Source organism: Dipodomys merriami, unplaced genomic scaffold, assembly GCF_024711535.1.
Source record: "Dipodomys merriami isolate MVZ:Mamm:240054 unplaced genomic scaffold, mDipMer1.0.p SCAF_286, whole genome shotgun sequence".
Lineage (NCBI taxonomy): Eukaryota > Metazoa > Chordata > Mammalia > Rodentia > Heteromyidae > Dipodomys > Dipodomys merriami.
Genome location: NW_027204337.1, coordinates 239,705 through 293,498, shown reverse-complemented (window position 1 = coordinate 293,498; position 53,794 = coordinate 239,705). Strand labels below are relative to the sequence as shown.

General features: G+C 39.1%; 2 pseudogenes; both read left to right on the top strand.

The window, feature by feature from the left end:
- The first annotated feature begins 16,154 nt into the window (after positions 1–16,154).
- On the top strand, positions 16,155–19,160 carry LOC138838627 (zinc finger protein 717-like; annotated as a pseudogene).
- A 21,961-nt stretch (positions 19,161–41,121) lies between these two features.
- On the top strand, positions 41,122–42,315 carry LOC138838625 (zinc finger protein 33B-like; annotated as a pseudogene).
- Positions 42,316–53,794: the final 11,479 nt, after the last annotated feature.

The following is a 53,794-nucleotide window of genomic DNA, read 5'->3' as shown; positions in this document are numbered from 1 at the left end:
ATATTCCTCTCCTTTACTATGTCTGCTCACCCTCCCTGCTCCAACTGCTGCTTACATGTACTAGAAAACTTATTCTATGTTTCTCTCGTTTTTGCATTTAAAAAATTTATTTTGAAGATTAAAATATAAAAGTATTATCAATAGTCATGAGAAAATTCCAATAAAAAGTACAATAGAATAAACATTTTATACATGTTAGTGTGGCCATAGTTTTAAACAAAACAACAAAAATCCTTCCAAAGTCTAACAAAACCTAGGAAAGATGTGACAATAATGTGAACTTGGTGCATTTCTCTCAGGTATCTAAAACTATCTTAGATGGGACAAAAAGTCCTAAAAAGAACTGAATATAGAATTACATAGAAATATGGTCCAGCACTTCTACACTTGTACGTACCTTAGAGAAAAACAAAGATTTCTATAAATACCATCAAATAAGGACTAAGTTTCAAGAAAGACAAATACCACAAAGAAGTCCAAGAGTATTTTCAGAGAGTAATTGAAGTACTTATAACACACTCAGTCCTGTACAACAGTCAAAATTATGTTTGACCACACTTTTTCAGCAAATCCATTAAAACTCATTAGGATAGTCTAATGTGTGTATGTGGATGTGATGTCTGACCAGATTCTAGCCAACCTTTACTTCCATGAGAAGTTACCTCCTAGATGTCATTGAATCACAAAAAGAGTGAGGCAACTTTGTCCTCACATTAAAAAACTAGAAACAAACTAAAGCAAATCTGAATTTAACTTAGAAGGCAAGATTTGATCATCTACAAGGCACCTTTAGCTTTTTGAGAAACATATTCCTAAAGCTGAATCTGCCATGCCTACTCCGATGGAGTCTGCTTAGCATGGGAAACCTGCTTTTAGACCTGAGAATGGAGCTTCACAGAAGCCTATCTCTGAGAATGGGACTTCACCGAAGTCTACCTCAGAGATTGAGGCTTCAAAGAGACTTATCTCTGAGAATGGGAATTCACCGAAGTCTACCTTAGAGAATGGAGCTTCAAAGAGACCTATCTCTGAGAATGGGACTTCACCGAAGTCTACCTCAGAGAATGGGGCTTCAAAGGCTGGCAAGCCCCTGGGAAAGATGTGTTTCTGTTCCTGTTTTTCTTTTCTTCACTGTATAGGAGTGCCTATTAATCTTTTACTGTTCCTGCTGCTCATTGTACTTACTCATGCTCAACGTTCCCTTATTCAAGGCTCTTTCTTAGAAGTATTGATGACTCCAACATCCGATGAGTGTCGTGAGAATATGACTAACTCACCAGAGTTAAATGCTACCCTGAAAGCCCCTCTTGTGGAGGCTAGTAGACAAGTCATAAGTAAATATAAAAGTATTGGGGGTTTCATGACCTCACTTCCGCAGAAGGAATTGTTTGTAAGAGATTTATAAGAAGCTGTGGGCACAGAGCAGAAAGAGTGTATGGCTACTGGAGACTTTCCTTTAATCCTAAAGCATATACAATAGACTCATATAGATATCCTGTAGATAAGAAAGATGTATTGGAATATTTAGACCAAAAGCTAAATAAAATTCCTAAAAAGTTGGTAGATGGAAGGTGGCAATGGCTTATCAGAAGAAAATGGTGGGATCCTCCATTATCTAGAGGACCCCAAAGACTTCCGCCAGATCCATAGCCTTTAACAGGTGTTTATGATAAGGATGGCAACCGTTGGAAAAACTACTTAGCAGAAAGAACTACCTATTAGTCTCTTTCATTTACTGAGAGACTTGCTAGATCTAGGTCTCCTTGGTGCTTACTATTATAGAAGGAACAAGAAAGATCTTATGAGACAGTTAAGGCCTCTATGGAGAAGAGTAAACGATTATGTGAAAGGGTTACAAAAAAGACACTATGAGCTTAAATTTGATATATGGCCAGATTTAACTAAGTATACTGAATATCATGATTTTTGGCCACAAATTGGGAACCCTCTAAGTACAATTGCTTAGAAAAGATTTGAAATGTGTAAAGTACAAAACTAAACAAAAGTAACTATGAAGTACTAGAGTTCATGCCTTTCTGTTCAGCACCTTGGCCATATGCTCTGGTTAATGGTTAATTGGTGATAAACATCGAAACCCATTGTATTTCTTAAAAATAGAGGTAAAGCCAAAAAGAAGTGCCTATTGTCATAGTTCGTCATCCAAAAAACAAGATCAGGCGACCAGCTGGTGACCAACCAAGAGCATAGCCTTGCAGCAAGATTGTGTAACCTTTTGCCCTTTCTCATGGAGACTTTTGCTATAAAAGCTTGTTATCCTCTGCAATAAATCGCACTCAGCACTCACTCCTCTTGTGTGTGAGTTGTCTGTTGGCCATCTCCCTACCTATTCCAGTTCCTCCACTAGGTGTCCTCCGTCTTCCCGACAGAGCTGGTCTGAGACATGAATCTATTTTTTTTTCTGTTTTTCAATCTGGGACACAGTTAGGTTTATAACCTGGTATGTCAGAGTGAGAAGTAAAAGAATCTCATCAGAGATCCTTTCATCTTTCTTGCTGTTGACAATGAATAAAGATTCTGGAACCATGGCCTGGAGAGAAGCCAAATGAGAGAGTCAGAAAAAACCTGTGTGATTTTACCCTAGAAGTTCCTGCTCAGAACATGATAGGTGGACTCGTAAAGCATAAAGCCTTCTTATGGGAGAAGAAATCTTCCTGAATCAAGTAGAGCATTAAAGTCTCCATTAAAGACAAATCCAAAGAAGAGTCAAGTCTTATGTGTTACTAAACAATATTAACAGAAAATACAGTGAGAAATGTAAATCCATGAAATGTAAAAGAAACAACTTATATAGGTATATGCTTTTGCTTATACTTGTTGGTTGATTACACAGGAAATTCTTTTATCCAGCGTTCTGGTTTTTCTTACACTTATCCACAATGGTAATTTGTAACATAAACTACATGAACTTTGCAGTGACATTTACAAAAAGAGAAAATCTATTCTGTTTACTTCAGTGAGGTAGTTTTTGATAGGAAAGACCATATGAATCCTTTAAAAGCAGTGTTTGCACATTACTACTGGGCTTTCCCACATCACAAGAATGTTTTCTTACTTTGAATAACTTAAAGTGAATTTATTATAGGCTAAGTGTTCACATTCACAATACTTAAGATGAGGACTGTTACAAATTTCATGGTGGGGTATTTTCTGTTTGTTTTAGGATTTGGACTGTCCATATCCACATTAGTGACTGAATATCTTGCCTTAATATTGACAACTTATCTATTTCATAATATTTTATTTGGATATAATCTGAATTTCAAAGAGAAGATTGTAACTGGGCTGTCATGTCTAATGGCTGTAATCTTAGCTACTCAGAAGGCTGCCATCTGAGGAAAGTTAGTATTATCCTCACCTTTTCTTCTCAGCTCCACCCAGACCTGAGCTTCTCCCAGACCTAGAGTTCCCTCCCTACAGCTGGCCACTCCCTCTCTCATCTCAGACTCACCTGAGCATGTACTTAACTTATTTCCTGCCCCCCAGATTCTGTTGCAACCAGAAGAGGAACAAATGCTTGTGCTCCCTGTCCTGGGAAATATGGTCCTTCTAATAAACCTTATAATAATCTTTCTCATGTGCCTGCCACAAGTCCGCTGGGATGGACATGAAGAAACCCTACAAGGATCACTGATTTAAGCCAGGGTGATAGGAAAGTCTGAGAGACTTATGTCCAATAAACTACCAAAGTAGTGGGAAGTGCAAATGCGGCTTTCAAGGTCAGTTTCCTGACCTTGAGTTCAAGAATCAGGATAGGCAGACACATATCAAGGGCATTGTATTGTATTCAAATTTTCACATATTTTAACATTTGTTATATTTAACGAATATCATATTTTAACAATTGTTTTTGGTGTACATGTATAGGAAACCTCTCTCATTTTTCTCTCATTTTTTTTGTCCCTGTGGGGCCTGAACTCTGAGCCTAGGCACTGTCCCTCTGACCTGCAGCTCAAAACTAGCACTCTATTACTTGAGCCACAGTACACTGCTGGCTTTTTCTGCTTATGTGGTTCTGAGGAATCAAACCCAGGGCTTCATTCACCCAAGGCAAGCACTCTACCACTGAACCACCTGCCCAGCCAGTCTCTCTCATTTTAAGTGATGTAAATTAGACTAAATATATTAGTGGAGAAATTGTAATTTGTCAGAACAGACACATCAATTGGAGTATATCTGTGCCAGCAGGATTTAGAAAGTTTCAAAAGCCATAGGAAGTGCAGAGGATGAAAACAGGATCAATATGTTTATATAAGACATTTTCAAGGAATGTTTACCATTCATTTGCTTCAATTCACAAAAAGCAAGTTTATAAAATCACATGGGTGAGGATCAGAATCTCTAGGGTCAGGAGTATAAACGCACAACTCCTGACTCTCCTTGTCTCGAAAATCAGAGGTTTGTAGCCACTTTCTGGCACCTGGAGGAACAAGTTCTATTGGCAGCACAAACCCATGAGCCTTAAAATATCATCCACCCCAGAATGGGGAAAGATGGGAAGGGCAGATGCTGGCTAGGAACCTCAGATTGCTTCATGTTTCAGCTCCCAAGTTCCCCAGAAAAAGAGAAGCTGTGCTTCTACCTCTTGGCTCTGACTATGGAGTGCAAAGCTGTACTTCAGAGCACTTCCAGCAGCAACACAGAGGGAAAGAAACCCGAATTTGCAAACTAAAAACACCAACAGTGGGCAAGGTGGCATTGGCGCCTCTTCCTCCCCCTCACCCAATTACCCCTCCCCTCTCTCCCCCGCCCACACACAGTTTCAAAGGATCTATGCTCCGACAGAAACTACAATTCCCAGAATGCAATGCATAATTCACCTGGAGGAAGTGGGCTTGTTACAGGGATTTGACTAACACAAGACACTTAGTCCTAAGTGTGCAAGGATGCATGGGGACCTTTCTCTCCCAGCTGCGGGAACTTAGGTGAGTTTCTTCTTGAAAATTCAATTTACCAACATAAATATTGTGAGGCCAATTAAAAACACAAATGTATTAGGAGCATTGCATACTTTGGCTTTTTAATTCTTAGTTCTTTTAATATAATTGAGGTTATAAATCTATGTAGTTTAGATTTTTGTTTTTGTTCAAAAAGTACGTTCTGCTGAATGTAAATTATGTCTCTGTTTTTCCTTAAAGGTTTGAATATCTCCCCTCTCACTTTACAAAGGTATTTGCAGCTGGGTGCCAATGGCTCATGCCTGTAATCCTAGGTACTCAGGAAGCTGCGATATGAGGATCCCAGTCCAAAGCCAGCCTGGGCAGGAAAGTTCATAAGTCTTATCTCCAACCAAGTACAAAAAAATGGAAGTGGCCTTGTGGCTCAAGTGGTAGAGAGCTCACTTTGAGCTGAAAAACGCAGGGACAGTGCTCAGGCTGGTTTCAAGCCACAAGATCGACCAAAAAACAAAAAGTACTTGCAGACAGTAAACTGATTAATTCTGGCATCATCTTCCCCTGCTCTAATATATATACTGGAATAAAATAACAGAATTTAAAGACATATACATTATAATCTTTGAATTGAATTGATTTGTTAAATTCTGCTCATTACTTTACCCAAAACTCCCAAATTCCATCTATGAAATTTTAAGGAGTTTTTGCTTATTTCTGTCTGAAATTTGCCTTTCCTTATAAAGTTTTTCCCTCATTTTGTTGTTGGTCCTGTGGCTTGAACTCAGGGCTTGGGCACTGTCTGTGAGCATTTGCTGTGATGTACTTGCCTTTCTTTTAGTAATTGCTTCAGGGGACTAGTGAAATGTTTCCTCTGAGGGGTTTCTTAGAAAGAGGCACTGCTCCTCCAAAAAATTGGTTGTCTAGGTAGATCAGGATGAATGTGGGAGGAGGGAGAGTTCAGGGCAGGTTCAGGTTCATGTGAAGCTTGAATACTTGCTCCAAACCAGTCTGATTTTACTTTTCTGTTTTGCATATCCTATTTTGTTTTGATTTTCTACCTCTTCTCTGAACCTAGAAGTTCCTGTCAGCAAGTCTAGGTCACATATCTAGGGGTCCTCAGACTTGTCTTCCCAGACTGCATCCATTACACTGTGGAACAAATCTTTTGCCTCCCTCCTCCCTCCCTCATATCAGACATTCTAAGTTTGTCTCTTAAGGGTTTTTTGTGATTGATGATGATCCTTTCCCCACATCATGTTTGGGAAGGATTGTGTAGGAAGTTTTCATGCCTAATATTCAGTCCTCCAGTGTAAGGGTTTTCCATCCCTCTTTTAGTGGACCTTAGCTATTCCTCATGAAAATGGAGATCCTGAGGCACATTTGGATGGATAGACGGCAACATTGGAGCACCTATAAAATATGAAGGAAAAATAATTCTTTCTTTCTGTAAAAGTTAAAAGTAAGTTCCTGAGAGGTAAAAGTGGGTGCTTCCTAGACTAGCTGTGTCCCATGGTTGTCCTTGTTCTTGGTTACAGTTTTCAAACATTCATTTCTAAGTATTATGTTTATTGTACTAGTATAAATAGAATTTACTTCCTACATTACTTTTGAATTGTTCATTGCTCATAGATGTAAGTCTCATTATTATACAAATATTATATCCTCTTACTTCACTGATCACAGTTATTGACTATTGCAGATCCTGAAGTAGAAGGTACAAGTATGGTAAGGTATTCAGGGATAGATTATGTTTCTGACTTCCTCTGGAGGAAAAGGTGAACCAATGGAAAAAGATGGAGCTTATGCATAACATTTGTAGAATTCCTTTGGCAGGAGATGTCGTGCATACCTCTTGGGTTCCACTATGCCCAGTAATTCCCATGTTTGCAATGATCCATCGCACTGGAGGGCCTGTGGATTTCACATCTTGTCCATTGTTCTTGTGGTAGCAATCTCCCAGTATGTAAGGCAGGACTGGTCTCAGAGTAGTGATGTGATCAGTGGTACCTTGCTGGCTCCCATGTTTGTCAGTTTTTGTGGACAATCTCACCCTGACATCTTGAGTCTGACTGCTGCCATGAGGCCTATTTGAACTAATGCCTCTCACCATCCCATACCTCTGTTTCAGAGACCTGTCCTGTTTCATGGTTTTGTATCATTTACTGTGCAAGCTTGTGTTATGTATCCATATATGCTAGTAGTTGGGCGGGGTATGGTTTTCAAGGGTGGGGTGGTGGTTTTTCATGCTTCTTGCAGGAACAATTGTGTTCTCACTAACTGCCTGAGTACTATGCAATCCCCTTAACTTACATTGCATGTTCAGTTGTTAGAACCATTGTGTAATAAGTTTGGGTCTTGGTTTGCTATTGAGGTTCAGAGGACTCTTAGCCATTGCTGCAGATTTTGGGGAATATTGGTTGCCCTCATTATTGCTACCCAGACTCTTATTGCTAGTGCTACTGCTTCTCTTGTGATCTTTGTACAAACCATATATACAGCATAACATGTTAATGCTTTAGTTTGAAATGTTTTTGGTACCCTTGATATGCAGGTGGGAGTAGACAAAATGATTGTGATATGTTTTATGATTTGGAAACAGCAATGATATATGTTGATAATCACATAGACCTGCTAAAGACCCAGTTAAAAATGATGTGTCATGCTAATTGTCAGTACATCTGTGTTATCCCTCTTAAATATGATGGAAATATGACTTGTACCAATATCCAGTAACATATTTGAGGAACCTTGCCCTCAATAATTTAAGCTTAGGTATTATGCAGCTTCAGGGTCAGATATCTGGTATTGGTCTCTCCACCATGCAGGCTTAGCTGTATCACTTCTCCATTACCTGCAGGAATTCAGCTGGGGAAATAGCACTCTTTTTGCTATTTCTTAGGCATTTTCCTGTTTATTGTTTTGGTATTTCTTTTTTCATCCATTCTCCCTGAGATGTATGATCTACTGATTTTCAAGGTTCAGGCTGATAGACACTTGCTCAATTTACAAAATGAAAAGGGCAGAAGTGGTGCAGACCCTGAGGTGCCAGGAGCTGGCAAGGTATGAGCAAAAGCTCCATGACCACAGACTCCAACCTTCAGTGCTATAAGTACTTGCCCTTTTTGTAGGAGGGAGTGTTCCTTGTAGCTTCTGGGCCTGAAGGCTTACCTCTAGGTATTTGGTGGGCAAAGGTTGAAATAGAATTTGGAAAGATGCATATGTTCTGCATTTGTAGGCACAGTGAGTCCTAGAACAATGTGATGGAAGCAATGGACAGATCTAGAAAGTGTCTATAGCTAAGGTTATTGCTGAAATAAAGTGAGATTCATCATTGGCCTTCTCTCAGTCTGTTCCAATATCATCCCATAGCCCTTCCAGAGCACCGTTGGTTTTGTGGCTGTCTCGCAACAGTGGTAGAGTGCTTACCGAACATGCATGAAGCCTTAGTTCAAGTCCTTAGTACCACATACATAGGGTGCTAGTTTTGAGCAAAATTTTAGGGACAGTGTCCAGGCACTGAGTTCAAGCACCAGGGCTGGTACATAAAAGAAAAGAAATGCAAGCTGGGTGCTCGTACATCATGTCTTTAATCCTAGCTATTCAAAAGGCTGAAACCTGAGGATTGCAGTCCAAAGTCAGCCATGGCAGGTATGTCTGTGAGACACTTATCTCCAATAAAAACCAGAAAACCAGAATTGGTGCTTTAGCTCACAATGTAGAGCCCTTGACTTGAGCTGAAGGGCTAAGGGATGGTTCCTAGGCTCACAGTTCAAGTGGCATGACCAAAAACCAAACAAAACAAAAGGATAAAAGAATAAAGAAATTCATCACAAATGTAGGCTTGAACAATGAAAACTATATTTCAGGGATGGAAAATGGTTCAGTGGTAGAGCGCTTGCCTTGCATGCATGAGGTCCTGGGTTTGATTCCTCAGCACCACATAAGCAGAATAAGCCAGAAGTGGCACTGTAGCTTAAATGGTAGAGCACTAGCCTTGAGCTAGAGAGCCAAGGAACAGTACCTAGGCCCAGACTTCAGACCCCATGACTAACAGAAAAACAAAAGAAAGAAAAGAAAGCTACATTTCACAGGTACTCTTGGAAGCACCCCAGTTTTATTTCTTTGTCTATCAGGAATTTAGTTTTAGGGAGGATTTTTTTTTTTTTTTTTTGGTTTTGGGGCTTGAACTCTGGGCCTGAGCACTTGTCTCTCAGCTCTTGAGCTCAAGGCGAGCGCTCTACCTCTTGAGCCACAGTGCCACTTCCCAGGAATTTAGTTTTAAAGAATGAAATTATTTTTTCTTTATATTGTTAGAGGTGCTTTTAAGTTGAAGTCTATACATTCAAATATGCTCTTTGATTCCCATTTTCATGAGGAATAGTTCCAGTCCACAATAGAGACATGTTGAACCCATACACTGGAGAACTAAAATCAAAAGTGAAAGTTTCCAATCCAGTCTTTCCCAATTATTTTTTATGGAAGGGATTACAAAAAATCACAATAAACATGTAAGAGACAAGGGTAGGTTCTTTGATAAGAGAGAGGGAGACTGTTGTAGACCCTGTGGTGCCTTGCAGGAGCAGACAAAATGTGAGCAAAGGCTTCAGGGCCATTGACTCCCACCCTCAGGACTGCAAGTCCTTGCCCTTTCTTGGTTTGAGGAAGTGTGTGTTCTAGCTTTTTGGCCTGGGGCTTTAACTCTCTGGAGGCTTGGGTGGAAAAGATGTATTGAAATAGAATGAGGAAAGATGTGTACTGTTTGCACTTTTGGGCACAGTGGGTCTAGACCAATATTACGCAAGCATTGGAGAAATATAGCAGAACTGTGTCATCAGCCATCTCTCTGTCCCCTTAATTATCATCCCATTGTCTCTCAGAGCCTTGCTTGTGCTCTGATGGGATTGCCGCAGGAGACAAAAGATTTATTGCACATTTTAATGGATGAGGTCTGAGAAGACAAATCTGAGGTCCCTTAGATATGTAGCCTAAAGCTACTGAGAGGAACTGTTAGGATCAGAGAAGAGGTAAGAAGTCTAAAGAGATTTTCACATGCAAAATGAAAAGACAAAAGCAGACTGGTTTGCAAGTGATTAAGATTCACATCAACATAGCCTAGCCTAAACTTCACTCTTCTATCCCTCCTGCATTCATTCCTGACACCCTAAACCACTATCTCTTTGAAGGGAAATGGAGGTGATGTGCCATGTTCATAAGAATCCCTGTGAGGAAACTTTTCACTACTTACTTGAACAAATTGTTAAAGGAAATGCAAATAGAGCACAGCAACTGCTCACAGACAGTGCCCAAGTTCTGAGTTCAAGCCATAGGACCAACAACAAAACAAAACATAAAATCCTTCAAAGAAATGCAAAATTCGGAAAAAAAAACAAATATTCATTTGATTTCATCGATAGAACTGGGGAGTTTCTGGAAAATTAATTGTTAGATTTTGTGAAATCCAAATCACCAGAAGTATTATGCTGCATACTTACCTAACAATGTCACTATTTTATGCCAGTGTTTTCATTACAGCAATGGGAAATGACAGAGGTATAAGTTTATGGTTTTGAATACCTTTTTTTTTTTTTTTTGGCAGTTGTGGGGCTTGAACTCTGGGCCTGGGCGCTTGTCCCTGAGCTCTTCAGCTCCAGGCGAGCAGTCTAACACTTGAGCTACAGCATCACTTCCGGTTTTCTAGTGGTTTATTGGAGACAGGAGTCTCACAGTCTCTCCTGCACGGGCTGGCTTTGAACCTCGATCCTCAGATCTCAGTCTCCTGAGTAGCTAGGATTACAGGCTTGAGCCACGGGCGCCCGACAATATCTTTGTAAAGTAGGAGGGGATATATTAAAAAAATTTAAGACAAAACAGAGATATAATTTACATTCAACAGAAGGCAGGCATTGAATAAACAGAAAGGTATAAGCAACGCAGTCTCATAACCTCAATTTCATTATTAGAACTAAGAATCAAAAAGCCAATGTATCCAATTCTCCCCATATATATCCATTTTCTGGTTGGTCTTATGTATTTCAAGAGGAAACAGTGGTTTTCAAGAAGAAACTGAGCTTAACTCCCACAGCAGGGAGAGAAAAGTCCCAATGCACAAGAGCACACTTGTTCCCAGGTATGTAGCAGGGTGGCACTGAGCATTGTGGGAATTGTAGTCACCAAGGAGGATATTTTCTTTGAAAGTCCTGGGTTGTTTTTGTTTTTTGGAGGGTGGAGGTGGGGCAGAAGATGCTTTTGCGCATGTGTCTTCCCGCCCACCACGGGCGTTTTAAGTCTGCGTCTTCCTGATTCTTTTCCTTTGCCTTGCTGCTGGAAGTGGCCTAAAGTACAGTTTGGCCTTCCACAGGTGGGAGCCAGGAGGTTGGCGCCCAGCTCTGTGCAGTGGAGCTTGGGAGCTGTAACTTGAAGGAATCTCAGGCTTTGGAACTGGTGTCAGGTAGGAACTGTGTGATTGCCGCCGGAGTCTACCCTCCACTGGTTTCTGTTTGTTTTTCTGTTTCTGTTTGTTTGGTGGGGCCTGAACTCTGGGCCTGCAAGCACCATTCCTGAGCTCCTAAGCTCAGGGAGAGCTTTATACTTGAGCCAAAGTGCCTACTTCCCTTTCCATGCTTTTCTCCAGTCTGGGGTTGATAATTTGCTTGAGGTTCAGATGTTTTTGCTGCCATTAGCCTCTGGGCCTTCAGATGCAAGAACCTGGTTTCCAAATGTCTGAGAGCAAGCTGGGTCATTGTCCAGATGAGGAGAGCCCAAGAGCTGTGCATTTGTACTCCAAGACCAAGGGATTCTTCTATTAACCCATGTGACTTTATTTCCTTTGCCCAAGTATAAGAGGAGTACAGGAAGAATTCTAGTGAAATTGTGACAAATATGCCTGCCTTGAGTCCTCTTACATTGCAGTTGTATTTGGGGCTTCTGTGTTGTTTCTCCTAGAGATAGTTTAATCTGTTTGGCTTGAGTTTTTAATCTCCTGGGTTGAGCTCACAAGTATTTGTACATGACCCTGTTTCTAGAGACAGTTGTACCTGGGATATTGCAGTAGTGAGTGCTGGTCCTGTATTTTTAGGAATGAAGCCTAGCAATGTTTGAAGCAGAGCACCCTATGAATAGGAATCTCCATCCTAAATGGACAGACCATGTCAATTCTGAGAGGCCCTAAAGGGAAGAAGCAGAAAAGCACAGGAATGGGAAGATGTTGCTAGCTTCCCTTACCTACTACAAAAATTGTTGCTACTTCCCTTAGCACCAGATTCATGTGGTACTCTTTCCTATACCACTGTCAATCACTCTGTGTTGTTGCAAGCTTTAAACTAATTTCCAGGAATTGTGATGCGCTTGACTGAGGAATAAGACAGAGCCAAGTTAAGAGAGGGTACCTGAGGCTGTGGTTTGGGAAGGTGGGGTAATTGTTATGACAAAGTAACTATTAATGTAGTAATCCCTAATCCTCTTCTTGCTAATTTATTCAGCCTGTTACCACTATGATTTTTAGTATTTAATCATGCAATCTTATGTTAAATGTCCCATGTAAGGATTTGCTAAGGCTAGCTCTTATTGGTTGGTTTTGCTTGGTAGTACAGAAAGTATTGGTCAGGGACATTTGGCCTTAAAAGAAAAATTACAGAAGAAAACTTGAGGTAATATGTCTTACTCAAGGTTGTGTGCTTTGTAGGTGTTGCTTATCTTCAGGTGTGTCACTCCTATATGCAGTATTTTATGTTGTATCTTTAGGATGGCCAAGGTTCTTCCCAAGACTGTTTAGGGAAATGAACATTAGGGACTTCTCAAACCTGGGTTTACCTCATCTTTACTCATGTCCCTTTGGCCAAAGCATGTTAAATGGAAATTGCAAGACATTGCATAGGTGTGCAAAGGGTACAGTGAAATGTGCCATTTGACAACAATTGTTGAAATATTATAACACAAGAAATATATTCTGTAGACATTTTTTCTCTAAATTGGGTGAAAACTACTGTGCTACATCATACATGCTTTCCCTGGTCTTAAAATATATAAATGAATGAGGTAGAACACAAATTCCAATGGATTCCTAGGATACCTTTGCATTAAAAAAAGCAGTTCCTACATCCCGTGGTATATTCAGTAATAAATACTTTTAGTGGAAATGTGATATGTTTTTGCTTTCAAGTATTCAATAATATTTGTGGGAACATTCATTTTTCGAATTTAATGTGTACATAAATATAGAAATTAGTTGGTTTAATAATATCTATCTACAAGGCAATGGACTGGATTTGTGTTTCTTGGAGATTTTAATGCTCTGCCTGAGACATTAAAGATTCTTCTAAGGCAACTTTATGGTTTTGCTACCCATGTATCATGTTTGCAAGAGAAAATTCTGGACCCAAAATCTCACAGATTCATTTCTGAATACGTCATTTGCCTTATATCCCAGCTGTGCTTCTAGAGTCTTCTGTTCATTGTCAGCAGCAAGACAGAATGAATGGATTTCTGGTGAGTTGTTTTTTTTTATTTCTCATTTGTTTTCCACTCCATTATATGAACCTAAAGATGTCCAATAATTAAAAACAATACCAACCACACAGAATCAGCCTCAGGAACATATTCATAAATCAGATAAAGTTGGCTTGTAGATTTAGGAGATAAAGATTACTTGTAGGTTTAGCAGATTAAATGGTTATATTCTTTCAAAGTTGAATTCAGATTGGCTTCAGAATGTCTAGGTTTTATCTTGTCTTAACATGTAGTCATACCTGTTATGTGATGTAGTGACACAGAGCAGGTTCCATCTCATGGAAGGTGAAGGGTAGATTGCAACCAGATCTCATCCTCATGAGTAACATTAAACTATCTCAATGAAATTTTGCTGGAATTGGGGAAATAGTGTGGTCATACACACCTTCGTGTGTTCTAAAGGAATGATTAACCTATATGTACTTAAATTACTCTCCCTATATACTTCTTGGATACTTCATGGTCTTGGCCTTACTTGAAGCTGAGGCTATATTTGTTGCTAAACTTGATGGTCTTTTTACAAAATCTTGTTGGTTTTCTAAAGTATCCTCACAAGATTTCTTTCCTCTAAAATCTGTCTACTTTTGGTTTTCTACTCACTTGTGTTGGTTATTTTTCTCTTTCTCTCTCTTTGTATCTATCTTTGAATCATTTTTTCTTACTTTTCTCATTCTCTCTTTCCTCCGAATATCTCTGTTTTTTCTTTTCTTCAATGATCTATCTGGGAACCAGTTTTTCTTGTGATTATTGTTAGTTTGCTGACATGGCTCTTAGGATTGACATTTTTCTTACCCATAGTATAGGAAAATTATGGACTAGAGAGTTCTACAGGATTCCAGAAACAATGAAAATTAGAGAAACACAAAAACATAAACAGATAGACTTAGGGGAAACCAGGGTTCTGAAGCCTCTCTGGCACTTGGTCTCTGGTTGCCAGCAAGCAAACATAGTTCCTGAGTTCACACTGGGAAGATTACCATTGATAACATGCAAAATTGAAGTATCTATATTAATATTACAATCTGAGCCACAACAGGTTGTGAGGAAAAAATGTTTTCTTTTTCTCCTGATACAGAAGCCTGGCGCCCAGAGAATATGCAGACATAAAGTTCACCTTACCTAGCCTTCAAGGTGAACAGCAGCTCAGTTTCAGATGCTATCTTTCCAACAGTAAGGAAAAGGCCTGCACTCCAATCTCTTAACCCTCTCCAGAATTCTCTTTTAAGCCTTCAGAGCCAGCTCTCAGTTCTCTCAGTGCTGTCAGGCTGGATTTCCAACCTCTCAAACCTTTTTCCCATTCAGCTTAACTTCAGAGTTCCATACATAAAAGTACGTCCTTCCTCCAACTGATAAACTACAAAAAAATTTGATTTCACCTGATTCTGTTATCTTTGGTCTAACCTCATTTGTCGTGGTAGTCAGTTTTGTTTTTCCATACCATTACTTTTAAATATTTTCATTCACTGCCAGTATAAGATAAGTAGTTTTGATAAAAAAAAAATAATACAGTGATGAGGTTTTCTCAGTTAGAAATATCATTTGTTGCAAAATCTCACAGGTGTTTGCTCAGGAATGGATTTTGATCTCTGAGGAATTTCACTATTCACTAACAAAAGTGGAAATATATCTTTAGGGATCTATTGGAGAAATGACTCAGGAATATTTAACACATTTGAGCATTTGGTCATATTTATCATTTTTGTCATCTTGAGTGTTCCTTGAGTCTCTATCAATTTGTCTCCACCTTCCATGAAGGCCTATTAAAATGAAAATCTTCTCAAGGAACATTTTATTCCTCTCCCACCTATATTTTTTATTGTAGAATGTAGAGAAAGTTTACAAAATTTCATGGTAGCAGTTCTATTTTACATAGGAATTAAATATCAGGGTATCTATGACCACATTTCAATATTTAGTATTTAAACCAAACATGGTTAACCTAGGATATTTTTATGTGGGAACTAAATCAAATCTTATAAGGGCCCAATAAATTATTAGCTATGTTCTGGAGTACTGTTACTGTTTTTTGAGCATTCATGTGGACACTGCTTTTCTTTGATCTAGTAATGTTCTATGTTCTGTATCCCATGTGATATCCTGAATGTGTTCTGCTTGCTTATGAGAGTACTTGCTACTAGAAGGTCTAAATAGGATTTATGGTGAAGCAGTATATGTAAATGCTGAGAAAATATTTGTTTAATTCATTGTTATGCTGCTATGAACTAAAATTTTATTAAAAATAATAATATAATTTTTTAGACACCACCTTAGACTTAATGTCATTATGCCAGATTATTGTCTCCTTAGAATTTTTATGTTGTCTCTATTGCTAGCAGCAGAAATGTGTTTCCATGCATTAGGGAATCTGTAACATTTTATTGGTCTTGGGGCTTGAATTCTCGGCCTGGTTATTGTCCCTCAGCTCTTCAGGTCAAAGTGAGTGCTCTACCAGTTGAGTCACAGTGCTACTTTCAGTTTTCTGGTGGTTTATTGGAGATAAGTGTCTCATGGAGTTTCCTGCCTTGGCTGGCCATGAACCTTGATCCTCAGACCTCATCCTCCTCAGTAGCTAGGATTACAGGCATAAGCCACCAGTGCCCTGCACATCTGTGTATTTTAATGTCCAGGCTTATGTATTGTCAAATATTTCTAATTTGGTATATAATTTTCCCAGTGAAAAGATAACATAGCCAGCTGCAAACCTTTTATGTAAGACAAAAGCATACCTGCAGCATAATGAAATTCCAGATTGGAATTCTCATGACCCAGGTCCAATTTCCTGATGGAAATGTGCCATTACAGAAGCTGATGTCATTTGATGATGTGGCTGTGAACTTCACCAGGAAGGAGTGGCAGGATCTGGATCCTGGTCAGAGGACCCTTCATAGAGAAGTAATGCTGGAGACTTATAGCAACCTAATGTCTTTGGGTGAGCAAAAGTCACTTTTATTTGGAAGAACTACAGTCTAGAGAGAATATACATTACTACTGTCAGTATGATCTGGAAATCAGTAGTTGAAAGTGTGAAAGTGTGTATTTGTAAGCCAAACCTGCCATAGGTTGCATTGCTTCATGCTTGGAATCCTGGATACTCTGTAGGCTGAAATCTGAAGATTTTGGTTTGAAGACAGCAATTGTAGAAAAATGAACATGAGACTCTTACCTCCAATTAACCATTCAAAAACTGGAAATGTAGCCAAGACACAAACTACTAGAATGCTAGATTTGAGCAAAAGAGCTGAGTTCAAGCCACACATTGGCAAAATAAACCCAAAGCTGGGGGGAAATACACCTTGGAGCTGTTAAGAATTGAGAAACCATGGGCTGGGAAGGTGGCTCAGTGGTAGAGCACTTTCCTTGCATGCTTGTGGCCCTGTGTTCGATTCCTCAGCACCAAAAAAGAAGAAGAAAAGGACAGAACTGGTGTTGTGGCTCAATTGGTAGAGTGCTAGCCTTGAGCTTAGGAGCTGTGATACAACTCCCAGGCTCAGAGTTCAGGCCCCACAACCAATCCCACCTCCCCAAAAATAAAAGAATTGAGATACCAGATTTAGGAGCAACCCAGTGAACAGGATGTCTGCAACATTACATTAATGATGACCCAGCAAGAGCAATAGTTCTCCACTATTTCTTATTCACAGGGCACTGTGTTCCTAAACCTATATTGATTGTGAAGCTGGAGCAAGGTGCCGAACCATGGATGAGAGAAGGCTCAGAAGAGAATTTCACAGGTGAGTTAAAGCATCTTGAATTGTGATGTTGGGTCCAGAGCCCAGTTGGTCTGTTTATCTTGAGATGTACAGAGCAATTGTATTCCTAGTGCCCCTGAGTCATGTATGGAAGAGAACTAGGTGATCCTTTGTCTCAAGGAATTGTCAATCCAGAATTCTCGTGGAGACAAACTGAATTTGATGTTCCAGTGTAGTTAATGTTAGCAATTCTCTTTGTCTGTAGAGAAGTCATTCATAAAGAAAAAAGACAATAATAAATGTAGTGAGATCTCATTTTATTTTAAACTAGTATTTTGCAGGTAGGAGGAAAATAGGATCAGGACAATTTCTTATCAGTGGTGCTGGGCATAGAGGGAGATTCAGAATGGAAGCATTAAGAGTACGGAGATGAATAATTTGAGTAAATATTTCCTTGAGAAAAAGATAAAAATCTGAAATAAAGAAAAACATTATTTTCCATTGTAAAATGTCAGTGCTACTTTCTTAATTACTACATTACAGAGAAATATATATATTCTGCATAAAGCAATGCTTTGATATTTGAAAATATTGTAACAGAATGTGAGGAAATATCTTTACATTAAGGAATTTATGGATCTCATTTATGTTTTTCTCTATTTTTCTATTATTCATTTTAGATGTCCTAGAAATGGAGGATGTGATTAGCACCTGCCAGGAAAGTCACAATAAGTATCTCTCTGAAGTAGCAATCATGAATAGTAATCAAGGGGAGGAAAAAGTGAGACATATGAAAAGTTTTCATTTGAGCTCCATACAGAAGTCAGAACTGATTAAGTATAATGGGAACTCCTCAGGAATGATGATAGAAAAGGTCACTGGCTGTCGGAGCATGGGTATTTTCAGTGAACCTGGTAAGATGTGTGCAGCATATAGTCCTCATGTGTCTTTTGTAGTTGATGAATGTAAACAGTGTGAAAAGTCTTTCCCTGAGAAGAAACACCCTGTTGTCCCTCAGAGAAAACACATAGGAGAGAAACCTTATGAAAGTAACATGTGTCAAAAGTCTTTCACCCAGATATCAAAGCTTACTGTCCACCAGAGAACACACACGAAAGAGAAACCTTTTGAATGTAACATTTGTGGGAAATCTTTCATATGCAAAGCATATCTTACTAGACACCAGAGATCACACACAGGAGAGAAACCTTATGAATGTAACATGTGTGGAAAGTCCTTCACCCAGAAATCAAAGCTTACTGTCCACCAGAGAATACATACTGGAGAGAAACCTTATGAATGTAACATCTGTGGAAAGTCTTTCATCCAGAAATCAAAGCTTACTGTTCATCAGAGAACACACACAAAAAAGAAACCTTTTGAATGTAACATTTGTGGAAAATCTTTCATATGCAAGGCATATCTTACTAGACACCAGAGAACACACACAACAGAGAAACCTTTTGAATGTAACATTTGTGGAAAGTCTTTCTCCTGGAAGGCAAATCTTACTCTCCACCAGAGAACACACACAGGAGAGAAACCTTATGAATGTAACAAGTGTGGAAAGTCTTTCACACAGAAATCAAAGCTTACTCTCCACCAGAGAACACACACAAGAGAGAAACCTTATGAATGTAACATGTGTCGAAAGTCTTTCACCGAGAAATCAAAGCTTACTGTCCACCAGAGAACACACACCAAAGAGAAACCTTTTGAATGTAACATTTGTGGAAAGTCTTTCTCCTGGAAGGCATATCTTACTCTGCACCAGAGAACACACACAGGAGAGAAACCTTATGAATGTAACAAGTGTGGAAAGTCTTTCACCCAGAAATCAATACTTACTCGCCACCAGAGAACACATACTAGAGAGAAACCTTATGAATGTAACGTGTGTGGAAAGTGTTTCACCTGGAAGTCAAACCTTAATGTCCATCAGAATACACACAGGAAAGAAACCTTATGAATGTCATATGTATGGAAAGTCTTTCAGCCAGAAGCAGACCTTACTGTCCACCAGAGAGCACACACAGGAGAGAAATTTTTATGAATGTAAGATGTGGAAAATCTTTCACCAAGAAATCAAATCCTAATCTCCACCAGAGAACACATAATAGAGAGAAACCTTATGAATGTAACTTGTGTCGAAAGTCTTTCACCCATAAAAGAAACCTTACTGTGCACCAGAAAACACACACATTAGAGAGACCTTATGAATGTAATATGTGTGGAAAGACCTTCTCTGGAATCAAGCGTCAATGTCCATCAGATAATACACACAGGAAAGAAACCTTATGAGTGTAACATATGTGGAATGACTTTCACCTGGATGTCAAACCTCACTGTCCATCAGAAAACACACAGGAAAGAAACCTTATAAATGTCGTATTTGCGGAAAGATTTTCAGCCAGAAGCTACAACTTACTATCCACCAGAGAGCACACACAGGAGAGAAATTTTATGAATGTAACCTATGTGGAAAGTCTTTCATCCAGAACATACCCATTTCTGTCCATCAGAAAAAAACCCACGAGAGAGAAATGTTATGTATGTAGCAGACATGGAAATTCTTTCACCTGGATGGCACAACTTAACATCCATCACAGAATACAAGGAGAGAAACTTTATAAGTGTGACCAATGTGGAAAGACCTGGAAGTCACAGCTTAACACACATATGTTGATTCACACAAATGAAATAACTTAGGATTGTACCAAATGGGAATGTCTTTGATCTGTAAGAAAATTGAAATTGCAATACAGAACAAATACAGGATAGAGACCTTATGATATAGCAGATGTGGAGTCCTCGAACTACAAGACACAGCTCAGGGTTCATCACAGGACACACAACACACACACACACACACACACACACACACACACACACACACACACAAACACCCTCACACAAAAAGAGGAGAAAAATCATATGTAGAAAAAATGGAAAAATTTTCTAGAAAAAGTCATAACAATAGTAAAGTCTTTCTTGGAGGTGTAACAATGCTCAATAGAAAATGTATTAATGACCTAACTCATCTAATGGTACAACCAATCGATAAATATTTAAAAACATGATGGATTAATAAAGACTAGAATCTCTGCATTTTTTCTTGGGGGAGAACCCCAAAGTGTTTTCAGTGCTTGCACTTTTCTTTAATTAATCACTGGTGATGAACAACTTGTGATTGATTCACTCTTAGCCCATTTAGTTGTTCTGCTGAGTGAGCTATAATAAAACACCAGTGTTAACATGTGTCACACCTGTGTTATCTCATAGAAGGCCAAAGTAGATATGACATTAGGGGAAATAATCAAGCACACAAAGTTATTGATCAATCTCTCACAAAAATTGAAGTTAACAAAAAATAAAACCATCTGCCATTTGAGCTACAGCATCACTTCTAGGCCCTGAGAGGAAGGAAGGAAGGAGGAGGGAAGTGAGAGAGGGAAAGAGGAAGGGAAGGAGTGAGGAAGAAGGAAGAAATAAACTATTCAAGAGAAGAATGTTAGGAAATGGAAAAACTTGGAAAAAATTATATTAAGTGAAGTAAGCCAGGCCCAAAGAAACATAGGTCCCATGGTTTCCCTTATTTGCAATATCTAGTATATGTATGAGTCAAGCAGAAAAGGTCAGATAATGTGATGTCAGGAAAATGAACCCTTAGATATGTATTTTAATGTTTTTTTCTTTCATGCATGTGTTTCTAACGCATTTATAAGATTATCTCCTTGTTGCTTTGTATGTCCCTCCCCCACAGTATAACCCCTGCTTTCACTATATTTGATGTCAGTATAACTTGTGGAGGAGATGGGGAAAAACCAGTTGTTTAAGGATACAGGTGGACCTGTTGCAACGATGAGAAGTACAGGTTGTCATGTCCAAAATGAGCTTTACAACGTAGGTTTGTGGGGGGGAGGGGCGGGGAGGGAAGGAGAAGGATTGGGATTGCGGAGGGGGGGGCGGCGGGAGGCTGGGAAGTGATGTGAAGGGTAAACAAAGGAGGAGGCTGCAATGCTTGGTAAGAAATATACGATTATCCTGCCCATGCAATTGTAACCCCTTTGTACAGTATGTTCACAAATAAAATTAAATTAAATTTAAAAAAATAAAATAAAAATAAAAAAAGAGAAGAATGTATAATTTTTGGTGAATGTGAGAATTATTCTTTCAGAGGTGGGCCTCAAGAAAAATGGCTTTTAAAAAAGCAAATTTTTAAATGTTTACAAAATGATAAAGAGGATGTAACATTTTATAAATTGATTTAATAATACAGTAATATTAAGTAAGGAGGTCAGGTGTGGCTGGTGCCCTATTGGCCACATGGTAGATTGTGGGGTCTGGCATCTTGTTTTCATGCAGGGGGAAGGAAATGCCCCATCCATCACTTACCACCCAACTGATGTGTGTGGCTGGATCCCTGCAAGCAGGCATGGGCATTTGGCTGATATGTTACTCAAACTGATAGTCCAGTGCCTGGAACTGGGAATTTCCTGTAGACCTGCCTCCTGCTTAGGCCCTACTTAGGCTGGCCCAGCAGTGGCACCAGATGCCATGCCACATGTCTCTGTAATCATGTCCTGTGTTCTGTCTCCTGGCTTGCTTCTGGTCATCATAGTGTCCCAATTCAGCACTCTCTTGGTGCTGATTGGTTTCTCATTGCTGTTTTTATTCTCCCCCCCCCCCTTTGTGTCCTGTTTCCAAGCTGTCTAAGTGTATTTTGGACTGCAAGTCTTTGTTACAACAGGCTGCTTGCAGACTGCTAGCTGTGTAATAGATTTCATTATTCCATCTACCATAATGTGGCTTCCAACAAATATACTGTCTTCTTTTACAGAAACACGATGTTTGACCTAACATTAGAATTTCTAGAGCCAAGATAGATGCCACTGTATAGTTATGTAATTAAAGATATCCTGGAGGCATTTAGAAACAATTTCTGTTACATCAGGAAGAGCTTAATTAATAGACCAAGACCAAGGCTCCTGATCCTATATAAGCCAGTCTTCTAGATATGTCCAGAGCTGTTTGGTTACATGTAGAGCACTACTTTCACACATTCATGAAGGAACATTTTTGTGCCAATATGAGGTTTTGAACTCAGGAACTGAGTTGAAGCCAGCCAGAGCTAGTTTGTAAACATGGGAGAATGAGCGATTTCCAAATGGATAGTGTGTGTGTGTGTGTGTGTGTGTGTGTGTGTGTGTGTGTGTCTTTGAAGCCAGCTCTGGCTGGCATCACAGGAGATTCTCTCATCTTGGCCTCCATAAAATCTAGGAATCAAAGCATGAGCTCAGTAGGCTGTTCTGATGAAATCTCTCTCTGTGAAAAGGTTTCCTTCAGTGCTTCAGCTCAGGCTTCCTGTGGCTTCAACAATTTCCGTATTTATTTCAATTGTTCAAAAATAATAACTCTTCTTTACAGTATTTTCACAATAAAAAAAGGAATCCTTAAATCCTGCCTATGATTCCATTTACAAGATAAGGACAGTGGAGTTCACATTGCAAGATTTAGCTAGTTGCTCGCTTAACCCCTTCCATCACACTGTTCACCTTTCTTCTTTTTTGGGGTGGGAGGTCTGGTCTTGTGCCCTGAACTCTGGGCCTGGGTGCTGTCCCTCAGCTCTTCAGCTCAAGGCTTGCACTCTACCACTTGAGCCACAGTGCCACTTCCAGCTTTTTTTTTCTTTTTGCTTATGTGGTGCTGGGGTATCAAACCCAGGACCTCATGCATGCATGGCAAGTGCTCTAACGCTGACGAACCTTCCAAGCCCAACCCTTCTGCTTATCTGCAGAGGCCTAGTAGGAAAAAATGGCATTGGAAGGCACCTGTGCCCTTCGCCTTCCTATTTGTACCACACAGACACACACACAAACACACACACACACACACACACACACACACACACACACTATCCATTTGGAAATCGCTCATTCTCCCATGTTTACAAACTGTATGCTTTCTGAGAAGGGATGGTTCACAGACTGGAGTCCTACCTAGGCCTGTTATATACCTCAAATTATGAACCAACATACCACATTCATTAAAAGTATGCCTGATGATCACATATTTTATTAATGTTTTGAATTATTTTTGTTATTATCATTTGGCCAACACTTTGCTTGAATTCAGAATTAAAGGGACTTAATGCTCACTGAATTGATAAAGTACCCTTTTCTCTTTTAATTTCAGACCAGCAATTAAAAATGAGCAATTACACTCCCTCATGAGTGGAATACTAACTACTCAGGAAGCTGAAATTAGATAGTTTTGTAGGCCCTCTCATGGAAAAGCTCCATGCAAATGGTATCTTAGCTAATAAAAGCATGGCTCTGGGTATATGTGCCTATCTTTTTTGCTACTTGTCATATGTAATTATAAAATTAGTGTGTTGAAAGGCCCAGACACAGAAGCAAGACCCTAAGGTGAAAAATCAGTGATAAAAAAGGGCATCTTGTATAGAAGGTAAAGGAAGCCTCACAAATTTTTGCCCCTGAATTCAACCTGAGGACCAATAATAAGATACGTGTAACCAATACATTCTTCCAAATATTTAGTGGAAGAATTTGGGTGTGGTTTACCCAATGATATGTAAACAGTCCTTTACCAAGTAATTGCAAAAGGACCTTTGCATAGGGCTATATGATGTTATGAATTTCATATCCTGTTATGTGGACACCATGAGTCCTGTTTGGATCAAGTAATTAAGATCTCCTGATCTAACAGGGCACTGGTGCTTCACATCGGAATTCTTACTTGCTCAAGAGTATGAGGTTTAAAGATCACAATTAAAAGGCAAACTAGGTAGGAATTGCTGTAAAAGTGTTATGGCCAATTATCACCAAATTTCCCACAAGTGGTGGGGTGAATGAAGTTGATAGACTGTCAACACTTTTGTTCCTTTATTACCAAAGCTCAGGGACAGTACCTGGGCCCTGAGTAGAAAGAACTCCAGGGCCAGGGAAGGTATTTTGGAGAATGGGTTTTTGGCCCTCGTGCAGAAAAGTTACCATTCTTGTTTAAGCCTAAAGTCCTCAATAGGGTATAGTCATTGTCCTCAATTGAGGTTGATATTGAACTGTCTTATAAGCCAGGGTAATGATAGATTGTACAAATATTTTGGTTTCTTTTGTCAAGTGAATCCACATGCACATATCTTTATGTTTCTGACCAGTTCATAAGTCCTTGTAGAGGTTCAAGATACTATGCAGGACAATGTGGTCCACATCTGTAAAGTGGGGATTGAGACCTTCAAAGAGAGATCTCAACATATAAAATGTGGCCAAATATTTCAGTATACTTGAAACAGCATCATAAGAAAAGAAGTATCAAGTAGTGATGATTTAAGGTCCCAGAGTACCAATATATTTGAACGAGAAGACTGTGATCTTGTGCTGTGTGCACATAGATGTAGGAGAAAACCTCTTTTCAATCTGAGCTCTTCAGATGTGTGTAAGCATTTTTGTTGTTTTTCCCTTTCTGATTGCACTTTATTTCAAGGCCACTCCCAGGGGTGAATGACAGGATATTTAGTTTCAGCTCATTCTAAAAGCTATGTCCTCAGAAGAGAAGTGGTGAACCATGACTTAGGTACATATTCACCCTAGACGCAATCACAAAGAGTGGGTTAAATTACATAAGTTTTCAGAATGTCAAAGGTCCTACCACATGGTTCATCCTATAGCTCTAAAAGAGTTCTGCCTTTGTATGAAGATTTCAGCTCTAAATTAGATTATTTTCAATAGTCATTCAGTGAATGTTACTGGATAAAGTAAACAAATGAAGTCCTATTTATTTTAGAGAAAATTCTGATATCATCAGCAGGGGCAGGTAATATGACTCAAAGTCAGGACCCTGAAGAGTTTGCTCTCTAGAGATCTCAGTATTTAACGAAGAACCTCCATTTCCCAATCCATCTTGATCCCAATGAGAACAAGATGTTAGGAGAGCCCTTGTTTCTTCCTCAGGTTAACCTGGAATGATGCACCTCAGAGTGACTGGAAGGGACAGAAGCTGGGATACAGAACACACTGGGTACTGAACAAGGCTATCATAGGATATTCACTAGACCCTCAGGGACCACCCAAGGCCCTCTTGCATTCCCTTGAGCACTTATATCTTTATGTTTGTCCAGCTCTAGGTCATTATTCCTCCCACAATTAGCTTAACATTAAGTGTACATTATTTTCTGTTCCCTCAATGAATTGAGAAGTTCTTTTAAATTTTTCTCTTTCATTTTTCTGGATCACTTACACCCTTGTATGAAGTCCCTGTTATACAGGTCTCAGTACATTGAGTAGATGACTACCTGGAGCATCCACAGCCAACCGTTTTTGCCACACTTGTATGTGGGATCTGAGAAAAACCCAGCCAAAACTTTATATGTGCATTTTAACTTAAATGTTTGTTACAAAAAGTTTGATGTGGAGACTTCATCTGATGTGGTGGAAGTTGGTTGGGCTCATGGTCTATGCCAGAACTCAAAATGGAATGTACAGGAAAGAAAAGTTTGGTAAGGAGCCAGCTGAGGAGAGGAGGGCAGTGCCAAAGTCTTCATGCAATAGGCAAACCTGGCAAGCCCCTTGGGACAGGAGTGAGAAGCCCAGAGCAGGGTATGTGCTCCCCATCAGTCCACCACCAGCACAGCATGGCACCTGCAGCATGGGACAAGGCGTACATGTGTTTCCTGCAGGGCTGACTGTTGACACAGGGACCTGTCAGAGAAGTCAGTGGCCTAATGTAATAGTCTTGTCCTATGTAGATGATACAATTACTTGTGGACTAGAAGAATTAGTAGTAAAACATTGTTAGATGAACTAGTAAAAATTCTTCAGGATGTGTGTGAATGTGTATGTCCTAAGAAGAAAAGGAATTGAAAAGTAGTTCAGAGAGAACTTCAATGACAAGTGTGGGACTTGAGTGCACAGCAAAATAGATCCATTATTATCACAACAAATAGGTGAAAAGGAAGGGTTTCTTTCACTTATTTTTATCTACCCTTACAAATTCCATTGTGTTCAAAATAGTAAGAACAGAAATGTATGTGTTGATGCTTACTGTTGTACAACAGCTAGTTTATAAATGACAGCAGAGGCCTAAGGTCTCTTCTGTGTGTGGTCCCTGAACTCTCTGGACAGAAGGACAATACTATTGAAAGTGAACTTATGTCACTTGTAAGTTTGTGGTTTAAATTCCAGAGGAATCATTGATTAATTTAAATGAGCAGACTTTTTGTTTTGCTGGTCTTTAGGCTTGAACTCAAGGGTCAGGTGCTGTCCCTGAGCTGCTTTTGCTCAAGGGTAGCACTTGAGCCACAGCACCACTTCTGGCTTTTTCTGTGTATGAGAACCTGAGGAATAGAACCCAGCTCCTCATTCCTGCGATGCAAGCACTGTACCACTTAGCTACCTTCCCTGTCCTATAAGCACACTTTTTATGTTAAAAGAAGAAAGAATAGGTTGGTATGTAGTATCCACTTTCCATGTGCAAGTCCAAAGGTTCAAACCCTCAAAGTGAAAGGAAGAAAGTAGAAAATGGAGTGACAGGAAGTATTCAGTTACAACTACAAAGAAAAATAAAAGAACAAATGCAATGAGCAAGTAATTAGGTTTTTGTTTGTTTGGGATTGTTTCTTTTTTCTTTCAATGGTTAGTTGTGGGGTTTAAACTCAGGGAGGGCCTGGCATATTCCCTAGGCTTTTCACTAAAGGCTGGCATGCTACCACTTCCAGCCAGAATGTCACTTCTAGTTTTCTGGCATTTCACTGGTGATAAGTCACAATGAATTTTCTGCTGATGTGCTGGGGAATGGAACTCAGTGCTTCATGTATGCAAGGCAAGCACTCTACCACTGAGCCACACTCCCAGCCCTGCCTCCTTTCTTAAAACAGTGTGGTTAGGGCTGGCAATGTGGGTTAGTGATAAAGTACTTGCCTAGCAGGCATGGAACTTTAAGTTTGATATCTCAGTACCTAATAAACAACAACAGCCCCCAAACACCCCTAGAAGCAATGGTGCTGTAGCTCAAATAGTAGAGTGGTAGCCTTCAGCATAATGAAATTCAGGAACAGTTTTCAAGCCCTGACTTCTAGCCCCAAGAATCTCAAACAAAAACAAAAAAAAAAAGATGAAATGAACAAATGAAAAGGAGAAACCCACTTTCAGCAAGTTTCATTGATAAACACAACACACAAACACACAAACACACATATAGACACACCCACAAATATAGTTTTATCAAACCATATTTCTCTCCTTTACTATGTCTGCTCACCCTCCCTGATCCAACTGCTGCCTACATGCACTAGAAAACTTATTCTATGTTTCTCTCGTTTCTGCATTTTAAAAAATTTATTTTGAAGATTAAAATATAAAAGTAGTATCAATACAAAAGAGAAAATTCCAATCAAAAGTACAATAGAATAACCATTTTATACATGTTAGTGTCGACATAATTTTAAACAAAACAACAAAAATCCTTCCAAAGTCTAACAAAACCTAGGAAAGATGTGACAATAATGTGAACTTGGTGCATTTCTCTCAGGTATCTAAAACTATCATACATGGGACAAAAATTCCTAAAAAGAACTGAATATAGAATTACATAGAAATATGGTCCAGCACTTCTACACTTGTACGTACCTTAGAGAAAAACAAAGATTTCTATAAATACCATCAGATAAGGACTAAGTTTCAAGAAAGACAAATACCACAAAGAAGTCCAAGAGTATTTTCAGAGAGTAATTGAAGTACTTATAACACACTCAGTCCTGTACAACAGTCAAAATTATGTTTGACCACACTTTTTCAGCAAATCCATTAAAACTTCATTAGGATAGTCTAATGTGTGTATGTGGCTGTGATGTCTGACCAGATTCTAGCCAACCTTTACTTCCATGAGAAGTTACCTCCTAGATGTCATTGAATCACAAAAAGAGTGAGGCAACTTTGTCCTCACATTAAAAATCTAGAAACAAACTAAAGCACATCTGCATTTAACTTAGAAGGCAAGATTTGATCATCTGCTAAATCTACAAGCCACCTTTAGCTTTTTGAGAAACATGTTCCTAAAGCTGAATCTGCCATGCCTACTCCGATGGAGTCTGCTTAGCATGGGAAACCTGCTTTTAGACCTGAGAATGGAGCTTCACAGAAGCCTATCTCTGAGAATGGGACTTCACCGAAGTCTACCTCAGAGATTGAGGCTTCAAAGAGATCTATCTCAGAGAATGGGACTTCACCGAAGTCTACCTCAGAGAATGGGGCTTCCAGAGGCCTACCTCCTGGAAAGGCTGGCAAGCCCCTGGGAAAGATGTGTTTCTGTTCCTGTTTTTCTTTTCTTCACTGTATAGGAGTGCCTATTAATCTTTTACTGTTCCTGCTGCTCATTGTACTTACTCATGCTCAACATTCCCTTATTCAAGGCTCTTTCTTAGAAGTATTGATGACTCCAACATCCGATGAGTGTCGTGAGAATATGACTAACTCACCAGAGTTAAATGCTACCCTGAAAGCCCCTCTTGTGGAGGCTAGTAGACAAGTCATAAGTAAATATAAAAGTATTGGGGGTTTCATGACCTCACTTCCGCAGAAGGAATTGTTTGTAAGAGATTTATAAGAAGCTGTGGGCACAGAGCAGAAAGAGTGTATGGCTACTGGAGACTTTCCTTTAATCCTAAAGCATATACAATAGACTCATATAGATATCCTGTAGATAAGAAAGATGTAGAGGGATATTTAGACCAAAAGCTAAATAAAATTCCTAAAAAGTTGGTAGATGGAAGGTGGCAATGGCTTATCAGAAGAAAATGGTGGGATCCTCCATTATCTAGAGGACCCCAAAGACTTCCGCCAGATCCATAGCCTTTAACAGATGTGTATGATAAGGATGGCAACCGTTGGAAAAACTACTTAGCAGAAAGAACTTCCTATTAGTCTCTTTCATTTACTGAGAGACTTGCTAGATCTAGGTCTCCTTGGTGATTAGCATTAAAGAAGGAACAAGAAAGATCTTATGAGACAGTTAAGGCCTCTATGGAGAAGAGTAAACGATTATGTGGAAGGGTTACAAAAAAGACACTATGAGCTTAAATTTGATATATGGCCAGATTTAACTAAGTATACTGAATATCATGATTTTTGGCCACAAATTGGGAACCCTCTAAGTACAATTGCTTAGAAAAGATTTGAAACGTATAAAGTACAAAACTAAACCAAAGTAACCATGAAGTACTAGAGTTCATGCCTTTCTGTTCAGCACCTTGCCCATATGCTCTGGTTAATAGTTAATTGGTGATAAACATCGAAAACCATTGTATTTCTTAAAAATAGAGGGGGGGAGGGGGGAGGCTGGGAAGGGAGGTGAAGGGTAAACAAAGGAGGAGGCTGCAATGCTTGGTAAGAAATGTATGCATTATCCTGCCCATGTAATTGTAGTTCCTCTGTACAGTATGTTCTCAAATAAAATAAAATAATATTAAAAAAAATAGAGGTAAACCCCAAAAGAAGTGCCTATCGTCATAGCTCGTCATCCAAAAAACAAGATCAGGCGACCAGCTGGTGACCACCCAAGAACAAAACCTTGCAGCAAGATTGTGTAACCTTTTGCCCTTTGTCATCAACACTTTTGCTATAAAAGCTTGTTATTTTCTGCAATAAATCGCACTCAGCACTCACTCCTCTTGTGTGTGAGTTGTCTGTTGGCCATCTCCCTACCCATTCCAGTTCCTCCACTAGGTGTCCTCCGTCTTCCCGACAGAGCTGGTCTGAGACATGAATCTATTTTTTTTTTCTGTTTTTCAATCTGGGACACAGTTAGGTTTATAACCTGGTATGTCAGAGTGAGAAGTAAAAGAATCTTATCAGAGATCCTTTCATCTTTCTTGCTGTTGACAATGAATAAAGATTCTGGAACCATGGCCTGGAGAGAAGCCAAATGAGAGAGTCAGAAAAAAACCTGTGTGATTTTACCCTAGAAGTTCCTGGTCAGAACATGATAGGTGGACTGGTAAAGCATAAAGCCTTCTTATGGGAGAAGAAACCTTCCTGAATCAAGTCTCCACTGAAGACAAATCCACAGAAGAGTCAAGTCTTATGTGTTACTAAACAATATTAACAGAAAATACAGTCAGAAATGTAGATCCATAAAATGTAAAAGAAACAACTTATATAGGTATGTGCTTTTGCTTATACTTGTTGGTTGATTACACAGGAAATTCTTTTATCCAGCATTCTGGTTTTTCTTACACTTACCCACAATGGTAATTGGTAACATAAACTACATGAACTTTGCAGTGACATTTACAAAAAGAGAAAATCTACTCTGTTTACTTCAGTGAGGTAGTTTTTGATAGGAAAGACCATATGAATCCTTTAAAAGCAGTGTTTGCACATTACTACTGGGCTTTCCCATATCACAAGAATGTTTTCTTACTTTGAATAACTTAAAGTGAATTTATTATAGGCTAAGTGTTCACATTCATAATACTTAAGATGAGGACTGTTACAAATTTCATGGTGGGGTATTTTCTGTTTGTTTTAGGATTTGGACTGTCCATATCCAGATTAGTGACTGAATATCTTGCCTTAAAATTGTCAACTTTTCTATTTCATAATATTTTATTTGGATATAATCTGAATTTCAAAAGGACATTGTAACTGGGCTGTCATGTCTAATGACTGTAATCTTAGCTACTCAGAAGGCTGTCATCTGAGGAAAGTTAGTATTATCCTCACCTTTTCTTCTCAGCTCCACCCAGACCTGAGCTCCTCTCAGACCTAGAGTTCCCTCCCTACAGCTGGCCACTCCCTCTCTCATCTCAGACTCACCTGAGCATGTACTTAACTCACTTCCTGCCCCCCAGATTCTGTTGCAACCTGAAGAGAGACAAATGCGGGTGCTCCCTCTCCTGGGAAATATGGTCCTTCTAATAAACCTTATAATAATCTTTCTCATGTGCCTGCCACAAGTCCCCTGGGATGGACATGAAGAAACCCTACAAGGATCACTGATTTAAGCCAGGGTGATAGGAAAGTCTGAGAGACTTATGTCCAATAAACTACCAAAGTAGTGGGAAGTGCAAATGCGGCTTTCAAGGTCAGTTTCCTGACCTTGAGTTCAAGAATCAGGACAGGCAGACACATATCAAGGGCATTGGATTGTATTCAAATTTTCACATATTTTAACATTTGTTATATTTAACGAATATCATAATTTAACAATTGTTTTTGGTGTACATGTATAGGAAACCTCTCTCATTTTTCTTTCATTTTTTTTTTTGTCCCTGTAGGGCCTGAACTCTGAGCCTTGGCACTGTCCCTCTGACCTGCAGCTCAAAACTAGCACTCTATTACTTGAGCCACAGTACACTGCTGGCTTTTTCTGCTTATGTGGTTCTGAGGAATCAAACCCAGGGCTTCATTCACCCAAGGCAAGCACTCTACCACTGAACCACCTGCCCAGCCAGTCTCTCTCATTTTAAGTGATGTAAATTAGGCTAAATATATTAGTGGAGAAATTGTAATTTGTCAGAACAGACACATCAATTGGAGTATATCTGTGCCAGCAGCATTTAGAAAATTTCAAAAGCCATAGGAAGTGCAGAGGATGAAAAGAGGATCAATATGTTTATACAAGACATTTTCAAGGAATGTTTACCATTCATTGGCTTCAATTCACAACAAGCAAGTTTATAAAATCACATGGGTGAGTATCAGAATCTCTAGGGTCAGGATATAAACGCACAACTCCTGACTCTCCTTGTCTCGAAAATCAGAGGTTTGTAGCCACTTTCTGGCACCTGGAGGTACAAGTGCTATTGGCAGCACAAACCCATGAGCCTTAAAATATCATCCACCCCAGACTGGGGAAAGATGGGAAGGGTAGACTCTGGCTAGGAACCTCAGATTGCTTCATGTTTCAGCTCCCAAGTTCCCCAGAAATAGAGAAGCTGACCTTCTACCTCTTGGCTCTGACTATGGAGTGCAAAGCTGTACTTCAGAGCACTTCCAGCAGCAACACAGAGGGAAAGAAACCTGAATTTGCAAACTAAAAACACCAACAGTGGGCAAGGTGGCATTGGCGCCTTTCCGCCCCCTCACCCGATTACCCCTCCCCTTTCTCCCCCGCCCACACACACTTTCAAAGGATCTATGCTCCGATAGAAACTACAATTCCCAGAATGCAATACACAATTCACCTGGAGGAAGTGGGCTTGTTACAGGGATTTGACTAACACAAGACTCTTTGTCCTAAGTGTGCAAGGATGCATGGGAACCTTTCTCTCCCAGCTGCGGGAACTTAGGTGAGTTTCTTCTTGAAAATTCAGTTTACCAACATAAATATTGTGAGACCAATTAAAAACACAAATGTATTAGGAGCATTGCATAAGTTGGCTTTTTAATTCTTAGTTCTTTTAATATAATTGAGGTTATAAATCTACGTAGTTTTGATTTTTGTTTTTGTTCAAAAAGTACGTTCTGCTGAATGTAAATTATGTCTCTGTTTTTCCTTAAAGTTTTGAATATCTCCCCTGTAACTTTACAAAAGTATTTGCAGCTGGGTGCCAATGGCTCATGCCTGTAATCCTAGGTACTCAGGAAGCTGCGATATGAGGATCCCCGTTCAAAGCCAGCCTGGGCAGGAAAGTTCATAAGTCTTATCTCCAACCAACTACCAAAAAAATGGAAGTGACCTTGTGGCTCAAGTGGTAGAGAGCTCGCTTTGAGCTGAAAAACGCAAGGACAGTGCTCAGGCTGGTTTCAAGCCACAAGATCGACAAAAAAACAAAAAGTACTTGCAGACAGTAAACTGATTAATTCTGGCATCATCTTCCCCTGCTCTAATATATATACTGGAATAAAATAACAGAATTTAAAGAGCCTGGGCGCTTGTCCCTGAGGTCTTCAGCTCAAGGCTAGCACTCTACCACTTGAGCTACAGCACCACTTCCGGTTTTCTAGTGGTTTATTGGAGACAGGAGTCCCACAGTCTCTCCTGCGCGGGCTTGCTTTGAACGTCGATCCTCAGATCTCAGCCTCCTGAGTAGCTAGGATTACAGGCTTGAGCCACTGGCGCCCGGCAATATCTTTGTAAAGTAGGAGGGGATATATTAAACAAATTTAAGACAAAACAGAGATATAATTTACATTCAGCAGAAGGCAGGCATTGAATAAACAGAAAGGTATGAGCAACGCAGTCTCATAACCTCAATTTCATTATTAGAACTAAGAATCAAAAAGCCAATGTATCCAATTCTCCCCATATATATCTATTTTCTGGTTGGTCTTATGTATTTCAAGAGGGAACAGTGGTTTTCAAGAAGAAACTGAGCTTAACTTCCACAGAAGGCAGAGAAAAGTCCCAATGCACAAGAGCACACTTGTTCCCAGGTATGTAGCAGGGTGGCACCGAGCATTGTGGGAATTGTAGTCACCAAGGAGGATATTTTCTTTGAAAGTACTGGGTTGTTTTTGATTTTTGTAGGGTGGAGGTGGGGCAGAAGATGCTTTTGCGCATGCGTCTCCCCGCCCAACATGGGCGTTTTAATTCCGCGTCTTCCTGATTCTTTTCCTTTGCCTTGCTGCTGGAAGTGCCCTGAAGTACAGTTTGGCTTTCCATAGGTGGGAGCCAGGAGGGTGGTGCCCAGTCTGTGCAGTGGAGCTTGGGATCTGTAAGTTGAACGAATCTCAGGCTTTGGAAATAATGTCAGGTAGGAACTGTGTGATTGCCGCAGGAGTCTACCCTCCACTGGTTTCTGTTTGTTTTTCTGTTTCTGTTTGTTTGGTGGGGCCTGAACTCTGGGCCTGCAAGCAGCATTCCTGAGCTCCTCAGCTCAGAGGGAGAGCTTTATACTTGAGCCAAAGTGCCTGCTTCCCTTTCCACGCTTTTCTCCAGTCTGGGGTTGATAATTTGCTTGAAGTTCAGGAGTTTTTGCTGCCATTAGCCTCTGGGCCTTCAGATGCAAGAACCTGGTTTCCAAATATCTGAGAGCAAGCTAGGTCATTGTCCAGATGAGGAGAGCCCAAGAGCTGTGCATTTGTACTCCAAGACCAAGGGATTCTTCTATTAACCCATGTGACTTCATTTGCTTTGCCCAGGTATAAGAGGAGTACAGGAAGAATTCTAGTGAAATTGTGACAAATATGCCTGCCTTGAGTCCTCTTACATTGCAGTTGTATTTGGGGCTTCTGAGTTTTTATTCTCCTGGCTTGAGCTCACAAGTATTTGTACATAACCCTGTTTCTAGAGACAGTTGTACATGGGATATTGGAGTAGTGAGTGCTGGTCCTGTATTTTTAGGAATAAAGCCTAGCAATGTTTGAAGCAGAGCACCCTATGAATAGGAATCTCCATCCTAAATGGACAGACCATGTCAATTCTGAGAGGCCCTAAAGGGAAGAAGCAGAAAAGCACAGGAATGGGAAGATGTTGCTAGCTTCCCTTGCCTACTACAAAAATTGTTGCTACTTCCCTTAGCACCAGATTCTCGTGGTACTTTTTCCTATACCACTGTCAATCACTTTGTGTTGTTGCAAGCTTTAAGCTAATTTCCAGGAATTGTGATGTGCTGGACTGAGGAATAAGACAGAGCCAAGTTATGAGAGGGTACCTGAGGCTGTGGTTTGGGAAGGTGGGGTAATTGTTATGACAAAGTATCTATTAATGTAGTAATCCCTAATCCTCTTCTTGCTAATTTATTCAGCCTGTTACCACTATGATTTTTAGTATTTAATCATGCAAATTTATGTTAAATGTCCCATGTAAGGATTTGCTAAGGGTAGCTCTTATTGGTTGGTTTTGCTTGGTAGTACAGAAAGAATTGGTCAGGGAAATTTGGCCTTAAAAGAAAAATCACAGAAGAAAATGTGAGGTAATATGTTTTACTCAAGGTTGTATGCTTTATAGGTGTTGCTTATCTTCAGGTGTGTCACTCCTATATGCAGTATTTTATGTTGTATCTTTGGGATGGCCAAGGTTCTTTCCAAGACTGTTTAGGGAAATGAACATTAGGGACTAATCAAACCTGGGTTTACCTCATCTTTACTCATGTCCCTTTGGCCAAAGCATGTTAAATGGAAATTGCAAGACATTGCATAGGTGTGCAATGGGTACAGTGAAATGTGCCATTTGACAACCATTGTTGAAATATTATAACACAAGAAATATATTCTGTAGACATTTTTTCTCTAAATTGGGTGAAAACTACTGTGCTACATCATACATGCTTTCCCTCGTGTTAAAATATGTAAATGAATGAGGTAGAACACAAATTCCAATGGATTGCTAGGATACCTTTACATTAAAAAAAGCAGTTCCTACATACCGAAGTATATTCAGTAATAAATACTTTTAGTGGAAATGTGATATGTTTTTGCTTTCAAGTATTCAATAATATTTGTGGGAACATTCATTTTTTCAAATTGAATGTGTACAAAACATAGAATTTATTTGGTTTAATAATATCTATCTGTCAGGAAATGGACTGCATTTGTGTTTCTTGGACACTTTAATGCTCTGCCTGGGACAGTAAAGATTCTTCTAAGACAGCTTTATGGTATGGCAGTCCATGTATCATGTTTGCAAGAGAAAATTCTGGACCCCAAATCTCACAGATTCATTTCTTAATATGTCATTTGCCTTATATCCCAGCCGTGCTTCTAGAGTCTTCTGTTCATTGTCAGCAGCAAGACAGAATGAATGGATCTCTGGTGAGTGTTTTTTTTTTTAATTTTCATTTGTTTTCCATTCCATTATATGAACCTAAAGATTTCCAAGAATAAGAAACAATACCAACCACACAGATTCAGCCTCAGGAATGTATTCATAAATCAGAAAAAGATGGCATGTAGATTAGGAGATAAAGATTACTTGTAGGTTTAGCAGATTAAATGGTTGTATTCTTTCTAAGTTGAATTCAGAGTGGCTTCAGAATGTATAGGCTTCATCTTGTCATAACATGTAGTGAAACCTGTTATGTGATGTAGTGACACAGAGCAGGTTCCATCTCATGGAAGGTGAAGGGTAGATTGCAACCAGATCTCATCCTCATGAGTAACATTAAACTATTTCAATGAAATTTTCCTGGAATTGCTGAAATAGTGTGGTCATAGGCACTTTCGTGTGTTCTAAAGGAATGATTAACCTCTATGTACTTAAATTATTCTCCCTATATACTTCTTGGACTACTTCATGGTCTTGGTCTTACTTGAAGCTGAGGCTATATTTGTTGCTAAACTTTATGGCCGTTTTTTCAAAATCTTGTTTGTTTTCTAAAGTGTCCTCACAAGATTTCTTTCCTCTATAATCTCTCTCTACTTTTGGTTTTCCACACACTTGTGTTGCTTATTTTTCTCTCTCTTTGTATCTATTTATGAATCATTTTTTCTTACTTTTCTTTTTCTCTCTTTCCTCCATATGTCTCTCAGTTTTTTCTTTTCTTCAATGATCTATCTGGGAACTAGTTTTTCTTAGTGATCAGCTTTATGTTGCTGACATGGCTCTTAAGATTGACGTTTTTCATACCCACTGTATAGGAAAATTGTTGCCTAGAGAGTTCTACAGGATTCCAGAAACAAAGAAAATTAGAGAAACACAAAAACATAAACAGATAGTCTTAGGGGAAACCAGGGTTCTGAAGCCTCTCTGGCACTTGGTCTCTGGTTGCAGGCAAGCAAGCAAAGTTCCTTGAGTTCACACAGGGAAGATTACCATTGATAACATGGAAAACTGAAGTATCTATATTAATATTACAATCTGAGCCACAACACGTTGCGAAGAAAACATGTTTCCTTATTCTCCTGAGACAGAAGACTGGCACCCAGAGAAAATGCAGAGATGAAGTTCACCTTACCTAACCTTCAAGGTGAACAGCAGCTCAGTTTCAGATGCTATCTTTCCAACAGTAAGGAAATGGCCTGCACTCTAGTCTCTTAACCATCTCCACAATTCTCTTTTATCCCTTCTGCGGCCAGCTCTCAGTTCTCTCAGTCCTGTCAGGCTGGAATTCCAAACTCTCAAAACTTTTTCCCTTTCAGCTCAACTTCAGAGTTCAATACAGAAAAGTACGTCCTTCCTCCAACTGATAAACTACAAGAAAATTTGATTTCACCTGATTCTTTTATCTTTGGTCTAACTTCATTTGTTGTGGTATTCAGTTTTGTTTTTCCATACCACTATTTTTTTTTTTTTTTGTTCGGCCGTGGGGCTTGCACTCTGGGCCTGGGCGCTGTCCCTCAGCTCTTCAGCTCAAGGCGAGCGCTCTACCACTTGAGCTACAGCACCACTTCCAGTTTTCTGGTGGTTTATTGGAGATAGGAGTCTCACGGTCTCTCCTGCCCGGGCTGGCTTTGAACCGGGATCCTCAGATCTCAGCCTCCTGAGTAGCTAGGATTACAGGCGTGAGCCACCAGCGCCCGGCTGATACCACTACTTTTAAATATTTTCATTCACTGCCAGTATAAGATACGTAGTTTTGATTAAAAAAATAATACAGTGATGAGGTTTTCTCTATTAGAAATATCATTTGTTGCAAAATCTCACAGATATTTGCTAGGAATTGATTTTGATCTCTGAGGAATTTCACTATTAACTAACAAAAGTGGAAATATATCCTTAGGGATCTACTGGAGAAATGACTCAGGAATATTTAACACATTTGAGCATTTGGTCATATTTATCATTTTTGTCATCCTGAGTGTTCCTTGAGTATCAATTTGCCTCCAACTTCCATGAAGGCCTATTAAAATGAAAATCTTCTCAAGTAATATTTTATTCCCCTCCCACATATATTTTGTGTTGTAGAATGTAGGCAAAGTTTACAAAACTTCATGGTACCAGTTCTTTTTTACATAAGAAGGAAATATCAGGGTATCTAAAACCTCATTTCAATATGTAGTATTTAAACCAAACATGGTTAACCTAGGATATTTTTATGTGGGAACTAAATCAAATCTGATAAGGGCCCAATAAATCATAAGCTAATTTCTGGAGTACTGTTACTGTTTTTTAACATTCATGTGGGCACTGCTTTTCTTTGATCTAGTAATGTTCTATGTTCTGTATCCCATGTGATATCCTGAATGTGTTCTGCTTGCTTAGGAGAGTACTTGTTAATAGAAGGTCTAAATAGGATTTATGGTGAAGCAACAAATGTAAATGCAGAGAAAATATTTGTTTAATTCATTGTTATCTACTGATATATACTAAAATTTTATCAAAAATAATAATATAATTTTTTTGACACCACCTTAGACTTAATGTCATCATGCCAGATTATTGTCTCCTTAGAATTTTTATCTTGTCTCTATTGCTAGCAGCAGAAATGTGTTTGCATGCGTTAGGGAATCTGTAACTTTTTATTGGTCTTCGGGCCTGAATTCTCGGCCTGGTTATTGTCCATCAGCTCTTCAGGACAAAGTGAGTGCCCTACTACTTGAGTCACAGTGTTACTTTCAGTTTTCTGGTGGTTTATTGGAGATAAGTGTCTCATGGACTTTCCTGCCTGGGCTGGCCACGAACCTTGATCCTCAGAGCTCATCCTCCTCAATAGCTAGGATTACAGGCATAAGCCACCAGTTCTCTGAAAATCTGTGTATTTTAGTGGCCAGGTTTATGTATTGCCAAATATTTCTAATTTGCTATTTAATTTTCGCAGTGAAAATATAACATAGCCAGCTGCAAACATTTTATGTAAGACAAAAGCATACCTGCAGCATAATGAAATTCCAGATTGGAATTCTCATGACCCAGGTCTAATTTCTTGATGGAAATGTGCCATTACAGAAGCTGATATCATTTGATGATGTGGCTGTGAACTTTACCTGGAAGGAGTGGCAGGATCTGGATCCTGGTCAGAAGACCCTTCATAGAGAAGTAATGCTGGAAACTTATAACAACCTAATGTCCTTGGGTGAGCAAAGGTCACTTTTATTTGGAAGATCAAGTGGTTTTATTTTAGTAGACATTTTACTATGTTATTTAGGTATAAGATTCCAGTCCATTCCCTTGTAAAAAAAACTGCTAGTATAAAAGCCAGCCAAATTCAGGTTTGGGAGCTTGATGTTGTTTGCCTTTCACACTACTGCTTGAGCCACAACTGTATTTTGGCTTTTGTGTTGGGGTATATTCTGAATTTCCATGCCCAGGTTGGTTTCAAGCCTGCCTCTTCTGATCTTACCTCCTAAATATAGGGTTAGAAATGTAAGCCTTTGGACCATTACATTTTGTTTAAAAAAAAAAAAAAGATTCCAGTCCATGGGAAGTGTCATTTCTTCCTAAGTGAAACTTCAACTTCATTATGTGTATCTCAAGAGCTCATTTTATTCTCAGTCTTTAAGATTTCTAATCAGTAGTTGGACAAATGTTCTAAACTATGATCCACTAATAGGAGACTGACTATCCAGACTTGGGGTGATTATTATAGGTGGATCTACACTCTAGATAGAATATACATTACTACTGTCAGTATTATCTGGAAATCAGTAGGTGAAAGTGTAAAAGTGTGTATTTGTAAGCCAAACCTGACATAGGTTGCATTGCTTCAAGATTGGAATCCTAGATACTCTGTAGGGTGAATTCTGAAGATTTTGGTTTAAAGCCAGCAACTGTAGAAAAATGAACATGATACTCTTATCTCCAATTAACCTTTCAAAAACTAGAAATGTAGCCAAGACACAAACTAGTAGAATGCTAGATTTGAGCAAAAGAGCTGAGTCCAAGCCACACATTGGGAAAATAAACCCAAAGCTGGTGGAAAGTACACCATAGAGATGTTAAGAATTGAGACACCATGGGCTGGGAAGGTGGCTCAGTGATAGAGCGCTTGCCTTGCATGCTTGTGGCCCTGTGCTCGATTCCTCAGCATGAAAAAAGCAGAACAAAAGCCAGAATTGGCATTGTGGCTCAAGTGGTAGAGTGCTAGCCTTGAGCTTAGGAGGTGTGATACAGCTCCCAGGCTCATAGTTCAGGCCCCAAAAACGATCCCACCTTCCAAAAATAAAACAATTGAGAAACCAGATTTAGGAGCAACCCAGTGAACAGGATGTCTGCAACATTGCATTAATGATGACCCAGCAAGAGCAATAGTTCTCCACTATTTCTTACTCACAGGGCACTGTATTCCTAAACCTATTTTGATTGTGAAGCTGGAGCAAGGTGCAGAACCATGGATGAGAGAAGACTCAGAAGAGAAATTCACAGGTGAGTTAAAGCATCTTGAATAGTGATGTTGGGTCCAGAGCCCAGTTGGTCTGTTTATCTTGAGCTGTACAGAGCAATAGTATTCCTAGTGCCCTGAGTCATGTATGGAAGAGAACTAGGTGATCCTTTGTCTCAAGGAATTGTCAATCCAGAATTCTTGTGGAGAGAAACTGAATTTGATGTTCCAGTGTAGTTAATGTTAGCACTTCTATTTGTCTGTAGAGAAGTCATTCATAAAGAGAAAAAGACAATAAGAAATGTAGTAAGGAGATCTCATTTTAAACTAGTATTTTGCAAGAGGGAGGAAAATAGGATCAGGACAATTTCGTATCAGTGGTGCTGGGCATAGAGGGAGATTCAGAATGGAAGCATTAAGAGTACGGAGATGAATAATTTGAGTAAATATTTCCTTGATAAAAATATAAAAATCTGAATTAGAGAAAAACATTATTTTCCATTGTAAAATGTCAGTACTACTTTCTTAATTACTACATTGCAGAGAAATATATACATTCTGCATAAAGCAATGCTTTGATATTTGAAAATATTGTAACAGAATGTGAGGAAATATCTTTACATTAAGGAATTTATGGATCTCATTTATGTTTTTGTTTATTTTTCTATTATTCATTTTAGATGTCCCAGAAATGGAGGATGTGATTAGCACCTGCCAGGAAAGTCACAATAAATATCTCTCTGAAGTAGCAATCATGAATAGTAACCCAGGGGAGGGAAAAGTGAGACTTATAAGAAGTTTTCATTTGAGCTCCATACCGAAGTCAGAACTGATTAAGAACAATGGGAACTCCTTAGGGATGAGGATAGAAAAGGTCACTGGCTGTCAGAGCATGGGTATTTTCAGTGAACCTGGTAAGATATGTGCTGCATATAATATTCATGTGTCTTCTGTAGTTGACGAATGTAAACAGTGTGAAAAGTCTTTCACTGAGAAGGAACACCCTGTTGTTTCTCAGAGAAAACACACAGGAGAGAAACCTTATGAATGTAACATGTGTCAAAAGTCTTTCACCCAGAAATCAAAGCTTACTGTCCACCAGAGAACACACACAAAAGAGAAACTTTTTCAATGTAACATTTGTGGAAAATCTTTCTCCTGGAAGGCAAATATTACTAGACACCAGAGAACACACACAGGAGAGAAACCTTATGAATGTAACATGTGTGGAAAATCTTTCACCTGGAAGACATACCTTACCGTCCACCAGAGAACACACACAACAGAGAAACCTTTTGAATGTAACATTTGTGGAAAGTCTTTCTCCTGGAAGGCATATCTTAATCTGCACCAGAGAACACACACAGGAGAGAAACCTTATGAATGTAAGATGTGTGGAAAGTCTTTCACCTGGAAGACATACCTTACTGTCCACCAGAGAACACACACAAAAGAGAAACCTTTTGAATGTAACATTTGTGGAAAGTCTTTCTCCTGTAAGGCATATCTTAATCTGCACCAGAGAACACACACAGGAGAGAAACCTTATGAATGTAAGATGTGTGGAAAATCTTTCACCAAGAAATCAAATCTTAATCTCCATCAGAGAACACATACTAGAGAGAAACCTTTTGAATGTAACATTTGTGGAAAGTCTTTCTCCTGCAAGGAATATCTTACTCTGCACCAGAGAACACACACAGGAGAGAAACCTTATAAATGTAAGATGTGTGGAAAATCTTTCACCAGGAAATCAAGTCTTACTCTCCATCAGAGAACACATACTAGAGAGAAAACTTATTAATGTAACTTGTGTCGAAAGTCTTTCACCCATAAAGGAAACCTTACTATGCACCAGAAAACACACACATTAGAGAGACCTTATGAATGTAACATGTGTGGAAAGTCCTTGTCTTGGAAGTCAAGCATCAATGTCCATCAGATAATACACACAGGAAAGAAACCTTATGAATGTAACATGTTTGGAATGACTTTCACCTGGAAGTCAAACCTCACTGTCCATCAGCAAACACACAGGAAAGAAACCTTATGAATGTCATATTTGCAGAAAGATTTTCAGCCAGAAGCTACAACCTACTATCCTCCAGAGATCACACACAGGAGAGAAATTTTATGAATGTGACCTATGTGGAAAATCTTTCATGCAGATCATACACCTTTCTGTCCATCAGAAAAAAACCCACGAGAGAGAAATGTTATGTATGTAGCAGGCATGGAAATTCTTTCACCTGGATGGCACAACTTAACATCCATCACAGACACAAGAAGAGAAACCTTATGAATGTGACCAATGTGGAAAGACAGCTTAACACACATAAGTTGATTCACACAAATGAAATAACTTAGGATTGTACCAAATGGGAAAGTCTTTGATCTGTAAGAAAATTGAAATCGCAATGCAGAACCAATACAGGATAGAGACCTTATGATATAGCAAATGTGGAGTCCTCGAACTACAAAACACAGCTCAGGGTTCATCACAGAACATACAAAACACACAGACACACACACACCCTCACACACAAAGAGGAGAAAAATCATATGTAAAAAAAATGGAAAGGTTTTCTAGAAAAAGTCATAACTGTAGTTAAGTCTTTCTTGGAGGGGTAACAATGCTCGATAGAAAATGTATTAATGACCTAACTCATATAATGGTATAACCAATCTATACAGTATCTTTACAATAAAATATATATTTAAAAAATATGATGGATTAATAAAGACTAGAATCTCTGCATTTTGTTTGTTTGTTTGTTTGTTTTTGGGTCCGGTCGTGGGTCCTGAACTCTGGGCCTGGGCGCTGTCCCTCAGCTCTTTATTTCAAGGCTAGCGCTCTACCACTTGAGCCAGAGCACCACTTCCCGCTTTTTTTTTTCTTTTTGCTTATGTGGAGCTGAGGAATCGAACCCAGGGCCTCGAGCATGCAAGGCAAGCGCTCTACCACAGAGCCACCTTCGCAGCCCTGCTTTTTGTCTTGGGGGAGAACCCCAAAGTGTCTTCAGTGCTTGCACTTTTCTTTAATTAATCACTGGTGATGAAAAACTTGTGATTGATTCACTCTTAGCCCATTTAGTTGTTCTGCTGAGTGAGCTATAATAAAAGACCATGTGGACGATGTGTCGCACCTGTGTTATCTCATAGAATGCCAAAGTGGATATGACATTAGGGGAAATAATCAAGTACACAAAGATATTGATCAATCTCACAAAAATTGAAATTAACAAAGAAATAAAACCATGTGCCACTTGAGCTACAGCATCACTTCTAGACCCTGAGAGGAAGGAAGGAAAGAGTAGGGAAGTGAGAGATGGAAAGAGGAATTGAAGGAATGAGGAAGAAGGAAGAAATAAACTATTCAAAAGGCGAATGTTTAATTTTTGGTGAATGTGAGAATTATTGTTTCAGAGGTGGAGCTCAAGAAATATGGCTTTTACAAAAAGCAAATTTTTGAATGTTTACAAAATGATAAAGAGGATGTAACATTTTATAAATTGATTTAATAATACAGTAATATTAAGTAAGGAGGTCAGGTGTGGCTGGTGCCCTTTGGCCACATGGTAGATGGTGGGGTCTGGCATCTTTTTTTCATGCAGGGGGAAGGAAATGCCCCATCCATCACTTACCGCCCAACTGATGGGTGTGGCTGGATCCCTGCAAGCAGGCATGGGCATTTGGCTGATATGTTACTCAATCTGATAGTCCAGTGCCTGGGACTGGGAATTTCCTGTAGATCTGCCTCCTGCTTAGACCCTATTTAGGCTGACCACCAGTGGCACCAGATGCCATGCCACATGTCTCTGTAATCATGTCCTGTGTGCTTTCTCCTGGCTTGTCTCTGGTCATCCAGTGTCCCAATTCATCACTTTCTTGGTGCTGATTGGTTTCTCGGTGCTGTTTTTATTCTCTCCAGCCCCCTTTCTGTCCTATTTCCAAGCTGTCTAAGTGTATTTGTGGACTGCATGTCTTTGTTAGAACAGGCTGCTTGCAGACTGCTAGCTGTGAAATAGACTCCAGTATTCCATCTACCATAATGTGGCTTCGAACAAATAGTGTCTTCTTTTACAGAAACAGAAAGATTGACCTAAATTTAGAATTTCTAGAGCCAAGATAGATGCCACTGTATAGTTATGTAATTAAAGATATCCTGGAGGCATTTAGAAACAATTTCTGTTACATCAGAAAGAGCTTAATTAATAAACCAAGACCAAGGCTCCAGATCCTATATAAGGCAGTCATTCTAGATATGTCTAGGGCTGTTTGGTTACATGAAGAGCAATACTTTCACACATTCATGAAGGAATGTTATTGTGCCAATATGAGGTGTTGAACTCAGGAACTGAGTTGAACCCATCCAGAGCTGGCTTCAAAGGAGATTCTCTGATCTTGGCCTCCATAAAACTAGGAATCAAAGCATGAGCCCTGTGAGCTGTTCTGAAGAAATCTCTCTCTGGGAACATGAGGTTTTCTTCAGTGCTTCAGCTCAGGCTTCCTGTGGCTTCAAAAATTTCAGTATTTATTTCAATTGTTCAAAAATAATAACTCTTCTCTACAGTATTTTCACAATAAAAAAGGAATCCTTTAATCCTGCCTATGATTCCATTTACAAGATAAGGACATTGGACTTCACATTGCAAGATTTAGCTAGGTGCTCTCTTAACCCCTTCCATTACACTGTTCACCATTCTACTTTTTTGGGGTGGGGGGTCTGGACTGGTGGCCTGAACTCTGCGCCTAGGTGCTGTCCCTCAGCTCTTCAGTTCAAGGCTTGCACTCTACCACTTGAGCCACAGTGCCACTTCCAGGTCTTTTTTTTTTCTTATGTGATGCTGGGGAATTGAACCCAGGACCTCATGCATGCATGGCAAGTGCTCTGACACTGAGCCACCTTCCCAGGCAAACCCTTCTGCTTATCTACAGAGGCCTAGTAAAAAAAATGGGATTGGGAGGCACCTGTGCCCTTGGCCTTCCTATTTGTACCACACTCTCTCTCTCTCTCTCTCTCTCTCTCTCTCTCTCTCTCTATCCATTTGGAAATCGCTCATTCTCCCATGTTTACAAACTGTATGCTTTCTGAGAAGGGATGGTTCACAGACTGGAGTCCTACCTAGGCCTGTTATATACCTCAAATTATGAACCAAAATACCACATTCATTAAAAGTATGCCTGATGATAACATATTTTATTAATGTTTTGTATTATTTTTGTTATTATCATTTGGCCAACACTTTGCTTGAATTCAGAATTAAAGGGAGTTAATGCTCACTGAATTCGTAAAGTACCCTTTCCACTTTTAATTTCATTAAAAATGAGCAATTACACTCCCTCATGTGTGGAATCCTAACTACTCAGGAAGCTGAAATTAGATAGTTTTGTAGGCCATCCCATGCAAAAGCTCCATGAAAATGGTATCTTAGCCAATAAAAGCATGGCTCTGGTAATCTGTGCCTATCTTTTTACTACATCTGATATGTAATTATAAAATTAGTTTATTGAAAAGTCCAGGCAGAGAAGGAAGACCCAAAGGTGAAAAATCAGTGATACAAAAGGTCATCTTGTATAGAAGGTAAAGGAAGCCTCACAAATTTTTGCCCCTGAATTCAACCTTTGGACCAATAATGAGGTACGTGTAACCAATACATTCTTCCAAATATTTAGTGGAAGAATTTGGGTGTGGTTTACCCAATGATAGGTAAAGATGGTAATACTTCCAAAACTAATATTCAAATTCAATGCAATTCCTATTAAAATCCCAATGATATACATCACTGAAATACAGAAAACAGTCCAAAAATTCATATGGAACAACAGAAGACCTAGAATAGCCAAAACAATTCTAGGGGATAAAGACAATATGGGAGGGCTATCCATGCCGAACTTCAAACTCTACTACAGAGCTATAATAACAAAGACAGCATGGTACTGGCACAAAAACAGACCCGAAGACCAATGGAACAGAATAGAAGACCCAGAAATAAATCCACAAGCCTACAGCCAGCTGATATTGGATAAAAGAGCCAAAGACATACAATGGAAGAAACACAGCCTCTTCAACCGCTGGTGCTGGGAAAACTGGGCAGCCACATGCAGAAAACTAAAAGTGGACCTCAGCCTATCACCATGCACCAACATCAACTCAAAATGGATTAAAGACCTTAACATTAAACCTGAATCTCTGAAACTACTGCAGGACAGAATAGGAGAGACACTTGAACTAATAGGCACAGGAAGGAACTTCCTAAACAAAGTCCCAGGGTCACAACAAGTTGGAGAGAGACTCGACAAATGGGACTACCTTAAAATAAAAAGCTTCTGCACAGCTAAATCTATCGCAACTAAGCTAGAAAGACAACCAACTAATTGGGAAAAAATATTTACCAGCAATATATCAGACAAGGGGTTAACATCCTGTATATACAGGGAGCTCAAGAAACTAATCCCTCCCAAACCTAACAAACCAATTACTAAATCGGCAAGGGAACTAAAGAGGGACTTCTCAAATAAAGAAATAAAAATGGCAAAGAAACACATGAGGAAATGTTCATGATCCCTGGTGGTGAAGGAAATGCAAATAAAGACAACCCTGAGATACCACCTTACCCCCGTCAGAATGTCCCACATCCACAAATCAGCCAACGACAAATGCTGGAGGGGATGTGGAGAAAGAGGAACGCTATTACACTGCTGGTGGGAATGTACACTTATACAACCACTTTGGAAAGCAGTCTGGAGGGTCCTTAGAAAGCTAAAGATTGACCTCCCTTACGACCCAGTCATACCACTTCTGGGCATTTACCCTGAAAAACAGGAACCAATATACAAGGACACGTGCACCTCCATGTTTATTGCAGCACTGTTCGCAATAGCTAGGATATGGAAACAACCTAGATGCCCCACCACAGATGAATGGATCCAAAAATTGTGGTATCTATACACAATGGAATATTATGCAGCCATTAGAAATGACAAAATAATGGAACTTGCAGGGAAATGGATGGAGCTAGAAGGAATCATGTTGAGCGAGGTAAGCCAAGAAAGAAGAGACAAATGGTACATGGTATCCCTGATAAGTTGATGCTAAATCCAAAATGTTAGGCGATATGACAAAACTAACAGGGCTTAAGAAACAAAGAACTCCGACTCATCTGGTTGAACCACTACTAAATATCCCCATGCTGCTGATCACATATATGGTATATAACATGTGAACACCGTTATATGTTACAGACTGTGATAGACAATTTGCTCCAGGAAAGTTAGAATGAACTTGTGACTTTAAATGAACATCATTATTCCACAATACTGGAAATTCCGGAAATTATGTAATCACTTAATCACAATTAAAAAAAAAAAGAACCTTGGGGAAGGGAGGGAGGGGGGATGGTAGGGGAAAAAATGGAGGGGGTAACAATGTTCAAGAGGAAGTGTACTCAATACCTCACTCATGTAACTGTAACTCTCTTTATAGTATCTCTACAATAAAAAAAAAACAAAAAACAAAAGGACCTTTGCATATTTCTATATGATGTTATGAATTTTATATCCTGTTATGTGGACACCATGAGTCCTGTTTGGATCAAGTAATTAAGATCTCCTGATCTAACAGGGCACTGGTGCTTCACATCGGGATTCTTACTTGCTCAAGAGTATGAGGGTTAAAGATCACAATTGAAAGGCAAACTAGGTAGGAAGAGCTGTAAAAGTGTTATGGCCAATTATCACCAAATTTCCCACAAGTGGTGGGGTGAATGAAGTTGATAGACTGTCAACACTTTTGTTCCTTTATTACCAAAGCTCAGGGACAGTACCTGGGCCCTGAGTAGAAAGAACTCCAGGGCCAGGGAAGATATTTTGTAAAATGGGTTTTTGGCCCTCGTGCAGAAAAGTTACCATTCTTGTTTAAGCCAAAAGTCCTCCATAGGGTATAGTCATTGTCCTCAATTGAGGTTGATATTGAACTGTCTTATAAGCCAGGGTAATGATAGATTGTACGAATATTTTGGTTTCTTTTGTCAAGTGAATCCAAATGCACATATATTTATGTTTCTGACCAGTTCATAAGTCCTTGTAGAGGTTCAAGATACTATGCAGGACAATGGGGTCCACGTCTGTAAAGTGCGGAATGAGAACTTCAAAGAGAGATCTCAACATATAAAATGTGGCCAAATATTTCAGTATACTTGAACCAGTATTATGAGAAAAGAGGTTTCAAGTAGTGATGATTTAAGGTCTCAGAATACCAATATATTTGAACAAGAAGACTGTGATCTTGTGCTGTGTGCACATAGATGTAGGAGAAAACCTCTTTTCAATCTGAGCTCTTCAGATGTGTTTAAGCATTTTTGTTGTTTTTCCCTTTCTGATTGCACTTTATTTCAAGGCCACTCCCAGGGGTGAATGACAGGATATTTAATTTCAGCTCATTCTAAAAGCTATGTCCTCAGAAGCGAAGTGGTGAACCATGACTTAGGTACATATTCACCCTAGACACAAACACTAAGAGTGGGTTAAGTTACATAAGTTTTCAGAATGTCAAGGGTCCTACCACACGGTTCATCCTATAGCCCTTTTCAAAATTAGGCTTTAGAAGAGTTCTGCCTTTGTATGAAGATTTCAGCTCTAAATTAGATTATTTTCAACAGTCATTCAGTGAATGTTACTGGATAAAGTATACAAATGAAGTCATATTTATTTTAGAGAAAATTCTGATATCATCAGCAGGGGTAGTTAATATGATTCAAAGTCAGGACCCTGAAGAGTCTGCTCTCCAGAGATCTCAGTATTTAACCAAGAACCTCCAATTCCCAAGCAATCTTGATCCCAATGAGGGATGTTGGATGAATCCTTGTTTCTTCCTCAGGGTAACCTGGAATGATGCACCTCAGAGTGACTGGAAGGGGAAAGAAGCTGGGATACTGGACACAGTGGGTAGTCAACAAGGCTATCATAGGATTTTGACTAGACCCTCAGGGACCACCCAAGGACACCTTTCATTACCTTGAGCACTTATATCTTTGTGTTTATCCAGCTCTAGGTCATTTTTCTTCGCATAATTAGCTTAACATTAAGTGTACATTTTTTTCTATTCCCTCAATGAATGGAGTTCTTTTAAAATTCTCGTTCATTTTTCTGGATCACTTACACCCTTGTATGAAGTCCCTGTTATACAGGTCTCAGTACTTTGAGTAGATGACTACCTGGAGCATCCACAGCCAACCATCTTTGCCTCACTTGTATATGGATCTGAGCAAAACTCAGCCAAAACTTCATATGTGCATTCTAACTTAAATGTTTGTTACCAAAAGTTTGATGTGGAGACTTCATCTGATGTGGTGGAAGTTGATTGGGCTCATGATCTATGCCAGAACTCAAAATGGAATGTACAGGAAAGAAAAGTTTGGTAAGGAGCCAGCTGAGGAGAGGAGGGCAGTGCCAAAGTCTTCATGCAATAGGCAAACCTGGCAAGCCCCTTGGGACAGGAGTGAGAAGCCCAGAGCAGGGTATGTGCTCCCCATCAGTCCATCACCAGCACAGCATGGCACCTGCAGCATGGGCCAAAGTGCACACGTGTTTCCTGCAGGGCTGACGGTTGACACAGGGACCAGTCAGAGCAGTCAGTGGCCTAATGTAATAGTCTTGTCCTATGTAGATGATACAATTACTTGTGGACTAGAAGAATTGGTAGTAAAACATTGTTAGATGAACTAGTAAAAATTCTTCAGGATGTGTGTGAATGTGTGTGCCCTAAGAAGAAAAGAAATTGAAAAGTAGTTCAGAGAGAAATTCAAAGACAAGTGTGGGACTTGAGTGCACAGCAAAATAGATCCATTACTATCACTACAAATAGGTGAAAAGGAAGGGTTTCCTTCACTTATTTTTATCTACCCTTACAAATCCCATTGTGTTCAAAATAATAAGAATAGAAATGTATGTGTTGCTGCTTAATGTTGTACAATAGCTAGTTTATAAATGACAGCAGAGGCCTAGGGTCTCTTCTGTGTGCTGTCCCTGAGCTCTCTGGAAAGGAGGACAATACTATTGAAAGTGAACTTATGTCACTTGTAAGTTTGTGGTTTAAATTCCAGAGGAATATTGACTAATTTAAATGAGCAGACTTTTTGTTTTGTGGTGTTTATGCTTGAACTCAGGGGACAGGTGCTGTCCTTGAGCTGCTTTTGCTCAAGGGTAGCACTGTACCACTTGAGCCACAGCACCACTTCTGGCTTTATCTGTGTTTGAGAATCTGAGGAATAGAACCTATCTCCACATTCATGCGATGCAAACACTGTACCACTTAGCTACCTTCCCTGTCCTATAAGCAGAGTTTTTATGTTAAAAGAAGAAAGAATAGGTTGCTATGTAGGATCGACTTTCCATGTGCAAGTCTGAAGGTTCAACACCTCAAATCGAAAGGAAGAAAGGAGAAAATGGAATGACAGGAAGTATTCAGTTACAACTACAGAGAAAAATAGAAGAACAAACCCAATGAGTAAGTAATTAGGTTTTTGTTTGGGATTGTTTCTTTTTTCTTTCAATTGTTAGCTGTGGGGTTTAAACTCAGGTAGAGCCTGGCATATTCCCTAGGCTTTTTACAAAAGGCTGGCATGCTACCACTTCCAGCCAGAATGTCACTTCTAGTTTTCTGGCATTTCATTGGTGATAAGTCACAATGAATTTTCTGCTGATGTGGTGCTGAGGAATGGAACCCAGTGCCTCATGTATGCAAGGCAAGCACTCTACCACTGAGCCACACTCCCAGCCTGCCTCCTTTCTTAAAACAGTGTGGTTGGGGCTGGCAATGTGTGTTAGTGATAAAGTACTTGCCTAGCAGGCATGGAACACTATGTTTGATATTTCAGTACCTAATAAACAACAACAGCCCCCAAATACCCCTAGAAGCAATTGTGCTGTAGCTCAAATGGTAGAGTGGTAGGCTTCAGCATAATGAAATTCAGGAATAGTTTTTAAGCCCTGAGTTTAGCCCCAGGAATGTCAAACAAGAACAACAAAAACAAGATGAAATGAGCAAATGAAAATAAAAAACCCAATGTCAGCAAGTTTCATTGATAAACACAACACACAAACACACACATAGACACACATACACAAATAGACTTTTATCAAACCATATTCCTCTCCTTTACCATGTCTGCCCACCCACCCTGCAGCAACTGCTACCTACATCCACTGGAGAACTTACTCTGTGTTTCTTTTGTTTTTGCATTCTTAAAAAAATTTATTGTGAAGATTAAAATATAAAAGTAGTATCAATAGTCATGAGAAAAATTCCAATCAAAAGTACCTTCAGCAAGTATTAGAACATTTACCCAAGAAAGAAGCCCAACCTAGGAATATCTTTGTCAGAAAACCTCTGTAAATTATACAGAGAAATCCTTCATGGCACAGGTAAGCTAGGTGTGATGGGAAACCATTCTTAACTCTTCAGCTGTCTTTGAGCCAACATTTCCCATCCTCTGATATTGTTGAGTGGGGATGGTGTCATTCAATATTATCCAAAGCATGTGGAAACAACCAGTCTGGACAAGTAATTCAGAGATTGAAGTTATTAATTTCCGTCTTTTATTCTAAGGAATGGTGTGTCAGGGTAATTTGATAAACTCTTCTTAGAAATATGAGGTTTGTCCCTTTGGGTCTAGATTCAGATCATCTCTCTCATGGTTAGGGGAACAATAGTTGAGTGAAGACTGTTATGATTGGAGGCAAGAACATGAGAACAACTTTTTTTCTATTGCTCTCTTAAGTCCCCCTCTGTATGTGTGATCCATGCATTACAGTACAAATGACTTACTTATTCCAGTTCAGTTTTTGAATGGAAGATCTAATGGAAGATATTAGTCCTTATTGCAGTACATACATAGTAGTAAAGTCTTTCTTGGAGGGGTAACAATGCTCGATAGGAAATGTATTCATGACCTAATTCATACAATTGCATAACCAATTTGTACAGTATCTTTACAATAAAATATATATTCTAAAAAATATGGTGGATTAATAAAGACAAGAGCCTCAAGATTTTGCCTTGGGGGAGACATTTTCTCAAAATGTCTTCAGTGCTTGCTCTTTTCTTTAATGAATCACTGGTGATGAACAACTTGTGATTGATTCACTCTTAGCCCATTTAGTTGTTCTGCTGAGTGAGCTATAACAGCAGTGTGAACGATGGGTCACACCTGTGTTATCTCATAGAGGGACAATGTAATATAACATTAGGGGAAATAATCAAGCACACAATGATATTGATTAATCTCTCACAAAAATTGAAATAATAAAAAAATACTAGCTTCCAATTGAGCTACAGCATCACTTCTAGGCTTCAGAGGAAGGAAAGGAGGAAGTAGGGAAGTGAGAAAGGGAAAGAGGAAGGGAAGGAATGAGGAAGAAGGAAGAAATAAACTATTCAAAAGAAGAATGTTTAATTTTTGGTCAATGTGAGAATTGTTCTTTCAGAGGTGGGGCTCAAGAAAAATGGCTTTTACAAAAAGCAAATTCTTGAACTGTTTATAATACGATAGAGAGGATGTAACATTTTATCAATTGATTTAATAATTCAGTCATATTAAGTAAGTAGGTCAGGTTTGGCTGGTGTCCTATGCTGAAAAGTAAAGTCTACAATGACATGATTAAAAGGCCAAAGCATGATAATTTGTTTAATCTATCATTATGATTGGAAAACTAATATTCCTCTTAAAGACTGAATAATTAGACAAACGGTCAGTAGAAACACACACATGGATGGTGTTATCTTTACTAAATGCTGTTTATAAAGCACTATGCTATCATATTTACCAAGACAGACACACTGAGAATAGATATGAAGACAAATTGTCTAGAAATCACTATGACAAATAAATCTTTGTTGTAAATACAATAAAATCCAACAATATGTTTCTAATAATCGAACAGTAAAACAAACAGATGGAAACTAGAATAGATCTGTAAAAATGCATGCTTTCATTGTGATTTATTCAATATTAAAGGGAGCCACTTTCTTCACTTGTGAAATAAAAACAATTGCTTTCAATTATATATGGTGTTTTCACATGTATATCTTCTGGTGGTTGTGGCAGAGCCATAGAATGTGAGGGAAAGAGGGTGATGAAAGTGAAGTATACAACTCAAGAGTAGAGATAGGAGGGAGGGATTGGGAGAGAGTGAAAACATGGAAGACACTGTATGAAAGGAAAGGTATTTATTACCTGACTCATGTCATTATAATCTCTGTATATATGACTTCCATAATAACATCAAATTACCTTAATTATAAAACAATACCTCCAGCATAAACGATCTGCTTAGTGAAGAAAATCTACCACAGTTAGAACGGTTACAATTGTTAGAAACACAATACAACACTTAATTTGAAAGATAAACTATTTCAGTGTAGGTTGAATATTAATTCTACATAAACCAGTAACAATAATCCTTTCATTGTAGTATCCAATTAAGTGTTAATGTTAAATGTTGAGGTAAGAAAAACCAAGGCAAGTACTTCT